The 60,948-nt window shown below is 41.5% G+C and overlaps 1 protein-coding gene across 1 annotated transcript; it reads left to right on the forward strand.

Moving 5' to 3' along the window:
* Positions 1-28,723: 28,723 nt before the first annotated feature.
* OLFM4 (olfactomedin 4) lies at positions 28,724-52,421 on the forward strand. The gene is made up of 6 exons (XM_032093628.1): positions 28,724-28,804; positions 31,018-31,095; positions 34,726-34,878; positions 41,302-41,514; positions 42,441-42,594; positions 50,246-52,421. Exons 1-6 carry the CDS (start codon positions 28,754-28,756, stop codon positions 51,037-51,039), a joined length of 1,443 nt encoding a protein of 480 aa, XP_031949519.1. The 5' UTR covers positions 28,724-28,753; the 3' UTR covers positions 51,040-52,421.
* Positions 52,422-60,948: the final 8,527 nt, after the last annotated feature.

Raw genomic sequence — 60,948 nt, forward strand, 5'->3', positions numbered from 1 at the left:
TTTGTAATGATGGATTCCATTTTATGATTTTGAAGGTCTGCCTGGTAAACTTGTAAATTCAGCCTTATTTTTCTCAGATACCAGCATTTTGGCAATGCCCCAGACTTGCTATTCTTTCCCTCTGAATCTGTGGTTATGGACTTGTCTCTACATCTTGCCTACAGTGTCTAGATGTGGTTAGGTGTTTCTTACCTTATATTTTGGGTGGACTAAATAATCCAGAGTGCACTTCCTAATACCTGGTGTGATGGATTTTTATGGTTATTTCTCTTCTGAGAAACATGAGTTTTCCTTCATCCTCCAGATGCCTCTGGAATCTAGTAAGAATGGTCTCGGACAGATCCCTCAGGAGGATGTCTGCAAAGATGTACTGTTGTCATGTTCAGCAGCAGCGGGACTTTGGGATCAAAAAAGCTTGAGTTCGGCCATTCAGCTGTGAAGCCCATGCCTGGAAAAGGTTCATTTGCACACATATGGAGTTGTTTATGACAAGGCTTTGAATGCTTAAGGATATTAGATTATTTGAGAGTTAGGCAAGTCCTTAGTGGCTCAACTGATAGCACTTATGTTTCTGGAAAGCCCCCATTGTTTTGTGAGCCTCCCTCTGTAAAGCCATGCTGACCCTGGGGGGCATCCAGGTAAGAGAACTCTTATGGCTAGATAAGGCTCATATAATCACCATCATAATTGTTATAAACATATATTATAGTATTGGCTTCTCGCAAAGTATTAAGGTAGATACTATATAATGTTAGAAATGCTTTTTGCTGTGTGAATGTAGTTTTCTCTCGTTTTAGCAAGAATGTTAGCAAGTGTGAGCAAGTAAGATAACCTCCAAGCGAGCAGAGGATGAGGCCCGAGGAGCTGCTAATCAACACTTTGTCCGGGGAACAAAAGGGCCCAAAGGCTGCTCCGCCCGGAGAACGGAGAACGGGTGGCCAGGAGAGTCCGAGAGCCGCTATCACCGCTCTGCCCAGGGGGCAAAGAGGCCCAAAGCTGCAATCAGCCCTGACTGTCTGAGGAATTAAGAGATCCACCCTACCATCGACTCTTACCTAGCAGGCCCAACCCCAAGAATCAAAAGAAATAAAACCACAAGGCAGAAGACTACGCATGCTCTAAAAAGGCGGAACCAAGGAGTGGCCATGCAGAACAGCTCCTGGAAAAGTTTTAATATGAATAGAGAACAGACAGTAAAAATGGTATTAAAAGGACTCACCTCTAGCATCAGGTGTGCTCTTGGCAGAGCGCCAAGGCACCCGGCTGTTATCCCTTTGCTTTATTTTATGTGTCTCTTATTGTCTTTATATTAAACTCTTTAAATTCTAACAGGAGAGTGAACCTCGTTTTTCACAATAATGAATCCCCAAATTCATTAAATTTAACCTAATTAGATATGCTAGCATCAATACAGCCCATCAGTATTCCGTATCCTGGCCCAATCATTGCTGCCGTCTCTTGCAGTATGTACTTTCGCATTTCTTGGTATGTGACATGATTCTCCGGCAAATAAAAATCATTGTTGCTTTCTGTGAAACCCTGCCACATTTTTATAAGTAATTTCCATTCTGCTATGGTCTATTACACATGAGGTTTTGAAAGAGTGAGAAAGAGTTAAGCAAAATGAAGACCATTATCAATATTTCATTTGTCACAGCTGAAAAACTACATTTATAGGTCAGTCCTTTTCAATTTGTTCATTGATTTCAGTACTCAAAGCCCTTCAGGGAGTGTCTAAAATCCACTGATGTTTCAGAGGTCTAAGTTTTGTGTTTGGATTTCTGATAAAACTGAAAGATGTGTCAAAACCACGTAACGAGCTCTGGATCTGATTTACCGGTGTACACTTTCAGTCTTTACTGGTGTTAACTCCAGTGATTTCATTGGAATGGAGCTGGTATTGATTTAATTCTTATGTCAATGTGACCCTTCAGAGACATACTTTCCTGCTCTTATTCCCACTGACTTCAGTTCAGAATATAATCAGGATCATAATTAGAAATGATGACCTGATTCAGTCAGGCATAAAATACAAGTCAGTCTTCAAGTTTCTCAGTAATGCTACTGACTGCAGTGGCACTACTTTCTTACTTAAAGTCAAGCGTGTCCTTACATCCCTTGCAGATGGTAACCTGTGTATTTAGGTTCTCTCTTGAATTCTCTGAAAGTGGAAGTTTTTTGACTGGCTATAACAAGCTTTGGAACAAGTCCATAAATAGAAGAAACTTGGTAAGAGTTTTAAGGAGACTTGGGAGCAAAACTGTGGTTGCTCCTCAATCGCCATCTATGCAATTCCATTTGCTTCAATTAACTCATGGAATTTGATCAAAGTCCCTTTCAGAGCATACTCATGGTACTGTCTACAAACTTATTACTCTCAGAAAACAAAGTAGGACAATGCATTTCTTCCTGCAGATTGTGCTGTCTATTCTGGGTGCCATTTAAATGTCTGGTGCTTCAACATGTATACGCAGCAGGATTCAAATTCCTTTGTTTATATGTATTTTTCAGGCAAAAACTTGCCAAACTCCAGTTGCAGGTTTCTTGGGAGAGAACTTGGCGTGGAATTAAATACCCTGGGAGTGGACTGGGTCCAAGATTGAATAAAATCACAGCTGAGGTGCAAACACCTAATTACAACCATTATCCAAAAATTCAATGAAAAATAAAGAAAATATTACTCATCGCGTTAAAAGGTGAATTTTTCTAGTTCCATTAGGAGATTTTAAAATCAGCCAAAATATCAAAAGATAAATGGACTAAGTATCCATGATCAATATTTATATTCAAGTGAAAGAGAAGAGGACTAGGCAATGAAATTTAGTAATGCACGTATTGTTATTTGATTTGAACAGTCAACACTGGTAAAAAGCCTAACTGTTTACTAGAAGATTACTTTCTGATTCAGCATTACCATGCAGATCTACATCTGTTGCTCTTCATTTGAATGCAAAAATTACCTCTAATCTAATTAAAAATAGAAGGCAAGCGGGAGCTTGATGTCCTTTGAAAGTCCTCAAACTTGGTAAAGCCAGAAACAATTCAACAATTTTAAGGAATTAATTGGATTAATTAATCAGAGGCTAGATTCTGGCTAGTGAGCTCCAGCTGGAAAGGTAACTGTGAGGAATAAGATTTTTAATGCAACACCAACAATGTTCTTATTGCTTGTTGGCATCAAATAAGTACCTTTGATATACCTAAGTTACCTTTGAAACATCTAATTTGACCTACGTTGCCTTTGAAATGGCTGATTTGTGTTGGCCTAGTGGCAGCAGCACTGGGCTCGGTGTGGCTTGGTTCATCTCATACTGAAGGAGACCAACTTCTGCAGTTAGGCTAGTAGCACTGCAGGCTGGCTCAGATCTGCAGATTCTCTCTCTGAGGAGAAAGGGGTTAGGTGACAGGAAGAGAATGCAAATTCAGGTAGGCTGGGTTGTGTCTTGGCTGATGTAACTTTCCTTCTCTTGCGGATCTTTAAACTGTGACCTAAAAAGGAACTCGCATCAGAATTTCCCCTCCAACATGGTAAAAGCATTATTTCTCTTAAGTACATTAGATCGCCTCTGAAAATTTAATCTAGCATCCTAGCAAGAACCTTTTTTTTTTTTTTTTCCTGTAGTAATCATTTGCTTGGAAAAGCCTCCTGTTCCTGAAAGGCTATGAAAACAAACACAGACATATGCAGGGAATAGAGTGAGAATTTCTGAGTATTACATCTTATGATAAGTGACTAAGTAACAGAAAGGCAGAAACATAGTAGTCTTAAGTATTCATGTAACATTTTATATTCCTATTTAAGGTCTCCACTTTCTGTGACCTTGAGAGGACATTGGTTTGTCCTTTTAATGTGGAGGTGAGTGAACACAGTATAATAAATGTCATATTTATTCCTGGTCTTCTAGTAGATCTTGCTGAATTGGTTTGCAAATTTCAGGTGAGATTCATTTCACCCAGCTGACCTTTGGTGAGCACCAAGAAATATATCTCCACAGTGACTGTGGAGGAGGAAGCCCAGGAAGCAACTGGCTTACATGAGATGATTCATTCTTCGGCGGCTAGAGTTAGCTGAGTTAAAGCTCTCCCATTATGGTGCTGTTGCATGTCTGTGAAAGGGAAAAATACTTCAGCTGGTGGTTTTAGTAGATCGGATGTAGGTTGTTAGATCTAGATTTGGTAAGGTGAGTGCTGTCTCTGGCATTCCTGGAAGAAAATGTTTATCCCTTTTAGGGAGTGGTCATGGTGCATCACAGTAATTTGTTGTTCAGCATTCATGTGTCACGTCTGGACGTGATATCAGAAATGGGTTCAGGGGTGGTTGGCTGCTAAGAGGAGCTGTGATCCTGTAAGTACAGTCTAGGGCACCTAAGGCACCCTACTGTCACAAGCAAGGAAATGTGGTATGCTGTCCTGCTTGCCAAAGGTAGAGGCTTGCAGCATCTCTGAGAGAAGCCATTTGGGTAGGACTGAGGTGGGACATACTGTAGATGTGGCTGCTCTGCAAACCTGTTTCATTTCAAAAATGTTGAACACCTTGACCTAATTCCCCAGGTAAATTAGCATTAATATTTAGATTGTCCTTTTGGAGAATCAGAACAGAAAGGTTTGATACTACAGGGGTAGCTTTCAAAGAATTCAGGCCCAGTTATTTCAAAGTATGGCATAGGATTCATCATCCCTGCCTCTAGAGGTGTGCAGTTTAAATGATGTCTATTTGTGAGCTAGCACTACTAAAGGGCATGTCTTCAACACCTGCTCCATGAGAGATGACTTGCCCAACTGCAAGTGCTTAACTCTTCCCACTGAATAGGCTAGCCTGGAGCAGTGAGCTCAGACTAGACACCTTGGGTTTAGACATTCAGCATTAAGTGGGAGGAATTCTGTTCTTAGTCTGTAGGTACTGCTATTTAAAAATTACAGATAAAATTAATGGAAAAGTTGCTGCTGATTTGCATGGGAAATGTGACCTTCCAGCCCCATGGGACTGGGGGTCCAGTGTGACTAAAACCCATTGGACTGTTTCACTCCTCGCAGCATCTAAGCCATGCTTACTACTGCTTAAGTAAAAATAAGTCTCAGTTGATTTTCACTGATATCATGTTATGATCCCACTATAGATCCTTCCTCAGTATAATCCCTTGTGTACCAGGATGAACTTTCTAGTTTGGTGTTGGTACTTTTCAGAGCACTTTTGGGAAGATTCCGAAGTCTCCATTGCAGCCATGGAGTGCAGCTGGTAGACAGCAGATAGCCTTGCAGTACCTGTGTGGCATCATCCTGTGGCAGGTGCTCTCTGTGCAGCTGGGGGCTGCACTGCTGTGGGCTGCTGTGGCTGAAATTTGAGATCTGCTTCAGCCTGCACACACATGGGCTGTGCTTCTTCTTGCTGAGTACTGCTGCCACTGTCCTATTGCTGCCTGCTCCTGTCTGCTGTCCAGCACTCCCTCTGGCTCCTGCTGCTGTGTGGGCAGCAGGCTGCGATGCCGGAGGTGGCTCCAGGTGCTGCAAATTTTGATATATGACAAAGAAATGGTGCAAACTGCCTGTCCCAAACAACCTCGCCCTCGTCTCTGATACTCCCCTTTGGACTCCTGTTGCTTCTGCTGCTGCCTGTGATTGAACTGCCATCAGTGACTGCTCTGAGTGGCCAGAGGAACCTGCAAGAAGCTGAAGAGTGAAAACATACCAAAATATGGCAGTACCAGAAGGCTAGAAGCCTTGTTACCCAGCCATAGGACATCTGCTTACACATCTGGTGTAAATATCCATCTCTCACTATCCTTCTTGTGCTGCCGAGTGCAGAAGTTTGTTTGGACCAGTGATCATACTATTCTTGTCATCTCTTTCATGAGTAGTGGCAGAATACAATGAAGAAAGGGAATTGTTTTGCCGGTTTGGGATTTCAGGACATATGTCTCCCGTCTTTCACCTCCTGATGTCCTTCAGGGAGTATAGGGAAATTAACCCCATTCACAATGTGAGTGCTTGTAATTAGAACTCTCATTCACTCCTAATAGTCACTGGTATCCATCAAAGGCTTGATGTCCAGGTGTGTTGCATAGTGCAATGAAGAGAAAAAGAGCTGAAGACACTAAGCTTGTTGGTGGAATGAGGGGAGCTGCTCTGAAAAGACCCAGCTATGCTTGACATCCCCAGGGTGTTGTGTGGTCTTGAAAAGCCGGTCAGAGGAGTGAGAGTGGGGCTTTTAACAGCATTTTATTAGACACTAGAGGCAGGCCATGAACGGGTTTATAATCTGTTGTCATGGTTCAGCTGACAGATGGCAACTGGTGAGCAGGGCAGTCTTGAATGCTTCATGGGACTGAAGCCTGTGCAATCTACTCTGACCTGATGGTAAGCTGATGAAAGTGCCCCTGTGCAAAGATGCTGTGCTAGCTAAAGGCTGAGTCAATTTGAAAACCAATTTTAATTACACCAGTGCAAATTTTGTGAGCAAGCACACAGTCACCTTGGTGGTAAGGAGAGAGATGTCATTAGTGGTGTGTAACTCTGGTCCATGCTTTCTAGACCAGGCTAGCACGTCCTGGAAAGAGTATCAGACACCATAATATAATTACCATAATATCAAGGTTAAAAGTCCCCCTTATATTATGATGGTACATGTTAATCTGTCCCTTCTTAACAGCACCTAACTGATGAACAAGCTGTAATTCAGACCTCAAAACCGGGAAAAACCCACTAAATAGAGCTCTATAAGGTACAGGAACAGTGGATTAACAGGGTACAAGGAAGCCTGCCAGATTTGTGTTGTATCCTAAGCTCCACCATCCCATTTGGCAATCTCCTCTTTACAGCGCAACAAGTGTCACGAGCTGGCTGCACGCTGACACGTCAGATCTGTGACCTCGCTTTTCAGCCCTGTGCGGCTGAACTGACCCCTGCAGCCAGGGATCAGATGGAAAGCCATTAGAGCTGATTCCTCACCAGCACCATGTCCAGACTCATGTCACTGCTGCTTTGAGTCATCCTGGGAGCAATCATCCATGCATTGATTTTATGGCAGTGCTGACACTTGCTTTCATTCTTTCGGAGCCGGGTAGAATTGCTCTTAACCATGCCCCCTGCCGCCTCGGGATATAATCTCAGGAGCATAGTTTAGGGGCACAGCCAGCTTCAAGGAGCATTACTTTGCTTCAGTGCATTTTTATATGTTTTCTTTTCCCTGCAGGCCTTTTTCTGCTAAGGGGGATGTTTGAACCAGTGAATGCACTTCTTTTTTCTTCTTCTCTTTAGTAAAGTGACAGTCAAAAAGTCTGTGTGCTGTTGTCAAAAAATACAAACGTTTGCCCCATTTGCTCCTGGGTAGCGTCCTGGGTTTATGTCTTAGCTTCCAGCTTGGTAATAATATCCTCCCTTAAGAAAGGACTTTGCAAGCAAATCGATTCATCAACACAACAGCAATTTGAAGCCTGCATTTGCCAAATCCACAATCCTGGGAATAAGTTTTAAAGGATAAAGCTTCAGTAAGACTATTTATGCAAAGATTTTTTTTTGGATCAGGACCAAAATAAGAATTTTTTTTCACAGGTTAGAAATCGTTTGAAGTACTTGTTTGTTTTTGTTTGGTTTTTTTTCCCTGTAATTCTCATTAGCTAAATTAATTGTTGCTCCCTTTTGAAATTAAGGAGAACAAATTTTCTGGTACTGAAAGGCACAAGAAAATAATTGCCAACAGTCTGTTTGTACCTGAGTTTTTATTATATTTCTCTTGAATGGAATATCAGAAAAAAAGGGAGGAAAACTGTTCACAGAAAAAGAAAAAAGCCCAGTATATTAAAGAAAGAAATATATTTGTGTGATGATTTCTTGTGGATGCATACAACATTGCAGTGTTCTGATAATGGAAACAATTAGTTTTAGAAACAGCACAAAGCTTGCTAATTTCCAAATAATGGGAAACGGTCTGCCTGACAGGCTTTTCTTTTTGGTATTTATATTGCATATATAGTAGCAAAATAGCAGGAGCAGAGGCAAAGCCGGGCAGGCAGGGCAGACTCTCCAACAGCTGCATTGGACCCCTGCTGTGTTTCTGCCAAAGCCCGTGCTATGGAACAGCGACAAGGAGACAGGCTTTTGGGGGTCCACTTATGTGATTAGCCCTCTCCTCTTGGGCTGAAAAGAGAGAGAAATGTTAAGGTTTTTTAAGAGGAAAATGAAGGCCACACCTACGTGAGCAGATGGGTTGTTTTCTGTATTTTTCTATTCCATGAACAAATATCTCTGAAAAACAAGCATGATTTGGAAAGGTAACTTGGCTAAGGGTCTTGCAGAGCTACATTTTTGCTAAACCATTTTTCATTTTCCTATTTCATTTCCTGCACCCGAAACAAGGGGAGGGAATTGTGCTTTACTTTTTGCTTTTGTATAAGGCAAATGGGGCTGGAGGTCTGTGGTTAACAGAATAGGAGGAGGCTTCCTGCCTTCTGTCAGTGAGAGATAAAGGTGCCTTCTCACTTCACGGGTCTTTCTGAAAGAATCCATGAAGTTTGGTGTCAATAAGAAGAGTGGGTCAAGAGGGTGGAGAACGTACTGGTCATACTGGTCTGGCAATATTTGGGACAAAGGGCAATAATGGACTATTTAGGCAGCTAGAGCTGATTTTTGGGAAAAGTGGCTAGCCTGGCTCCTATTTAGCTGAAGAAAGACCTAGAACTGAGATGGGAAAACATGAACAAAACCATCCATGCGTACCCTCTTTACAAGTTGTGAAGGTTGAAGAAAGGCTGTCATATCTACTGCCTTTGGCAACTCATTTCCTCCCCTGTCTACATGAGAAAGTGTTCAGGAGGCAAAGGATTGGTTCCCTGTTGGTACGTAGTGAGAATACATGGTGGCACTGTAAGTCACTGAAAAGCATCACATATTTTGTGAACCATCTACTCTGCTCTGTAGAGATAAGGTCAAGTGTTCAGTCTTTTCAGTTTCCAACTGAATTCCTTACAGTGACATCTTTTTGAAATCTTTTAGAAAGGTTAACAGTCCCTTAAGAGTCCTATAAACTTCTAGACTCATAACAATAGATCTTCAGATTTATTGTCTTTTGGGATTTTATACCCCTAAATCCTAGAAAGCTTTACATGTGACCCAAACTGCAAACATATAGCAAGTAAAGGGTGGGACTCACAAGCCCAAAGAATACTGACAGCAGGAAGATGCAAGACTTCCCCTCTAGGGCTAGTTGAGTACTGTAGGCTCAAGAAGGGCTAGAAAGCTACCAGGTCAAGGAAGACTTAAAAGGATGGAAGAAGAATGCAAAAAAAAGTTAAAGGAGTGCAGTGAAATGCCCATGGGGAAAGGAGGAGAAAAGAAGGCTCGTACACTTGTGGGCTTTTAAGGCTCTGTGGAGCAAGGGCCAGCCATCTTGCACACTGTTCAGAAGGCACAATATACTGCCTTGTACGTGGAAACACACATAACAAATCTTGCTATCATTTCTTATATGATTACTTTGATTATCCAATGTATCATAGATGAGAATGAGCAATTAAAATAAAATCTAAATGTAGATTTTATTTGCATAGATCCTGAAAAGTATCTCTCTTTAGCAAAGCCTTTTGCTATTGCTCTTTGCACCCTGGGGAGTTTTCAGACGCCTGATCATTTCCCTTGGCTCCCTAGCTCTGGGGAAATCATATCTTTTTGTTGGTTCCCTTGGCTTCCCAGGCAATGCGAGGAGCTGGCTCAATGTGGGACATAAATGACAATTCATTGCCAGAAGGGAAGTAATTTTCAGGCCTCCTCCCCTTCTTTTCTTGCCGTGAATGTAATAATACACTTTGGAAACATTACTGCAGCAATCTGAAAACAGCAATGCTGTCAGAATTCAGAAAATGCCCGATAGAACTGATCATTCACATAGCTTAGCTGTGATGTTTGGAATTGCTGTACATCATATTTCATTCCTCACTAACATCCTGATGGATTTTTCCCCAGTGAGAAGTTGTCTTTGCACTAAAGCAATGCAAGAGCACTATAGGTTGGATGTTGATATTTTTCTTCTCCTTCCTTCCTGTCTACCTCTTCTTTTTTTTTTTCCTTTTTTCTTTTTTCTCTTTTCCAAAAAGCTACTTCATGTTGCAAAGATCATCAGATGAAATGAATGCAGCCCAGCTGGGATTTGCTGGAAATGTGTTCAGCTTGGCAACACCTCTCACAGAGTAGCTGGGTCCCTAAAAGCTTTGTTTAAAATGATGAAATGAAAACAAAGGAGACATAATTAGCTGCTGTGTAATAATAGAAAAGGCTTGTATCCAGTTACTGTAAAAGTCATTTAATGAAGGGTAATCTGGACATAAGCCTGCACACTATAGCTGTAAAATATTTAAGCTTTTTAATGAGAAAGAAAATGGAGAGAAGGGTTTGCTAACGTGATTAGGAAAAATGCCTTTCATAACCATTTTTACAGGGGCTTGCAATGCCTAAACTGAGGTTTGAAGCTTTCTTCAAGCCAAAGCAGCAATAAAACTTTTATGCTGCACCAACACTTAAAAGCTACATACATCACATTGGTTTTATATGTCTGAGTGGGAACATCAGCGTACGCTTTTTATGTCTGTAAAGGGCTACACTGGCTGTTGAGTAGCAGCTCCAGTTTCTTCCACTTACTTCAGATTGTAGAGTGCTTGTGGATGAGCAGTCATTAATCTTAAACTGCAGTAAAAGTTGCTTTCAGTGATGTTCTTTCTCATCTCCCTCTCCTTGTTCTGTTTTTCCTGTCTATGTTCCCTATCCTCCCCTCCTTTCTCCTTCCTGCAAAGCTCCCTTTTCTCATGCTCTCTCCACTACTGAAACCAAAACAGATGCTGCTTGGTCTGAGGTGGACCAGCTGCTCTGATATGAAGAATACAGAGCATTATTTTTAGTCCACTGACAGGTTACTAGGCAAAATGTGGGAATCAGCTGGGGATTTTCTGTGATGGGACAATCATAAATGATGCAATAAAACATTATTGTACCCCTGTGTAGTACTGAGAGGTGGGATTTACTATTACTATGGTATTTGCCTAACCTGAGTGCAAACGTTTCTATGTTTTTGCCACCTATACCTGGGAGGAAGGGATAATCCTGTCTCCCTGCAGGGGACATCTTCTTTCTAATCAATGTAGAAATGAGGATACCTGAGAAAGGTGGGTACATCTGTAACCCCCCTGGATTATAGATGTTCCTCTCTTTGTTCAAGAAAATGAATGGAGTCTCACAGTGGTACATCAGATTTCCCAGTCTTTTCTAAGATACAAGAATGGCTGAGAAGGGCCACATGATATTGAGACAGTGTGTATGGTTATCCATGGCTGTCTGACATCTAGCAGGGGAAAAAATGGAGACAGGATGGTTTCTACCCTAAATCTCTCCATGGAAAGTCTGATGGTTGTTGACAGCAGGTTGGACCCTGGTAGAGCCTTTCCTGTGGTCCTCAGGGCAGTGACTGACGAGGGGGAAGGAGGCCTTGGCAATGAGAAGGAGCTGCTGGGCAGTGGTTGGAAATTTTGCCACTGGAAGTTTGAAGGGTGAAAAGGAGAAAGGACCGGGAGTTCATGTGCTCTCATTGTGCCAAAACGTCGCCTGGCTTATGTGCACTGCCATAGTTCAGCTGCCTTCAGCTGTGCTCTTCCCCTTGTTTCCTAGCTGCCTGTTTTCCAGGGCTCCATGAATTGCACTCATTGTTAGTACAGCCAATTAGAGTAATTGTTGTCATTATTTCAGTGATATCTCACAGAAATAACATGCTCACAGACACAGCTTTTTCACTCCTTCAAAGTCATTACTGTGCCATCAGAATTTTAGCTCAAAGGTTTTGCTTAAACATATAAATAATATTCGTAGGTCTGCCCCTCATATTCTTGCAAATTCTTCATTTAAGCTTCCATGTAGAAATGGAGATAATAAATATTCATGCATTTCTTCCTACCTTGATATGCTAATTCTGGTATGAATGGTAATCTAGAAGCAGCTGAAAAAGATGGCTTGATTCTGGTATTATTTATGAATCCTGCATTGAAGTATTGGGCTGGGGGTGTTACAATGCCAGTTAAGAGTGATTTAACAAGAATTGTTCTATGGAGATACTGTCTTTGCTTTATCCATTGCATAAAATCATTTAAGATTATTGAATTCCTTATTTATTACGTTTTTACCTCAGTGAGTTGTCTCAAATTAAGTGAAATTGATTCTTTTTTCCTCATCTCTTTCACAGCCTTCTAAATAAGGTGCTGAACTCAAGTGCTTCAAGGTGTGCACCTAATAGTCTGATTGTCTTCAATGAGCTAGTTTGACAAAACCTTAATATTTGTAAGAGTGATGGATCTTTTAGTTACCAGCTGTATAATACAAAATGAAGAGTTCGTTTCTGAGCAAGATGAATGGATGTTCAAATTGACTCATTTACTGTTTGAAGCAGTCACAAAAATATTTTCATACTACTGGAGAATTAAGGATATGTCTCGAATCTCAAACACTAAGGCTCTCAGACTTCATTTTAAAAGCATTGTATTTGAAAATTCTGGGAGAGAAACCTGGGTTGTTTTTTTTTTTTCACTCATATTGAGCTGAGATCCAAGCAGTTGCAATATACCTGATACTGGTTGAATATTAGGATGAAAATATAGAACCATGACTATCTCTCAGCCAATTATTTGTAGTACAGACCTCAGGACTCTGCTACTGCCTCCAGTGGCAGCAGAGACCTACTTTATCTCCGCCAGAACCTAATGGAGTTAGAAAAGCAGCAGTGGCTCAAACCAAACCAGTCACTCCAAGCTAACCTCCATGATAGATGCTTGAGAGAAAGACAAAAGGCAGCTGGAGCTACTTGTAAATTGGTAACTCTGATCAGTGTGTAAACTCTGTCATGCACCATTGCATGTTTGCTAGAAGAGGTGTCATGCAAATGGACAGAATTAATTTTTTTATTTTTTATTTTTAGAATTTCAATGTAATTGCAAATAACTGGAAAGATCAGAAAAACATATAACTCTGCTATAGCCAATTTTACATGTCACTAACTTGTCTCCATTTTTAATAAGTATGAAATGATGTTTGCCATATCAGCAAATCTTGACTGCTAAAAGATCAAATGACCTTTGAATGTTAGAGGTTAAAAAGACCAGATGCTCAGAACTGAGTTAATTGTAGATTCAAAGTGCATAAAGCTAAAAGCTGAAAGACTGAGCTCATGTTTTCTCATTTGTTGTTGCAGGTCACTGGGGTTACATGCTCTTAACTATGTGAAGGCCCTGCGAGTAGGAAGACTTCTTCCTTTTCATCCTAGTGGCTTGGCAGCAGAATAACCCATTATGGTTATAAATTACAGTTTCCTTTTTAAATGTCTGGAAAGACAAGAAGGACAAAATTTAAAACCCTGATTCAAATATGCCCAGTTTCAAGCTCTTTAACATGGGAACTGTAAGGATTATATTTAACTGGTGGTAGATGACACTCAGTTAAACAATACCAATTTGGCTCATGAGCTGCAGCATTACCAGATGTACCCATAAACTGCAAACATCCTCTTTATTTTGTTTTCCCATCAACACTGACTAGATTAAAGAAGAATATTTGCCTTTGTAAGTGGCCAAAATTTTTCAAGTCCATAAAAATGACAAAGTTAATAAAAATTGTTTAAAACATATAGAATATTTAAATATGACTTCTCTATGCTCTCTGTCATAGAGTTACTGTAAAAATACAATACAATTTTGGAACAATGTTTTCTGTTTGTAAGATCAATTGTTTATCACATTGATTTTATTGTGGAGAGGATGCTTTGCCTAATCCGACACAAAATATTTGTCCTAGGCCTAGATTAGCTGGACCCAAATAATGAGATTTATGGAGATGACAGATGCAAAACTATTTTTTATGTTTGCTCCAGACCAGACCTAAAAAAAGTGATATTCACTGCATCAGATTTATTCAGTCTCACTACTGCTATTTAACCCTGCTGCAAGAAGGGCCTGAGTGGGAAAGACTCTGAGGTTGTGAGAGTTTAATAATTCTCATCAAAGATGTGCAAGACAATGGAAGGAAGAGTGGGACCTCTGCCAGAGGTGTCAGTTGGAGAAAGTGGGTCATTGATGCCTTCTATCAAAATGACAACTCCCGGTAGGAGGTCCTCATCAGAGACTGTTTGGGAGCACTGGAAAGGTAGTCAATTTTTTTGGTGACAGGGGTGATCAGGAGCTGGCATTGTATCCATTGCACCCTCCCAACTGTACTGCTGTATGACCTGCTGGTGGGAAATGCACTGTACAAAGACAGGCATTGCAAGCATGGGAGGAATCGTGCAGAAGCTGAGAGTTGTCAGGAAAGCACTGACAGCTTGTGCTTTTCAGATTTGGTAACCAGCTGATGCATGGCTTGTTTAGTTGTACTCTGAGGGTAGCAGGCCTTTACATGCTGTTTTGTGGTGGTGTACTAAGTGTGTGCTTCTGGTTTGCTCTGCTACTGCTTGAGGTTTGCTTGTAGTTTTATCACTTTCCTTGCTTCGGGAAGCAGATTATAAGAATTACTTTTGTTTCAGCAAAACATACCCTTAATATACCCTAATCTTCAACTTAAAGATGCTGTAGGCTATTTCCTGCATTGGTCTTACCTAAATATTAATGTCTAAAAATTAGGCGTCTAGCCTATAATTAGATGGCTTGGCTCTAGACTCCACTGCCAGTGGGGGGAGCGAGAGAGTTGATCTAGCTATCCTGTTTTGTACAGACTTGACCCTCTCTGAACCAGCTCATGCTTCCACCCTTTATGAAAGGATTTGGTGGCTACATCATTGATAGTTAACAGATTCCTGAGCCTCAGCTTTGCCATATGTCCTGACTGAAAGTGCGTACTGTCCATCACTGCAACACTCCACAAGAAATCGAGTGTCACTGCTGAAGGTAGACTTAGAAGGTGGTTTGCTGCCATTGTCATCTCAGGGAGTGGTAACACGGGTGAACTTGAATCTGTAAACATTTCTTCTTATCTGTAATCCAGGTGAGCACATTTAAAGTGCTTTCCAGGTTCTGGCCTCATTACTGTCTTCGGGAAATTTTTACATGGCAACTGTTTTGTCCCCAGACACAAAAGGAATGAGTTCTCTGTAACTTATGGTGACACGTTTCACTAGAAGGATAGAAATGAAGTGTTTTACTGACAAAAGGACCCCGTTAAACGACATCCATCTTCCTCTTTGCAAAATGGGCAGTTATTATTGAGTTATTTATGTGAATGCCCCTGCTACAATGCATTTTCTTTTGCATTTAGTCATGTTCAGTACCTCTTCATTAGTGCTGTTAGATCCTTAGGAAGAGCAATCCATTGTACTCACTGGCTGGGGTGCCAGACTCAGAACCTGGCACAGAGTGAAACTCAAATGGTCACTATCTGCTTACTGCACTGCCTGCCAGGAGTAGGATTCAGCAGGAAAGATGAGTGGTTTAACACATCTTTGAGAAGGAGCAGATCTTTTCTTGGTGCTCATACCTGTTCCCCTCTGTTCAAGTGAACACTTGCTTTTTGCTTTGTCAAGAGTGTGACTGCTCGCTCTGAAAAAGTTTGTTGGCACTTTTAAAGTCTCTGCTAAAATACTTCATTCTTGGCCATGAGAGATCATGAATTTTTACACAAAGCCATAGGATTTTTAAATGCTGAATGCTCCTAAATGTTGGCATCTAGCAATGCTGGGATTTTTGCATGCTTCAATCCAAAAGAAATAAATCTTTGTAAAAGAAAACCAACTTTGATGTAGGCACCAATAAAAGGATTTATTTCACCTCTGAAAGTCAGATGTCCAGTAGAAACTAGCTGTCTTCCTCTCTAATTAACAGAAGGAGAGCAATATCATAAATCTTTCCAAGATACTTAGCTTGGTGTGATGTATGCCATTCCTTGGAATTACTTTGCTGTCTACTTATTTTAGAGATGAATCCCATCCCTGTTTCCCATTGTTTATTCCTTGATATCAATGTGAAACTGGATGCTGACTAGAAATTAAGCATCTAAATATCTTAATGGATATAGGTCAAAGCTGGAAAATTTTGTTTTATGAAGTTTAAGTTCACAAGTATTATCTTACCTTTTCACAGGGCAGAGGAGAAAAATCTCTGTTTAAATCCTTTCCTTTGAAAAATAATACAATCAGCTGAACACCAGCAATTGTGTTCTAAATCTTTATAGCCTTAGTTCTAGCCTTTAAAGTATATTTAGAATAACATATTTAGCTGTATTTCTTCTCTTGCCTTTAGAATGCCAGGCACACCAATAGAACTATATGAATAATAAATTATAATGCTGTTTATCATTTAAATTGTTATCGTTTAGAATTTTTTTCTCAAGTGTTTCTTCTAGAAATCTATTCAAGCCTCCCTGATGACACATTTGGATGAACATTTTTCAACTGTGAATGCCTAAAGTTAATAATCTAGGTCTATATTTAGGCACAAAAATGAGTGACCTGATTTTCAGAGTTGCTGATTACTTATTTTGACGCATTAGTATGAATTTAATAGCTTTGCTGTAGGTGCCAAAGTCTTAAGAATGTTGTTTTTTTTCCCATGCACAACTTGTCTATCAAACTGCAGAACACATGCAGAATTAGATTACTAATGAACGATGACAGTATGCCATATACAAACAATGTTACATTGATTCATTTATTTGTTTACATGGTTGGGCAGGCTAATTTTATGTAGAAAGTTCACTATGAAAGCTGATTTATAGTGATTTGAACAGAAAAGCATGCATTTCTCCCATTTCATATTGAGACAATGGTGAATTCTATGTGAAGAAAGCGCATCCTCTGGTTGTTCTTTGTTGTATGCCAAAGAGAAATATAATCTGAACACATTTTGCTCATTCTATAGAAAAGCAAACTTAGTTTTTCCTGATGACTTTCATTATGCTAAAAATTGTGGAAAACTGGATACTGCACAATAAATTGATGCATATTGTAAAGCAAAAACCTTTCAGAAAACATTAGGAGCCATATGCTCATTTTAGAGGTACTTGGTGCCCCTTTGAAATGTGGCTTCCTTGCTGTTTGAAGACGTGAATCACCAAAGCTCTTGGCTACTTACATTAAGAGGTCATAAGGATTTGCTTAAACACATTGCTGAATAGGGGTGTAATAGCCTGATTTGCTGTATCTTGTCGGCCTGAGTTTGAGAAGGTCCCCAAACTACTTTGAGAATGCCCAGGACTCCATAGAGAGTAAGCACTGTTGAACTGCAGTGTGAGTGGCAGGATCTAGACTTCAAAGATAAAGGTAAAAAATACCCTTTGTTCAGCGTGTTATCTGTTTTTTCATTGAATTATTTCTTGATGTGCACAAGAGCATTTTGCAAAGAAAGTGAAATGAGGACCAGATGCTAGTTTTCCTCATCTTTAAGAGCTGGTCTTTGGGCCCTGATCAAACCAGTAGGGAGATTCTTACAAGCCACAGGGGAAGTGGGTGCAGGATCCCAGCTACTGCACTTAATTTGCTTGCAAAAGCCTTAAGGACAATGTCTTGAATAGAAGTAAGCTTAGTGAGAGCTGCACAGCTCCACCTGATGTTATATTGACAGCAGGTGGCAAATGTGGATGGAAGTGCCTGACTATCGCTGAATAAAACACACAGTCCCTTCAGCATCAGCAGCTGTGTGATCACTGGGGAGTTGTTTGGTTACATGTGTTTTTTTCACATCTGTCAATTTAACTAAATTGGTGGTCTAAATGAATAGTATCATATACAGGAACATTACATGGATTTATGACAGCTGAAATGTATAGCACCTAGAGGATTTGGGGTCCGTGAAGCAGTGAATGGATTTCAGAAAAAGCATGATTTTCATCTGTGGTAGACATAAGCTTGATCCATTATTCAACATGCTATGCAAAAGAGAATTGCACATTGGGTTTGCAGGGCAGTCTTCTGGCATTTCAAAAAAGAAGAAAAAGGAATTTAAGAGAAAGATTTATATATTTATGTTGCCTCTGTTTATGATGCTAGCACAGGAAGTCCAATTTCCTCCTAATTAGATTATAACAGGTGCAAGCAAATCCAACAGAAGGGAGGCTGCTTGTATAATATCTATAGCACATTTGGTGTGAGTGTAGCAGGGAAACAGGAAGCATCTCTCAGCTATGGTTTTCCCATGTTGTGGTCTGAGACCTGTCACTTGCTCTGCCATCAGATAGCGGTGTTACTGGGCTTGGAGAGGTGACCTCACCCTGGCTCAGGTTGGGCAGCTGTGTTCAGCTGAACCAGATGGGGAAGTGAGTCCCCTTCTGAGACTCATTTCACACCATGCTTTGTTCTTCTGAGAGGTGTGTTGCCTCAGGTGCTTCCGTTCCATCTTGCACACCCTGTTTCTTGAAATCTTGGGGCCGTTGCTTTCAGCCATGTGGGAGGTGTTGCAGTCCTCGACAGTCCTTCACTGCTGATCCTGCCTCATGTTCTCCTTTGCCCCTCCCAGCCAAAGAGGCAGCAAGAAAAGGATAATACATCCTGCATGCAGTCTTTGCCTCCTCCAGCCACTTAAGCTGAGGTGCTGAGGTGTGAGCAGAGAAGGCTTGGAGAGTGTCACACCTTCTGCTGCGTTACCGTGTGGTACTGCCAGCACAGTGGTGCGGGGGACAGTTGGAGGCAGAAACCTCTAAAAGTGTCATGCCAAGAATGGCCACAACTCGCCTCTCAGAGATTTCAGGTTGTCTTGGTGTGTAAAGATGGCAGAGTTTTTTGTCTTTCTCCTCAGATTTTCACTGAGGAAGCTCTTTTGTTATGTCTCTGATAATGAGAATAGAGTCCAGATGGGCAGAAACTGAACAAGTGATATAAGAAGATGGATGGATGTTTCACTCCAGTTTTTCAGCAACCCAGGGAGCAATGTTACTTCAATTAAAATGAAATCTAATGAGTTGAGAAAATTTAATTGCATTTTAAAGGAGGGGCAGTCTTTCTACTTTCGAGTCTATAACGTAATATATAAGAAGGGTGAAGATCTACTTTTTAATTAAACAACTGAAGAGATCAGAACTGAGATCCTAGTTGACTAGGATGGTAATGCTGTTCTTTAAAAACTGCTAATGAAAAATATAGAGGATTAATTTATGATTATTTTAAAGGAATGCACAGAGTCATTCATGATAGAGGATTTAATAATTTTCTTGTGGGCAAATGGAACTATTCTGATATAACATTGTGTAATTTTGAGGAAACAAGGTAAAGTCTGTTTGTGTGTAAATACATTTTACCATTGCTTCAGACTCCTGGTGAGATCATAATGATAAAGCTTCACAAATACTGTCACAAACTGGCAGAAACCAGCCTGGCAGGATATTTCAAACCCAATGGCAAACTTCCACAGGCTATTGGAAATTAGTTGCTAAAACAGTCATTGGGAGTCTTATGAGAAGAGGACTGAGTTTTTAATACATAGACATGCAGATGGGTCCTTGTCAAGTTTATGATGTGACACTCATTTACCTTCAGGGAGAAGTGGAAATCCAGACTGTAAAGAAAAACAGGTTCCAGAGGCAGGATCTGTGGAAAAAACCCCAGCATTTTTTTTTGCAGATATTGCTCTTGATTATTCAGAAATGTATGTGAAGAAATGCATTTCCAGAACCTAATGGCTAAATAAGTGAACATTATAATTACTTTTTACTTTTTTTTTTTTTTTTTTTTAAACTTGGATTTTCTCCCTACTTCCCTTTCTTTTTGGCCATAGCTTCATCTGGTGCTACACTCTTACCTGTTTTTGATACGTGTTTTGAGAAATTTTTTTGGACTTGTCTACGTAGGGATCTCTTAACAGCGATTCATTTTCTCAGCAGATGCACTGATTGAGTGTCTTCTTTTTGAGTTAGCTTAACTCCAGTCGGTGTGGATTTAAACTATTTCAGACTAAGCCTATTTTGAAATAAGAGAGCGTATCCAAAAATTGAGGAAAACCTTATTTTTCTTTAAAGTTGACACTATCTCAGTTTAAACACGCTTTGTGGTGTAAACAAGCCCGGGAGAGCATACCATGTGTTTTGAATTACATTTGCAAGCTCTTGTGAGTACTCCAACTCATGTTCATGTGCAATTCAACCTACAGCAATTCAAGATGTTATCACTTCCCCACCTTCTCTGCTATTTATCACAGTCGGTCTGTTAGAAGTTCCTGCCAGGGTGGCAGATAGCAGACTGGAACATCAGCTCATTCAAGTTCCAGTGAGAAGTGCACTGTCTTAGCACAAACCTGGATTCACTCATGAATTGCACTGGACTGTGAACTGGAATGTGATTAAGGGTGCAGTTCTGTTTCTTTGGCTCTTGTTTTGGGGTTGCTAAGCTGTTGCAGCAGATGGAAGCAACATAGCACTGCTGGAGTGAGATTAACAAGGTGCAGTGCTTTGTCAGAAGATGCCTGAGAGGTGGTGCAGCTCGGCACCTCACGTGGGGTCTGGGCATTATAGACTCATGTTCTTTTCCCCATCCTTGTAGAAGTGATCTTTCGCAGTGTCTTTGATATTTTTCTATAAAGGAATCACGTTTTTCTTGGGGTCAACAAGCAAGGTTTTTCAGCCCCTCCTCTAGGTTCATTTGAATATCAGATTCCTCTGAATGCCAGTGAGGCTGTTCAGAATTCTGCCAAAAAAATAGCTTTCAGAAGAACTGCCTGTTCTCCTTTAACCTTGTTCTCAAAGCAACAGCAACAAAAAATTGTTCTGGTCCCCTGGAGTCTTAAAAAAACATTAAGGCCGGCACTGAGCTCAGACACTTGAAATTTGGCTGTATTACAAAGGACTGAAAATGAGACATTTGCCCTAGTAAATGTCTTAATAGAGGGGTCATTACCTGTGCTCTCTCTGTGACTGGATTAAGCCCACTGCAGCTGAGAATGGATTGGACTAATAAACTCTGGAGCCTATAGAAAGTCTGCAGAAGTCAACAGTGGAGAAAGCAATCAGGGTGCGTGTTATAGTGTGAGCATTATTGGAGGAGAGCTTGCCTTGCTCAAGGGTCCCCAGGGCTGCTTGGGCAACTCTATTTACTTCAGTTGTCTGAAAAGTTGGGAGCTGGTATGTTAATTTGTTCTGAGAAGCAGTCTGAGCTGCATAATAGCAGCTGCAGGTGATGCAGTGCCTATCCCATCCTGAGGTTTGCAGAAATCTGGCATGCCACTATATTTACAGTTCAGGTCAATCAGCTGCAGAGAATGTCTCTGAGCATGACTCCCCTCTCTGCTGCCCAATAAGCACATTCTTGTGTGGTCCATCTATTTATTTGTGGGAGACCAGGGCTGCTTTGGCATTGCTGGCAGTTACCATTATGCAAATTATGTATCTGGTCAGAATGGATCGTTGTGTCCATTGCAAAGCCCAAAGCACACCTGTCCATGTCTACAGGTACTGCAAAATAGAACATTTGAATAGGTTATAAAACCAAATGATGACTTTCTTTTCCAGGGTCAAGTGTTATCTGGGTGTGAGCTTTCTTTTCCCTGAGTGATGAATGTGGTTGAAATGAAGGGACTACTCAAGTGAATAGCTGCTGGTCTGGTCTATCTGATCCCAGCCAAGCCCTTGTACAGCCTGTGTGACATGAGTGGATCAGGCCTATGCCACACAGTGTTGGGCAGTTCAAAGATACAATGGCCACACTTTGATCCTGGATGTAATAATGCTGTGATGATGCAATGCTCCAAGGAGGCTGAGTGAGTAGGTGTAGGATAGGTTTAACTTTTGTGTGCATGCCACAGGAAAGGGACGAGAATATTCTCCTTGCCTGGGATCAATGAGGCCTTTGAAATACAGGCTACAGGCCTCTTTAGGGATATCTAATATTAATGTGAAAATATTCACAATGCTGAAGGCTAAATAAAGCTGCAGCTGTATCCTGCTGATAGTCTATAGGTTTCCTCATCTCTTATTCCAGCTCAGAGATTTTCCATGTGCTCTTCACTGTGACATATGGTTGAAGATGAACACCTGAAGGAGGACCTTTTTTTGCATCTGTGCCAAGCCCAGAAAATTTTGTCAATTGAAGAGAAAGTGGTCATCAGTGTTTTTGGTGTGATTGAACACTTTACATTGTTTGGTCCACAAAGAGGGAAGAGGTTCTCTTTGCATCTGTGAGAAGGAAAGTATTCATAAAACTACCATGAAAACACATTTCTCTCATTACCTCCTTAAGCTGGTCAAGACAACCCTGATCTGAGATTCAAAACGTGTAGAAAGAGGAAGAAGGAGAGGGCCACAACTTTCCAACGTGGCATTACTGTGGGGAAGAAGATCCTTTTTCTTTCTTGTCCCTTAACTCTGCACATCGAGGTGTGTGCACTTTTAATCAAGGGATTAGTAAACACTTGCTATCTATAGGCTGGGCTAGCCACAGTATTTGTTCACAGAGCAGCCAGCACTGCTGGTGCATAAGGCTGCTTCTCTGCAACTTGAGAGAGGCAGCAAGCAGTTTGTCTGCAACGTACAAAGCCATAAAAAGCATCTGGGAGCCTTTTCCCTCTGGCCAAGTGGCTGCATTTATATTCACCAGCCACAGGCATGTGCAGGCATTAGAGAAATGGTTTTTGCTATTTTAATAAAGATCTTATTTTTGTTGGGACTTGTGATATGGTGGTATGTGGAACAGATGTTTCAAGGACCTTTTTGTATTAAGTGTTTATTATACAGGTGTCTGTAAGTGTTTGCGTTCATATTAATGACTCAGACCATATCCAGGCCATGTTCCTCTGTTCCTTGGGACTGGGACATGTGTATGAAGGACAAGTTTTTCTGAGGAAGTAAGTATTCTCGTCATTGGATACACTTTTAGGGGGAAGGGACAGAAATAAATGCAAGACTCTGAGAGTTCAAACTGCAGTGTACTGAAGTGCTAAACAAATAGCTGCGCAGATGAGAAGACACCCATTATTAGTTTGAGGTCTTTCCTAATTGTGCATCAACTTTTACTTCTGAAAATTATTTATCCACAATATAGTACCCAAGTAAATAATTTCTTTCAATGTCATGCTGGCTTGGTTTCCAAGATGCCTTTTGAAGGAGAAGTTTTCTCTTGTCAGCAATAACATGTCCCCTGCCTTGTCATTGCCCCAGGTTATTGTTAAGCAATTATTCCTTCTTCTTTAAAAAAATTTGCATGCAGGTTTCTCCTGCCTTTATACATGTGGCTAGCTGTCCATGAAAATCTGTCATAATCCCAAGGCAGCAGTGTACTTCTTTCGTAACCAAACCGTCCTCTAACGCTCCTTCTCCTGGATGTTTTCTTCTGCCTTCCTTTGCCACGCTGTATGAATATACGCTGTTCTCTGTGTTTGCTCTTGTTTCTTTTAAGGAAGTAGTTATTTCTTAAGTGTCCTTGAATGGGAATTGATTCTCACTCACCACCCCAGCATATTTTCATAGTGCTGTCAGTGTTTCATATATACACCCTTGTGCTTCTCTTCTAGATCTTGCTTTTTGTGCATTTTGATGTTCTCTAACAAAATGTTCCAGTTTTCATGTATGCTGTTATCATTTTGCCATCCACTCTCCCTTCCACCTGTTTTCTTCCTGTTCTTCCAGACCAGGACTATTCTTTCTTGATATCTTTTGGCTTTGAACTCAGGCAGATTACGGTTAGACTCAATTCATTTATCCAAGAGTCTCTGGATAAATCTCTGGATTTATCCAAGAGTCTCTCTAACAAGCTCTTCTGCCAAGCCATGGAATCTGTGACTAATAATCTCTCATCCTTCTGGCTGGTGGTACATCAGCTGCTGTCATCTTGGTCTTATGTCTTCCTTAGTGAAGGTCTTTCTTTTCTGACATTACAGATAATTTTTTTTTCTTTCATTTTTGGTGGCTGAATCAGTCGAGTTAGTGGCATTTTTAAAGGTGTAAAGGAAATTTCACCCTTTCTGCAAATTCTACTCAGTTTCTCATTCTACTCCAGGAAGATGCCACTTTCCTACAGTCTCAGAAAATTGAGGCTCACCCTTACTAACATAATTTTTAAACTAGGTGTTAATATTTCCCATACACTTTCTTATTTTGAACATGGCCCAGAGGGATGTTTTTTAAAACACTAACCTGACATTCTACTGATAAAGGGATTAAATGAAAGTATTTGCATAATATCTTCCAAATAGATGAGCTTTATGATAGATGACACCAAAATATATTGCATAAGAATGTGAATCACTTGGAGAGGGAAAAAGTGCAAGCAATTTGTAAAGGGATTAGCAGAGTAGAACAGGTCTATGTGGAACATTGGTATCATGAAATAGATGGATTTCATGATGACAGTTGTTCCACAGCACCTTACCAAAGAAAGCTGACCCTCCTAACCTCCTTATTTCACTACAGGATGATCCTATAATCAAAGAAGACCAGACTCATTATTTTCAGAAAGAAACATCTTCAGAAAATAAAAAGGAATATTAGCTGCTATGTTCTTGTATCATAGGATGAATATGAATTAATGTTTTCTCCATATTTTTGGCTTTACTTCAGGAATATGTAGTTTGGTGGGAGGAGGGATTTAACAAGCTTTAGGCAAGCTTTGCTAAATCCACAGTATAGAGGGTACTGGACGACATGCACTGAAATGCTGATTCCACCAGGCTCGGAGTCTTATCGCGTCTGCAGGCAAACAGCAGAAATGCTTTTACATTAGACTTGCAAAATGTAGTGTGCAGTGCAGTACTTTCTGTCTGAACCATTCTGTCAAGTTAGCATGGTGAGGTACTATATCCCACTTTGGATCCACTGCTTTTTATTTTCTTCTTGTAAGAAAGTGCAGGTTATACACCTGTCTTGGGACTGTATGGAACGATTCAGAGAGAATTTGAGATTGTGACATCAGCTAGGATAAATATATTTGTGTATGATTACTTGATAGATAGAACCACATAACCTACATTCATCCTGTTGTTCGCCTACTAAACTGAGACAAGTTCTATATTTTTTTTTGTTTGTATTTTTGCACATTTGATGTGGTGCCTGTTCTCCTATAGTTGAATGCCTCTTATTCTTGTTAATGCATACAATTGCAAAACATGGCTCTGAGGCAGTGCAATACTATATTTTCCAAATGTTGGTGGGAAACTGAGATGTAAAAGGTTATGTTCATACCACCATGCATGATCAAGTTATATTTGACTCCCGTGACTTTGGATCAAACCACTAGCTTTAGAGAGCAGATTATATGAATCACCTATCTCTCTGTTGAATAATAATCATGATAATCTCTGCTGTGATAAAACCAGTCATTAAGTTAGGCTGGGTTTGAGAAGGGCTCTGCTGAACAGGTGTCTGAGAGACATTAGTGTGCTTTTTGCAAAGGCACTTTGTTGTATAGGTCCCACTGAAATCAAAGACAAGGTCTGTTGCAAAAGAAGGGACTTTGCCCTGAATTGCCCACTAGGACTGTTGCAAACGAGGAAGTACTGATGAAAGGGAAGCTCTACAAAAAGAATCCTTGTATTTCCCTGTTTTCCCAAGAGGAAATTCTTAAGTAAGTGCAACTTTCCTGTATGACATATAAATAAAGTTTCTCGCCTCTAAAATGTAGAAAATGCATCTATTTTATTTTTTCAGATTAAGGGTTCTACATAGATCCAGAGAAAGTACTTTTATTTAGCATTAATTACGCTTCGATTAGGAACAAAAATATAGATCCCCATTGTCTCTGTGAGGTCATGTGCAAACACAAATACTGCGGAAAATGCCAAAGCAACTGATCAACTATGATTACTGAGCTATGCCAAAGCAAGTGATTAACTATCTTTACTTGGCTAATATTTGCTTCCTATCTCGGAACTGCTTTTTAAACATAAAAGAAAAACCATTGAGAAACTTTTATGCTTCATGGGTGATTTGCAAACCCAGCCTCTGGAAGGAACAGAGACTCACTGTTATGCTCAGAAAACAGGTTTTTCTTCTGATTAGACATCAGGCTCCAAACTCAGAGGCTGTCTGTGCTGACAGCACAAAGCTGCCTACAAAATTTCACTTTCTTGCTACACAGGGGAGCGTGCGAGTGTGGCCACATGTGCTGCAGAGTTGCCCTCTCTGTAGCCAGCAGGACTCGTGGTGCCTTAGCAAGGCCAGTGGGTCTGTAGGTGCCCTGGGCAGCTGCCTTCTGGCAGTTTTCAGGCTGCCAAGGAGTTGTTGCATGCATGGGGCATGGAGCATGCTACTCACCTGGAGTCTTCATATATACAGATGCATCTGTGCTGTCAGCTCAATTTACCTGTATCTCTGTGTCATGCTTTCCCTTGCTGCTTCATCCATCCAGCTAAATGCATTCCCCCTGGGAATAATGCCTGGTCCTCAGGAAAAGGGGCCTGTTTGTATGCTGCTCGGAGCTTGTTCCCTTAAAACAGCCTGGTGGTTTCCCATGTATTCACATGATGAAACACTTGTCCTTTTAGATGTCTTCTGGGGCCTTTGGTGCTAAGATGTGACCATTACTTTTCTATGTAAGTTTGTGTAGGTCTTTTTGGTGTTTGGCTTTCTTTTTGTTTGGAGCATCAGAAATAACCTGAGGCATGGATTGAAGCCTACCAGAGTGGTATTTCCATAACAAGAGATGTGATAGAAGGGCTTATGTCTGGAATTGGAGGGCTAGTTAGGACTAGGCTGGGCTGATAAGGAACAAACCCTCATCCATGACATATTTTGGGAGTGATTTGTTTCCAGGATTTCCCTCAGTTTTGTATGGAGATCATTTGGTTCACTCAAAAAAAAAGAAAAAAAAAGTCTGGGAAGGAAGTGACAATTATGCAATATCAGGATATCACAGACTGAGAGTAGAGATCACTTGGCCAGCATAGGCTTACCAGTTGTCTGCAACATGTATGTGCTGGTTTGTACCTGAAGTCTGCTCTGGTGTGGCCAAAGAGTTTTTCTTATAGTGCAAAGGATATTTCACAGCTGTCAGCTGCTCTGACAGGGGCCAGTCTGCTTCTCTTGGAGCTCAGGGCTTTAGCCCTGGCTGTACTTAACAGCATCAGTCGCTCCTTTCCCTTGACAGCACTGCGGTTTACGCGGGAAAGCACACCACTGTAACCTGAGAGGAAGAAGCCTGGATTCATTTTCTTGCTGTACCAGCATGGCTCTGGTTCTTTTTGCTTACACATTATCACATGCCTTCCAGGTCTTGTCTATCTTACATTGAATTATTAGCCATGAAATCCTCCAGTAGAGATGCAGCTTCTGCTGTGAAAAAATATCTTTGCAAGAAATTATTATATCCTTACCCTGCAAGATGCTGCTGCCAGCCTTGTGAATATGTCTGGAAGCTTATGCTTATGCAAAGCTGTGGTTAAAAATATGTTACCCCAATGGACATGACTTCTCTCAAGAGTTTTCTAGTTTGGATTTGCCCTAAGCCTTGGCTTTCCCTTTGCCACCTGGAGCTGACAGTGCTATGGTAATACAAGGAAGCCTTAAGAGTTCCTCACCAGGGAGGTGAGTTTCATATGAGGCAGCACTGCTGCTCAGAAGTACTGCTGCTCCTGCCCTGACCTCTGCCCACCAACACCAGAAAGGAATAAGGGTCTCCTGACCGCTTTCTTCACTTAGGCACAGCGACAGCCTTTTGTTGCTGACTCAGTAGAAGAATTAAGCCTGACAGAATGAAGGAGAAAAAGGAAAAGAATGTTTTCATCATGGTCATGTTTTGGTCTAGGGACTTCTTGACTTTTACAAGTGCATAGATATAGCCATTCCCTTAGTCCCTACTAGAACCTTCCTTCCAAACACCAAGCTCATTTTCCCAGTGATCCAAAGAACTTGGGAGAGAATTTTAATTTCTTCTGCACAAGTGGAGGCTTGCAGCTGACTCTACCAAGGCAGTAGCTTGTTGGGAGTAGAGAATTCCCATGGTGGGTTGGGTGCTGTGGGAACTGCAGGCAGCTCACTGCCTCTCACACGGTGGGGTGGCACAGCTGGGGAGTGTGGGGGCCACACTAATTACGTGTGACCTTTTTTCGTTTCTCTGGATCAGTGCTCTAGAGACAGGACAGTCAATCGTTGTGGTCAGGTGGAATGCAGCTCCATGAAAAGAGAGCAGGTGAGTAAGCCTTGATGGGTACACAGTGTTAATGCACGAGTAAGCATTAATGGGCACATAGTATTAATATATGACACACAAAGCTGCTGGGAATGAAATGGGAGGTAGTCTGTGTCCCACCTGTGCTATGTGAGAATCAAGGGAACTGAAAAACTGTAGAGACCTCTGTGTATTTTTCTCACTGGCAAAGGTCCACTGGCCTTTGGGAAAAGGGAAACGTGGTTCTGGTGTGTGAGCAGTCTAGCCTCATCTGCTCTTCTCTGTATGTATAAGAAGTAATAAATACCACAAAGACCTGTATTGTCTGCATAACTTTGATGGAATCTTCAAAGAATCTACAAGAATTTTTATGATTGAGTCGCTGTAAGGAAAATGCCTGTTTGCCTCTCATAGCAAATAAGCACCTGATGTTCTGTAGAACCAAGATTAAGATCAGATACTGTACCCCATGGGAAAGGTTTCCTGTTAGAAAACTGGACACAGTTAATTTATGATGGTAACTTATGTTTTCTTTGTGCGTTAGTAATTTGGTTATTATATGAGTTTATGACATCACTTACCCAAAACCTGTAAAAATATCATGCAAGTTCCTTAAGGGTTGGTTGGGGAAATCCCCAGACTCTACTATAAAATACATCCTTTCTCCCTTTGCTGTCACATCTGCTGGCTGAGAAGATGAAGCACACACAGGTGGCTGTGCTTCTCCTCATGCAGAGCATGAGTGCTGTGGCTGGGACGACGACAACAGCTGCAGAAGAGGTAAGATGGGGGTCTCATAACCTGAGCTTTGGTGCCTTCTTGTCATCTCACATAGTTTAGATTGCTGAAAATTCTTTTAAGGTTACTGGAAAATGATTAGACAAATGTTGAGATCTCTGCATGGAGAAAGTTTAAAGAATTCCTCCATCCTCCCCCCAACTAATGTATAGGGACTGGGTAATAAATGTAAAATTGAGGCACAGGTTTAAAGTCAGAGTCAAATTCTGCCTTTGGTTAGATGAGTGCAACTCCCAGTGAGGATCTGAGTGGATATTAAATGCTCTGTGTAGCTTCTAATTAATTAGCAAGGGCTTATAGCAGGAACAGATCCACATCTTTGATGTGGAAGGAGTTGGGAGGTGGGAGCTTTCCCAGCTGCATGATTGCTGTCATACTCTGTGACCAGGCACATGAAAGCCACATTGGTTGGTTATTGTTGGATGCTCTCCCTCTTCCCTAAAAAACTGTATCTGGTTGGGCAAGAGAGAAATTCAAAGCAAAACAAATCAATCAGAAGAAAACCCACAATAACGCCCAAATAAAAGCTACATCAAATTCAGGGGGGAAGGGAGAAAACTTTGAAAAATACTTTTTTTAAGCAAAAAATTTTATTAGTAAAAGATAGTTTTGATTTTGTACTGTCTTTTAAAATTTTTTTTAAATTAAAAATGGGGGTTCAAATTTTTAGAAAAAAAGTTTGTTAATAGGTTAAGAGCTTTTTCAAATGAAGCAAAGCATTTTGGTTTTGTTTGGCTGAAAATGACTGCCTTTTGGTATTTATTAATTAAAATGTGGGAAAAAACCATTTTGGCTCCCAATAATTCTTTCTGATTTATCTGGTTTAGTCACCAACCAGAGAATTCCTGTGTGCCCCTAGTTACATTTTTTGGAGTTTAGGAGTGTTGTGGATGCAGGCAGTGAAGTTAACACCTCCTGGGAAGCTGCCTTTATCTGCTCAAGGAATGAAAAGTTGCAAAATTCAAGATGGAGGTGTAAATATGTATTGATAAGCTGAGGGTAGAAAGCTCAATAGGGGAGAAATTCCTCCTTAGTCCGCTTAGCTTTAAGCTAGTCTTCAGTCTGTGTAATTTGCACAATTTGTGATGCTCTCTGCCCTAACACTGTTAATTGCTACCAGCTGCCCATCACTATCAGTGTAATTGTATGAGCACACAAGTGCCTGTTCAAGAGGGTTTATTTGACAAATTGTCCCACAAAGCTTGGTTATACTGTGCCACTTAACAGACCTGCCCTTTGCTGGCCATTTGGATTTCCCCACCATTCCCTGGCTCAGGAATAGGATTCCAGCTGGGATTTGGGAAATGCAGGAAGACCCAGCTGTGAGTGTCCTGTTGCAGGGGAAGTCCATTTGATGCTCCGTCTGTTGCACCATTTGACATTGAGGGTGTCTTGCTCCAGTTCCCAGTTTGCCACTGGTTTTGGTGAGATCCCATTATGGGTGACTGTGCTGCATCATGGGAAAGCACCGTGCTCTTCACACTGTGTGGGAATGTGGTAACCCCCAGTACGGTGCCAGGGTTACAGTCACTGTCCTTGCTGTGGCAGGAAGGCAGGTGGCAGCCACAGATGGAAGTTAAAGGGGTGTATATAGTCTTACTACATAAAAGGCTCCCACGGTGGATCTGGCTGTATCCTTGGCAGTGTGGTGTCTTCTCCCAGTGCTCCCTCTCCACAGTTGGATGCTGTCACTTCCATGGTGCTAGTAGCAGAGTGGGACATGTTCCCCAGCCATCACAGCTCACAGCCTGACAGCTTGGTGTGAAAGGGGCAGCGAGTCCTCTGCTTAGAGGCTGGAGCATGAGCTGGGTGGTGAGGAGGGGACATCCCTGCTGGGAGGACAGTATTCTCTGGATTTAGGGCAGAGGGGCATGGCACTGTCCTTTTAGAATGCCGTGCAATCTGCCAGGGCTGCCTGTCACAGCCTCAGCTCACACCTCCTGGACAGGCTGAGTGTCCCCTGCCTTGCTCTGGTCACACAGAGCCTTTCTTCAAGAAGAGGTGTCTGTGAAGTGACATTGTGCCCAGGGAAACTGTCACCTCAGCAGCAGACCAGAAATTTTACAGTTGCTCAGGATTGCTCCCATAATAAAATCAAAGTGCTTTGGAGCTGCAGGATGGGGGCTAACTGGTGGGGAAGGGATGGTGCCTTATGCAGGAAATCACACTAAAAAAGTCTTTCCTTTGTTTTTCAGACTGCTTATCTCAGTACAATGCTTCCGTATCTGACACAACCTAGGAATACGAATGGCAAACTGCAGACTACCCCAAAGGTATAAACATTACTAGCCTTCAATATTGTCCAGAAAAGATCAAATTTAGGAACTTCTGTCCCATTCTTTAGATGCTACACAGTCACTTAGTGACTTGACTCTGACACAGGTAAACCAGTTGTGCTCCCTGGAAAAAGCATTTATGTGTTGTGTATCCGGTACTTTAGGAAGTAGTGAATCTCCAAATTCATCACTACTGTTACCATGTCATTCAGTGCCTTAAGTCAGATCCAAAACTTTAGCATTAACCTTGTAACTACTGAACTGGACCCCAGACATGAAACAGATGGGACCCTGGGGATTTGTTCCCAGTATGACAAACAGTTTGGTGATTCCAGTCTTCCTGGAGGAAGTCTTCTGTCATAAACTATAACAGGGCCTTGAAAGTATCTTCTGAGGAGAGTCCACTTGTGGTTGCTGGGAGTGAGAATATCTTGATTCTCCCTGTTCTACCTAGTTAAAACATTATCAGCTATTTGATGGTAGAAGGACATGAATCTTATTTCTGTGCCTTCTGGTAGAGTGCTTAAGTCCATAGTCTGCAGATTTTAGGGTTTGGTTTCCTTCCCTCTCTCTATCAGTGACTGTTTAATAACATATTTGCTTTGGAGCAGATTCAACGGGTCACACTTGCTCTGTATGGTCTTCCAAATTATAGTCAAAAACAGAGTTCATCCAAAGCACAGGTCCAGATTAGGTTGGCAGTGGTAGACAGCTTCACAGCAGATCTTTTGTGTGTCCAGGCAAGCCCAGTGGGGCATATAGGATGTGTGAAGGGACCTCTTCTGAGACAGAGTTGAGTCTCTGGCTCCAGTAGAGCATTTCAAAAGTGAAATGGAGTCAAGATTCTCTTTCTGAGAGTCTGATGAGCAGGACCCAAACTTTATCCATCTCCTTGCCCAGCTGAGGTAGCTTCTGCCCCTGCTGTGGCCCTGTCGTGTGCTTTCTGTGGATCTCTGTCTTAGGATGAGCAAATAGCTGATTCAGACCTGTGAATGTCTCTAGGCTACAGTGACAAATTTCCTGGTTTTCAGAAAATTGAGTAACTGCTCGCTCCTACTCCCTGTCTTAATTTGAAGGGATGTGGAAAAAGAGCATTTCTCATAGCTTCAAATATGTATATGTAACAGCTTAATTTTGCAGAGTGAAATGTTGCTGTCAAGTCCTTGCTGTAGGCTAGGACAGTTTGCTCTCTTTTAAGCATTCTGTATAAATTATTAAACTTTAAGAACCATACAACTCCATCAAAAGTAGCAGTCCATCTCATGCATTTTTCTACAGGATGACAGAAGACATTTTTGTTACATGGTTGTAATTTGGCTGGTATTATATTTTGATTGAAGCACTTATTGACCCAAGGGGCTTTTAACTAAACAATGCTTATTGGTCTTGTCAACATCCTGATCCCAATGCTTGTAATGTCAATGGAAGAATGGAAGCAGTCCTGTCTGCCCAGGCTGTCTACTCTTTTGGGGAAACTGTCTGTTGGCTTCAATATCAGCTGCGCTTACTGCAGTGAACCTCTTCCTTCAACTCAAAGCTCCTTCCTAACTCAAATGTTAAAATATAATGATTGTTTTTCATAGGGAGGTTAAAAGCACGAGTTGCAGGTTTTTTGGGAGATACCTGAATACATTTATGAATTTTTTTTTAGCACAATAGGCATGGTAAGTCTAGAAAACTGATTGGTATATACAGTCAAGACTGTAGCTTACAGCAGAGTGTATAATGCATACAAAGGTATAGCAGACACTATGCTGTACAATGTATAGCATACTCTCTCTTGTATACATGTACTCATATTTGTGTTATGCCCAGAAAGAACAGAACACAATACCTTCCACACAAAAATTAGCATGCCAGTGTGCAACAGTCTCAGAGAAGCTCCCATATACTCATTAAGCCACATTTATTTATTCTTTTGGTCTCTCCCATCCATTTGTATGTTATTACTGAGCAACTTGACTTGCCATCCCAACCATGTCCATGTGCTGAGGACTCGGAGGTGTAGAAAATATCTAGGTGACTTAGGAACTTATTTTTCATAGTAATTTACATACTGATAGCCATATCTTCAAAAATGCTTGGAAACTTAGACATAATGTGTTCTCAGTGGGATTTTCAAAAGTGCTTTGGTAACCTGCCTGGCAGAGAAATCAATGGAAGTTATGTGCTGGGACGTTCTGGAATGCCATGAGATACTTCTCTGCTTCCTTTCACGTTAAATGTCTTCAGCAGTCTGAGTGAAGTTTTAAGGCCCATGGTACTTGAACAACACAGATAAAATGACTTTCCACGCTTTCTTCCAAAATGAGATGCATGCTGTTTGTTGTGGCTGCAGTAAAGAGGTTGCCAGAAGTGTGAACTGGGATCATTCCTGCTTGCTGCTCCTTTTTTTGGGCTCACAGATCAAGACAGTTTTGCTGCTGGCCATCACTGTGTGTCCTGGGCTGGTTTTTCAGTGAGGACATTAGTTGAATCCACTGTGGAAAAGCAAGGGAAGAAGTGCTGAAATGCCAGCTCTCAGGACATTGTTTTGTTGTTTGCTTGTTTATTTTCAAGAGAGGGAGAAAAAGAGAGAACACATGAATAACACTGGGATTTCTGCAACGCAGGAAAAGAGATTATAGAAAGAAGTGAGTTTAAAGAGCAAGTCTGCAGTTTTAAAATATGCAGCTGCATTGAAGTGTGTGCCAGAATATTTTAAAGTAACACCAAATATCTTTATTAATAAATTCCTGATAGGTTTATGAATTGGAAACATTTTGTGTACAAACAGAAAAGAACTGCTCCGAACACACTCAGTATTCAGCCTGGTGTTTATAGAATGCAGTGTGCCTTGGCTGTAAATTATGGTGAGATCAGGAGGTGCCAGCCCTGACCTTTCTGTACCTCATGCACATTGCTCAGTGATGGTGCTGTGAGCATGCAGACAACTGGGACAGGCAATTCATGGGCAAGAGCTTTGCCAACTATCCACAAGGATGGATGGGCGGGCTGTGATGTGTGGGTCTTATGAGCAATATTTTGTAGCAAAATAAGAATCTCTACCCTAGGCCAAACCTGCCTATTTAATTTATCACCTTTCAGTGGTGTATAATTAAATGCACATGTCTGTTTGCTATGGCTGGCTGCAAATCTTCAAATGAAAGATTTTTCTTTTCAAAACCTTCCCTGGTACTAGTTCTATTTCAGTGCTTTCCTCTCTTTGGATGTAAATGACTAAATGATTTGACCAATTTAGATGAACAGAATAGTAGCTGTAAGACCTAACTTACTACATTATTATTTTCCTGCTATTGCCTGCTTTTCTATCTGCTGGAAAAGCTATTTCATTATCTTAGGAACATTGTCCACAAGACTGGGAAAGTAAGGACTATTATATGCCTCTGTTTTTCCAATGGTAAAATCTTTAAAGCAATATTTAACTATTTTTAGAGAGATTTGTAAGGATGAGTCATAGAAATTGCTAGATATTTTGACTTCCTTGGAAGAAGAAGGTGGAAGATGACTAGTAAAGAAATTGTTGATTTCGTGATTGGCACAACTCCTATTATTTCCAGAAATTATTAGGTGCTGATTCTAGAGAAGAATGTTAACACTTTTTTTCTTACCAATTTATTTTTGCAGCTCTTTGCCAATGTGTCTGGCTCTGTGAATGATGAGGGAACCTGTCAGTGCTCCGTGTACTTGCCGGATACCACCTTTCCAGTGCAGAAGGCTGAGCAATTGGAAATTCTAGTGACAACGCTCTCTGAGAAGTTTGAGACAGAGCTTTCTAAAGTAAGGTGTTCTTTTGTCTTAAAAACAACACTTGCATCTTTTCGGATAAATGGTTGCCTATGAAAAAGTGCAGCAATTAGCATTTATCTGTGGTCTCTCTTTCAAACAGTTGGAAAGAGGGCTCTGTAAGAACAAGGAGAAAGGTGATTAAATCTCTGATCTTTGACATTGTAATAGCATATCATACATTTGAATATTCTCAGGTCTCTTTTCTAGGCCTTTTCAGCTAGAGGCATATGGTATGTTTTGGAAGAATGGTTATGGTTTTCCTCTTTTGGCTCAGTTTTATTAGTTTGGGATTGCTACATGATGCTACAGGAAGCCAAGCCTCCTGCTCTTTCATGTGTTATTATTTGTATCAAACCAGTCAGATTGCGAGAAGGCAGTGAAGGGAAAGAGGAGAAAGGTCACCAAAGCCCAGAGTGAAGAAGTAGGTGAATATTTGCCCCTTCACTGCTTCTGCTCTCACAGAGGAAAAATAAATAAATAATAATAAAAAAATCTTTCTTGTCAACATCTGAAGCTGTGGCAGTGAGACTGCTGAATTATGCATTTCTGTTGAAGACAAATACACCTTACATTGCTTTGGCTGCTTGTTGCATGAATTGAGCTCCATTTTTTAAGGAACTGGGGCAAACCTACACATGCTGAAGTGCACTGGGTGAAGCTGCTTGTGAAGACAGGAATCTGCCTTTGACTTTTTATAGTGGATAAATATTCAGGATTCAGATTTGGTGTCCAGCAGAAAGTGTTTTCTTTGGAAACCAAGCATCTTAAGAAATGAAGTGTCCTTGAATTAATCAGCAGAAAAGGCAAAGCATTAAATTATAAATTGTAATCATAAATATTCATAGCCTTCCTCTGGTATAATCAAGAACAGATAAGAAGTTGTGCATAAAACCCACAACAACAGGCGTAGGATCTTGTGGCAAGATCTCTCAGTTCAAATAGTTTGTTTTGAAAGAACTGGAGCTAACAGTGAAACACATTCAGCTGCCAGCAGGCATATGAAAGGCAAACTGACATAAGTCCTGCTGCCTCCAAGCACAGGAGTTACCTGATCCCTTGGAGCATGGAAGTGCAGCTCAGGGTTAGTAAGCCATGAAAATCACTGAGATTTCAGGCCCCCATGCTGTTCCCACTGTGGTCAGTGCCAGCATTTGAAGGTCACTGCACTGGGACAGGGTGAGAGGCATGAGTCCCAGCCAAAAATTGGCATGATTCTTCAAGGTGTTTGTGTATCACCTTTCCCAGTCACTTGCCCTGGCACAACCTATCTCTTACTGGTGTTTTCCTTAGAATGGTGCATGTTTCCTTTAAGCTAGTGCCAGGCAGATGTGTGGAGCATCTCAAGTGCTGCTTGACCTGTCTGTGTGGACAACCTCTGATCTCCAATGAGTTCAGACATCTTGCTCATATAAAGACACAGGTTACTATAAATACCTAAAATTAGGTGTCCAGATTTGTCCCTGAAACTCACCTCTAAATTCAGGGCAAGCTGAGTCCCCACCCTAGACTTTAATGTCTAGGTTGCCAGCTGGTGTGAGCCGCTGTGACTGTTGTCACCCGTGCCCAGCAGTGTACCACAGTGTAGACACTGACCTCGACTTGCAACTCTTGCTTCAGACAGTGAAAATTCTTGACCTAACTCAGGCTTCACTGAATTTCATCCTGTCGAGACCAATCAGCCAAGCAGTGTTACAATGCATCTAGTTGAAGTGTGACATATACTTTGGTGTGCTATGGGAAAAGAGACACTTTAGGTCAGAAATTGAAATGAACAGATTGAATTTTGGTGTAAATTTATGTGTGTAAGATTTCTCATTTCTAATGTTCTATTTTTTTTTTTGTAGAAGGAACAGAGTTATTGAGCATTTCTCTATTGATATCTGAACTTAAGTAGTCTGAGATCCTGTGATGCATAAATCTCCATGCTCAAAAATTCTTTACCTTTCCAATTGTGGAAAAAATCCTAATGCAATCCTGTATATTACTTCAGTCATAATGATACTTGCAGGGACAAGGAAATAATGAAGTGGAGGAAACCCAAGCTTTCAATACTGATCATTACTAGAGACGATCCTGAGCAAATTCCTAGGTAATTGCATTCAGACATAACCTAGTCTCACCATGGAAGTAGGAATTTCTACTGAATGCTTCCTTTTTTGACTCTCGGAATCCATGCTTTTGTTGCTCTTCTAAAACACCCTTTGAAGATCATGGTAACTTTTCCTGGATAAGAGCTGCAGGATTGGACCCTCTTAAGGATGCTTTCCATGTGCTAGAAGTGCCAGATAAACAACCTGATTGAATCATTAACCTTTTGCCTGATTGTTGGCTAATTCAAAAAGCAAGGGGGTCCTTTTATAGAATCAGCAGGCAAGGAAGCTTGCAGATAAAGAGATGCTCTCATGTGCCAACTGAGTACAAACTGTAGGCTGAAAATACCAGACTAATTTTTCCTCTGTCACATCAACCTTTGCCAGCATAATTATGACTACAGAAGAAAATTAACCTTTTAAAGCAAAGTGGGAATTTGCTGTTCCTATCAATAGGAAAGGGGAGAGGACACTTCCGTGGTGGGGGTGGATCAGCACATGATCACAAGGAGAGAAAGTGCCTTTCAGAACATGGCTCACGATGGCCACAACATTCTCATGTAACAGAAACAGGAGTGAAAAAGCCCACTGGTTTTCAAAACAGGTTAACCTGTAATGTAATTCTTCTCCATCTCAGAAGGCAGACTGCCAGCCTTGCTCCTTATGGCTCTGTAGAGGTCAAGCCTGCCCAAAGCCAGTGCCCTGGCTTTGTGATTTTATAAAGTTGCTGGTTTTGTAATTTCTTTCTTATCTTCCTTCGCTCCTCCCATATTTTTTATTTTACATCTTCATCTTGCACCTTTGTTCCCCCTTCTGTACTCTCCAAATGTGTGCTGGAGAAGTGTCTGCTTGCATGCTGCAAAACCTGTTTTGGTAAATACCAGCTGCAGGTAAACGACACAATAAATGAGCATTGCATATTTTTCCTGCCCTTTTCATTAAACAAAGGTGACAATGCTTGGAAAGGAGGAAAAACTGAAACTGAGGATTTTTTCCTTACATATACCTCACGTGGTTCCATTTTCTTCCCATAAAGGGCTAATCCAGGCCCTATGCACTCATGATACCCTACTTCAGGCTTTTATGAAAAATGCAGCAGCAATCAGTACTAGTTATTGGTCTGTATCTCTAAATATAGGAAATGCACAGAATTTCTGTGCCAGCCTGTCAAAAGACTACAGCCAGTCCCTAGCAGGGAGACGCAGTAGAAGAGCAGGGATTACAAGCTGCTTAAATCTATCTGCCGATCAACAGAGCAACATCGTGTTCTTTCAACTGATATTTCTAATCCACAGAAACTCCTAAACCAGAACTGAGCAGGTGGGAATCTCCACATAGAGCATTGCAATGCTTAACATGTGTACTGGATTTATCTGCAAGAGCAGTATAGGCCTGTTAGTGCAGTACTGCTGAGAAAATTTTATTTGTCCAATAATTCGCCAGGGGAGCTATTAGCTTAAGTTCACTGCGATGCTGGTGTGGCTGTGCAGAGCACTGCAGAGTGATGGTGCTAGTTCAGGCTCAGCTATGCTCTGCTGGATGGTGTTGACATGTCCTTAAATGACCTAGATGGTTGACTGAGTGAAAATCCTCTAATATGGGAGGAGAATTTCAGGGCTGTGTCTTGCAGCATTCTGCAGTCAGTGCTGGAATAACTATGCATGCCTTGTTCCAGCCCTCAGCATTTTGTCCAGGCTCTGAAAACCCTGGAGAAAACTTCAAATTCACAGGTTTCTCACTAATGAGTAGCCATCACTAATTCCAGCAGCCTGTTTATTTCTACCAAATCTGTAGATTTGGTCTGTATTGCATTATTATTACCAGTATTACTGTGAGAAAGATTATTAATAAGTAGACAGATTTCCAGATACCTCTGTGATAGACAGCTTCACACAGCAGTGCAATTTTGCTCAAAAATGGACTTGCTTCATACTTCTCAGGCTGTAATCACATATTCTTTCTTTTTTTGTTGTTGTGCCAACTCTAGACACACGGTTTAAACATTTACCTTTGAATAATTTTTCCAGATGGGTTTTTTTCTGAGATTCTCTTTCAACTCCAAACTGATTTTGGTGATCAGTGTAAGTGTGAGGTCCATCTACCTCTGGCTTTTCCAAAAGCACTGTTTGGTTCTTCCTACTATTCCCTAGCAGATGGTGGTGGCAGTTAGGACTGGCGCCTTGAGAGGCCACCTAAAAACACGGACTAGACAGGAGTAAGGGAACAAAGGTAGGTATTTATTCGAAGGGCCTTCAAAAGTACCCCCTGGGGAGCCAGAGGCTACTGCCAAGATGGATCCCAAGATGGATGACGGGTTATGAGGTCTTCACATGTTTATAGGTTCTGTTCATTTGCATATCAGGGTTAATTCTCCAATTAAAGCTTCAGTTGATGATGTAATTTCCCCTCAGCTGACCCCCCTCTCAAAGGCTTTTGGTTTATACTTTTTGGGCCTAGGATGGTCTGGGTGTCCTTGAAGACAAAGCCTGGAGAGGCTCTGTTATGTCTGCCTAGCATGAGAGAGCAGAAGTTAACAGGCTACAAGAAACTTCAGAGATATACACCAAGCAGGACAGGATTCGAAAAAATACAAAAGTTAAAACCTAAGGCATCAGGGCAAGGGATCCCAGCAATCACTGTTGCCAGCCAGTTACAAGGAACTAGATCTAAGTCTTTGTAGGCTGTTATTTTTTGATTCTTAACTGTAATCAATAACTTGAAGTTATCCTGGCTTGACCTGGGAGATCTAGAGCATCCAGTGCTGTGAGCCAGGGTGCTTCTGCTACAGCTTGTGGAAACTTGACAGTTTCGAGCAGCTCGAAGCCTGGCTGCACACATTTAGAACAGAAGATCTGTTTTAAACTCAGATTTATATACATGGAACTGAGCATCCTGGTTTTGGTGTATACTACGTATTTCCATGCAGGGTTTTTGTAGTGGGTTAAGATTTACAGTGTACTTGTGCCATTATTGATAATTATACTTCTGAACAGAGGATCTACTCTTATGCTTCTCCTCCTTAATCCACATCACTAAATAACTTATGATCTTAAAGGATCCTCTTCATGAATTTCCATGCCATGAGCTCCCACACCTCCTCTTTAGTACACAAGGGATTCAATCAAGATTGAATTATTTGATAAATGTGGGGTGTTGTTAGGTCCCTGTCTCAAGGGCTGCTGTCAAAACAGAAAAACAGGGAGTCCATGGTCTTCAAACCATGGCAGGATTTCAGACACAATGGGAAAAAGTACTGACTTTTATTTAATGTTAAGATAATGCAAGGATGCTTGAGAAGATGTAGGCTAAGACTTTCGGCTGAAGAAGTAATAGTTATGAAAATTACAGTGCTGCAGATAGAGGCACAAATACCATCTGAGGGTATAAATATGAAGTTAATAGTGCAACAAACTATTTATATTTATTCCTACTTATCTTTTGTGATATAATGATATTGATTTAAGGGAAAAGAGACATGACTTCTATGAAACATATGGGAGAGAAATTATGCCCCTTTACCAAAGCATTAAATTTCAAGGAACTAACATTTCTAAGGGAAGTCCCAAATCCTTATAATATTCTTAACATTCAGCATCACAGTGCTTGTACTGTGACCTTTACCTCAGCAGATATATGTGTGAAAATATATTTATCTGGACAACTATTTAATGGCTCAAAGACTGAAAAGGCTGCTATATAAATTACTCCAGCTAAAGCCTGCCATCTATTTAACACTTTCACTTAAACCAGATTTCATTTTTAACACTCTGTTTAAATATTTTCCCCCTGCCCAAAGACAAGCATCAAATCGCTTCTGCCAACATTTGACACAATTCAAATGTACACAAGGTAAAGTCCTATTTGGATTCAGAGTTAGTAGGAAATGAAGTTGAAAAACTTGGGAATTCTTTATTGCATTTTGCAGCCTTCTCTGGTTGCTTTTGAGAGATATTATACTGCAGATTTCCTAATACAATTTTTACCAATGTAAGTTTTTGGCATACTGAGGATAAAATTAGCTCACAGAGACAATATTAGAAAAGAATAAAAAAATTGATGACTGTGAGTAAAATTCTGCCTTCAGTTATCCCCAGGCATTCCTGCGGGGATTTTGCAAAACTGCTAACAATAAATGAAGGTTAAATTTCATATTTTTTAATGTATGTGATGAGAATTTCATTTATGCTGTTTATGTGAAGAATATATATGGCAAGTATGTGGAAGCTATGCATAGGGTACTCAGAAATATAACAAGGATGTCAAACAGGCTTGTCTTATTTGCTAACCTGGACTTGAATATGTATTTCTTTTTTCTTTCTTTCAGGTTAGGGAGTACTCAAAAAGAATTGAACTGTATCAGCAGCAAATCCTCAATCTAACCATCAGAGTGCAGCAAGTGGAGACGGGTGGTGTATCTTACACGGAATTGGACTTCCAGTTACTGAAAGTGGAAATCCGTGACCTAGAGAAACTGGTCACTCAGCTGAAACCCAGCCTTGTTGGAAGCAATGCCATCGTTGAGCAAATATATTTGGAGGTATTGCCAAGGTCTTAATTAGCCACAGAGGGTTCAAATACACAGATAGTCTATTCTCTCTTTAGTGTTTAGGCTGAGGAAATGCAGTCTGTCTCTACTGCGGCCAGTGGAACTATTTTAGCATTTCATCAGCATAAATTAAAAGAAAGTTTGACCTTAAATGCATTAACAACTTATTCCTTGATATAGGGCACAGAAAAGCAAAGAAACCCCAAAGCAAATGGAGACCACTCTGGTTTTGACAAATATCTGCCTGAAAGTTAAAAGTTTTTCATAGTGTTAAACACACAAGCTGATTAAATTATTACAATAAATATTAATTTACAGACCCCCATGCTTGAAAGCCTCTATGCTTTAATTTAGATAATTAAAAAATTAGCTGCTGGTTGCTAAGGCGGTGGCCCAATCAATATGAAATCAAGAAGTAGGAAAGATTATCACCTTCCCAGCAGACTATAAATCACATTTTCAAAATTGTAGTTAATCATTCACCTAGAGAGAATAATTACTTCAGATGGAACCTGAAATATCATTTGCTCCATTGTCCTCTAGATCATCAAGCAGGTGATTAAAAACACTCTTTATCTTTGCAAATAAAATTTGCAGATACTTTTGTAAGGCTGGAATAAGTACTTTTTGTATTTAACAGTTAGTACTTGCCTAAGACCTACTGGATATTTTTACACTATGTATGAAATAACACTGTATTTTTTGCATCCTGTTATATGACTTAGTCTTAAAGCATATCCTTGTGGTCACATACTCTGCTGGAAATGTCAAGCTGAGGCCAGGAAGATAAGGCCTACTCTTAGGGATATTTCTTAGAACCTCCTCTGTAGAGTCTTCTGTGACCTGATTAAGCTGCCTGCAAATATCTGTAAAACAACATTGACATTAAAACTTGCTGTCTTTTTTTCCCCCTCTAGATCACCAATCTGACCATATTGGTAAATGAACTGGAATCACTGGACAAAAACAATGTCCTTGCAATTCGTCGACAAATTGTGTCTCTGCAGAATCGATTGAAAGAGTGTGAAGAGAATGCAACCAAAACTACACCACCCCCTTATTTCTCACCAGGTAAGTATTTCTGTTGGATAACACATAAGAAATAATACAATACATTGTTAGAACTGTAAATGCAGAGATTTCCTTTTGTTACTATTAAATACAATTGTAATGATACTCCTTAGCTCTTGAAAAATTGAGCAGACAGTTCCTAAAGTTTCATCAACGATTCAAAAGGAAAAGGAAGGCAGGAATCAAATTCTTGCAAAAACAGTAGCTGTTTTCAGCTGGAAGAAGTCGCAGTCTTCCTCTTACCTATAGTGTGAAAAGTGAATCTCTATCCCTCTTCTCTTTTTTTTTTTCATAACAATGAAATATGGGAAAGTATGTTTTTTTACTGACTAGCTTCAATTTTTAGTAGTTCCTGTGAAAGTGACCTGTGTCATGGCAATATTGCTCTAATGCTGCTTGAAAAATGTATGAGCAACTGTTGATGTACTAAAGCTGTTGATATGCAAGCTCCAGAAGGGATCTTTGTGTGAAGATTACTTTTGCTTCACAGGCAAAAGATGCTTCTAAAACAGGTGGTCAAGAGACTTGGGGAAAAATTCTGGTCTCAGGGAAATAAGGGGAAGCTGTATTACTGATTTCAGTGGAACTAAGATTTTATAGTTTTCTTAACTGGGAAAGGTTATATTCTGGTGCCTGGATCAGTGGCTCCCAGAGTGCAGTTCATATAATGGTGATAAGAGTTATGGGGTGTGTGGTAATTAGTTTATAACTGAAAGAACTTTTGTCTTTGTGTTCAGTTTGAAAAATCATATTGTGAGTGAATCATAGTCCGAGAAATTCTGAGAGTCAGATATGATATACTGGAGCAAAACATTTAGAAAACACTAGACTAGATATGCCAGGTCAAGAATCCTACTTGCTAACAGACAGGAAGATTTCTAAAACCGTGTTGGTCCCCTGAGTGTTTTATACACAGGGGGTTCCTTTAGGCAGAGTATTGCAAGAGCAAAAGTGCTGTGTTGTACACAATACCCAGGGGAAGAATCTTACTTTTTCACATAAGCTGGTTAACAATCAGCTAGAGGAGCCTATAATAAAGGAGGAGTGGTGTCCTGCTTTCAAGGACCACAAATTTGCACCTACCAGCGTTTACCTCTCATCACCTTGGGGTCAGCTAATTCAAACATCTCATTGGAAAGGTGAGAGGCAGAAACACAAACTTCCCTTAGGGTGAGCAGTCCCTCCTTAGGGCTTCATGGCGCTGCAAGCAATTGCTGCGTTTCTCTGACAGAATGCATGAGTAACACCTTGTCTGGGAATCAGACAGGAGAGAAATCTGAAACAAAAACCTGCAGTAAAAAATCTCAAGGCCTTTCTCTGCTGCTTAAGGAAAGGCTTAAAATGTTTCAATGAAAAAAACTGCACAGTGTTTTAGAAGTACTTGATGGGCATCTCACTGATTTATTGAGGGCAATGGTGTGTGGAAAGGAGCAATCTCGTTCTCTTCAAACCTACAGCAAGCTTTTGTTTTGGTGAGAAAGTACTGAGCTCCAGAACAAGTACTGTGTCCTTCCATGAGGGATGGAGGAGAGGGCTGCTTTTACATCTGGGTGGCTGGTGTGTCTGTGTGACATAGCAGCTTTCAGTGTGTAGGAAAGGGGAGACTACACTTCACAGTGCAGCTCTGTGCAGGGATAGGCAAGTCATGTCTAGAGCAGGATGGTAGCTCTGGGATGGGTAAATGTAATTGCATGGAATTGTGACTGTAATAGACTTATTCAGCATTGTTTCTCAGGGCACAGTAAGGAGATGGATAGACTTTATCTGGTACCAAAATGGTATTGCTTTAGCATTGCCTTATTCCAGACTGGTATGCCAGCTAGCTCAGGCGCCTTTGCATATGGCAACACTTCATTGTAACAGAAAGGAATGGAGCAGGTCAAAACCCTACCTGATATAACAACTTCCAGAGAGTTACCAGCACTGATATCAGCTGAGGACAACCTCTTGTGTTTGTGAGTTTTTCTGTCCAGAGGTAGGAACGTGGGAGGGGTTGGAGGATGTCTGTGAGTGTATTATCACATGGTCTCCTTCAGGGTGAATGTGGTCTCTGAGGAAGGCACAAAGGACTGGCAGAGAAACTGTTGTGTTGGGAGATGCCAGCTCTACAGATAACACAAGTGTTACTTAGGCTCAGATCCCTGCTAATCCACACTGGACTAGCATATTGTGACTTTGCGTGACTGGTGGGGAGCAACTATCCCCTGTGCAGAGGATTTTGTAGAGCAATTAGACGTCCTGCAGACTGTACCTGAAAACACACAGAAGCAGTAAGATGGAGCAATTTTTGCTTGGGAAGATGGAGCAAGTATTTGAGAGAGCTGCATTTCCTAGCAGGTCATTTTGGAGGTGCTGCATGGACGCTCACACCTAGGCCTCTGGAGCTTTCTAGCACCCATTTGTGTGTTTGAATACAATTTCCGTATGTTTTCTCTGCAAGCTTGAATGCCTTGAATTCCTGCCAAACCTCTTGGCCTTGCCCTAATTTTAGTTCATATTATATTTATAATGTTTGTATTAAACTGACTCTTTGTCCTGTTTTCAGATTGCTTTTTCTTTCCCCCTTCATCCTCTCTCCTGAATATTTTGGGTAGGCAGCATGAACTAGAGAGAGCTTGGCTAATCCCCAAGCTGTCTAAGATCATGAGTCTAAATGCAAGTTTAATTAAAGCTTCTTGCTTTGCACTGCCGTAGTATGCAGCCCCTCTGACTCTGTCCCCCAAGGCTTTTGCTGCTGTATTTCTCAGAGTGAGCAGGCCTGTTCTCAAACAACATAGCAGAAAGAAATCACTGGTTTCCATTTCCTCTGACTGGAGAGGTGGGTGTCTGAGTGTCTGATATATAGGTAGTCATTCCCATCATTGTCACTGGCTTTTCTATCTGCAGTGGTTCATGGCATCTCTCTCCTTACCACTCCAGTGGGAAGAAATATTTATTCATTCATTTTCTTTTGGGCTGATTTCATGTGGCTGCACAGGGTAGGTATAGAGAAAAAAGACCTTAGGATGGTCCTTTGAGGTTTCTGCAGCAGATTCTGTGTTACATCTCACTGAAATGATCTGTGAGAGGAAGCAGGGAGAAGTGAGTCTGATGAAATTCAAAGGCAAAATAGAAAGGAAGAAAAAAAGGAGCAATGTTGTTGTTTTTTTTTTTCCCTGGATTTTATACACTCAGAAATTAAGAATTTCAAGCTACTGGTGAGTAGGTCTCAGCAGGAGGAATACCTGGAGTAGCCTAATTCTGAAACTCAGGCAATCTTATTGGAGTCTTATAGTGATTTCACTCTCAGCCTATATTTTACCTCCTACGGACCCAAGGTGTCTGTGTTTTCTGAATATTTTGGGTTGTGTTTTGAACTGAATGCATCCATACATAAGGAGAGAGATATGTCTAGAGGCACCTGAAAAGAACTGTCCAGTTGTCCTCCCCAGGACTTCCTGAACTGCCCCTGGAGACACATGCATCTATTTAGTGGCATTGGAGGGAGCTGAGCTGAAGGACCTCAGTGGCTTAGTTGCCTTAAGGCATGTCAGATGAAAATCAGCCCTCCCTCCACCTCATGTCCTGTTAAATGTTGCCAGCATAGGTCGTCTTTTACGCTGCTCTAAGCCTGTGTCAGTCCCCCATGATACTGGTGGAAGACTGGAGTGTCTTTGTGGGTCTTCCTGTGTCAGTGAGATAGTAGAAGCCAGGATGAGCCTTTCCTTTAAAGCTCTGTCTTCGGTATCTCAAGCCCTAGTAAGGCTGGTAACAGCTCCCACATCTGGATGGGAGGGGAAGATGCACATCTGGTGCTTGGGAGCACGTGTGAGAATGTAGCACCAGCCTGCTTCTGGCGTCTGTACCCCTCGTGGGAGTTCCTTTCAGTGTGGGTCCCACCTTGTCTTGTTACCTTTGGCTGCATAGGCCAAGGGTGGTCCCTTGTCTTCTGCAATCAGATGCAGCTGCTTGGTGGGAGGAGGCTGCTGGAATGTTTCTTTTTATTGTTGGAGTAAGAAGCTGATGTGCTTTGCCAGTGCTTCAGAGTGAAGTGGGTAAAGGGAGATCCAGCAGGATGTGTCTCATGTTCAGTTCTGCAGCCCGTTAGCCAAGCAAGTCCGGCTCCTTTCAGTCCTGACAATTAGGTGTCAGCTCTTTTTCTGGTGAATCAGAAGGATTAGTATACAATTGAGCTGAGATACTGATTCTTTATGTGGGGACAAGTATGTGTGTATGGACCTGTGCTAGACCTTCCCTTGTCTGTTTGCTACATAAGCACGAGACAAAGGAAGGCAGAAATACCAGGACATCATTTATCAGTGGCCCAAAACAATGGAGAAAGGAGTTAAAAACTTGAAAGTTTGAATAATGCATTTGGATTTATTTCAAGTACCTTCTAATATTTACAAAATTACATGACACTTTGCTTCCTTCGTGAATTCTTTTTCCCACAAGATCGAGACAGGGAGGCAAGTTTAGATTAAATAAACAACAATGAATTCTTCTGAACCTGTGCAAAAGACAGATCACCCCCGACTACCACAGAGGGTTTTTTGTAAAAAAAAATAATAATTATGGGAGAGTTTTCAAGGAAATAAAAATCAAGCACATACTCTATAGAAACCTCAGACAATTTTTGATGTCATTAAAACGGAACACACTTGTAACTTTATTTTAATAATTCATTGTTTCATAAATAAAAACCAAACAAGTGTTCAGCAGAGAGTTCTCTTTAAGGGAAGAAATAATAATTTATTATTTCTTTTGTAAAAAAAGGTCTCTCTGCTGAACACACGTTTGTTTTTTATTTATGAAACAATGTATGAATTATTAAAATAAATCTGGAATTGTGTTCTGCTTAATGACATGAAAAATTATTTGAGGTCGCATATAGATGAGCTTAGCAGTGCTTCACTACCTGCAAGCTTTGGTGCTGTATTTTTTTAAACAAATGAAGAGTTTTAGAGCATTTAATAACCATTTAATTCTGAGATAAGTTTATTGTGATTTAAGCACAGTAATATATCCAATATGTCACCAGCTTTAAAGAAGTCCTCATGCCATAGGTAGCAATACATAATAGAGATATATGAAAAAACCAGTTCAAATTGATTTATGAAGTTGGCAGGCTGCAAGCCATTTTGCACTGGCTGCCTTAGCATTCTTCCTTTGCATGAGCTGAGGTGTAAGCACCTCCAAATACTGGTAGCTGTGCCAAGTGCTGAGGCCATGTTACTAGACGTGCTACGTGCCATTTCCAGAGATGCAGCCTGGCCAGCCATACAGCAGTGCCTGCCTTGTGTGCTATATCTGGAAATGAGGTTTCTGCTCCGGGGCCTCGTCCTTTGTAAAGCACTTAAGTGCATGCTTAAATGCTCATCTGCTCCGAGCCAGGAATGCTGATTCGAATGGATTCTTGGTGGCACGAAGGAAAGCAGCATTCAACCACGGTCATGCCATGTTTCAGCGGCAAGAAACCCAGGCCACAAAAAGGTCTGGGGGAGGAGATGGGATTGTTTACAATTCGTGCCACCTTGTCTGCCATCAGATGGAGACTCAGTGATGAGGAGCTGCTGCCATGGGCAATACTGACCTCAAGGAAGTTGCCAACATGGCCTGGGGACATAGGGATTTATCTCAGTGTAGTGATTTATATTAAATATAAAACTGCTCCCCGCCTTCCTCACATATGTTGAGAGGAGGCTGCAGGTGAATCACATGTCCCTCAGGTCACAGTCACTAGTGTAAGACAGTGCAAAACTTGAAGGAGTGAAGCTGTGGTGTAGTAGAAGCAGAGAAATAATACATTTTGAGAACGGGGGAGACATGCAGAGCTTCACTGTCCAAATTGACTTTAGACATTGGCCCAAATGTCAGTGCTTGTACTCTACTAACATTTGGGACACAGGTTTCTAGCCCCACACGTACTGCACCTTTCTCCTGGGCAAAGCAGATCAGAAAAAGATTTCTCTGCATTTGCAACAGTGCATTTTTTTTACCAATTATCTTTTTTCCCCAGTCTTTTTCCAAATACAATACTTCAGATTGGTCTGCCTCTAATTTTCCTTCTTTCTCTGGGATAGACTGCAAAGCCTTTGAGAACAAAATGTCTCCTAGACTTTTCTGTCAGTGGTTTCAGGAGTTTCCAATTCATGTCCATAAGTACTGTCTGCCTATGCTTAGGGATGGCCAACTTTGAGGGCAAAAGATAAATTCCTTCTCTGTTATTTCCTTTCTTCTTTGTGCTAAGACAGAGGTTATTTATATGCCAGACATCCTTTCATATGACTGAGCATATGATCGATTCTTGTCACAGAAGCTGCAAGAAATCATGACATGGTTCCCACTCAAATTATTAAAACCTCGAAAGATAATCTTGACATTCATCAGCACCATAGCTGTCAGTGCATGGAGTTCCTGTGTTTAGGGAGGCATTATTAGCAACCAACTTTTGTGGCCATTAATTTATTCACTAATTGATGTATGAGACTTGGGTCTATTCATACTATACTCCATCTTTAATAAGGAAGACTATCCAGTGGCTAGAACACCCCAGTGAACTGGGAAGCATTGGAGTACCACTAAGCTTGTGAGCTGGTGCCAGCCACTTGGTATCTCTGTCTCCATTACCTCAGGTGAAGATAACCCTACAGAAAAAAATCTGGGACACTTTGTGGCAGTAATACAAAAAGCTCATGTTAACACAGAAAAGTGCATGCTGGTTTTTGCTAGTGGCAGCTTCAGACTCATCAGAAGCTCAGGGACATTTTTGAGTGAAAGTTTTTTCCAACCAGTGACTTACAATATTGAGAATTTATCAGGAAACAGGAATATCACTAATTCAGCATGAGTAAAAGGAAACTGTTTATTGTATTTAAATTATTTTTTCCATGATACTGAAAATGGTTTTGCTGTGGATATGTGTAAAACAGAGCTGTTCTGATTCAGCTTGAAGTCATATTTTCTAAAGAGTCATCCCACATGAAAAGTCAGAGTAATATCAGTCTACATTTCCTGGGCTGTGATTGTTACTGTCTGCAGATTTCTTTGAGGGCCAGAGGTGGAAGGCACCATGTGGCTGTGACACACAGTTGTAAAGCTGTGATTCTGACAGCAGAATGCTAATCTGAAATGTGACTCTGGAATTACTGCTGCTGCTGCTCCTTTCTTCCCCTCCACAGTGAAATACACAGAAATCAGATGCTCCTCGTTCTTTTTTCCCCCATGTCCCATGCTTTCAGTTCCACTGAGGTAGAAAATAACCTAAAATGCTTCTGAAATTGTGTTTTCCAAGGGATTTCCTAATGCATTAGGCTGGCCTGCCTCAAATGGGTAGAAACAGAAATCTGTCCCTTGTATGGAACAGAACAATGAGTACTTATTTTCTGTGAATTAATCCCCCACCTCCCCTTTCAAATAACTGTAATAATATGTATCCTATTTTTTTTTTTGCTATGTTTTTGAGTCAGCTTGGACCACTTGGTGCCATCCAGTTGCTAGCCTTAGCCCTAAATGAGCCTTTTACACCTGAAGCTGTGCATTTATGTCTGTGCTTGGTCATGAAGCTGTTCCTCACTAAATACAGCCTAGAGGCTACAGTCTGCAAAACCTCTCTCCCAGTAATGACATTTGGAAAACCTGTTTGTTTTGGTTTTTTTCTCTTTAATTACAGGTACCTGCATTCACCGTGGACTGATGAACGTTAGCCAGCCCTATGTTGCCAAGCTGAACTGGAGAGGATTTTCCTTCAAATATGGTTCCTGGGGTAGAGATTACTATCCCTCTAACCCAGAGAAGGAAGTCTATTGGGTTGCACCATTGAACACAGATGGGAGATACTTAGAATACTTCAGAATTTATAGTTCCTTTGATGATTTGCTGCTGTTTAAATACAAGTATGAAAGGAGGATAACATATGGGGAAGGAGGCGGTGCTGCCCTTTATAAAAATTATTTGTACTATCATGCTTATGGTTCGAGATATATGGTGAAGCACGATATAAACACAAACACGGGGGTTTTGAGGAAGGAGCTTCCAGGTGCTGCTATTGGTAACCGCTTCTCTTACGCGGGCGTAGCATGGCAGGACATAGATTTTGCCGTGGATGAAAGTGGGTTATGGGTAATATATTCAACTGAAAATAACGTGGGCAACATTGTGATTAGCAAACTCAATGAGACCACACTTGATGTGCTAAATACTTGGCAGACGAGACAGTACAAGCCATCTGTTTCCAATGCTTTCATGTTATGTGGTGTTCTTTACGCCACAAGGCCATTGAACACTAAGAAAGAGGAGATCTTCTACATGTATGACACAAGTACTGGCCAAGAAGGTAGGATCAGTATCATTATGGATAAAAAGTTAGATACAATCCAGAGTATTGATTATAGCCCCACAGATCAGAAACTGTATGTTTACAGTGATAGTTACCTTGTAAGATATGATGTGATCTTTCAGCCTTAGTACCTCAGGGACATATGGATATGATAAAACTGACAGCAGCCAATATGAGTGATTCAATAGGCCTTGAGACAGTGCTACTGCCAGTTCAGAGTTCATCTGGTCTGATGTACTGTATGTGGGGCTGTCATACAGATACTTACACTCTTCAAAGGGATTGCCCACTCTGACCACTAATGTTGCTGGCAGCAGTTGGCACTATGGGTTTTTTTAGTTTTTGCTTGGTGTTTATTGGTGCTCAATGCTTTACAGTTGTCCTGTCTCTGGGGGTAGATTCAGTGCATAGATTTAGTGCATTTTGTTTGCAGAAATAGCTGGGCACAGACTATCTAGTGACTGAGAAGCTAATTACCCACTGATTTGCATTTGTCAGAGTAACACAGGCAAGGCACTCAGAAACAGAATGAATTTCCACTGATCTTCATCAGAGTGAAATGAGGCCTCAGAGAAATTAATTCAAGGATTAAAATAGATTAGGAAGTAGACTTGGTTGGAAGACAGCAATCCATTTGTTAGTTGGAAACAGTGGTATCTGGCTCAAGGCTTCAGGAGGAAGGGTAAAAATGCACTTTGCTGTGTAAGTCCTACCACAGGAAGGGAAGAGAAGGCGTTGTGGAAGGGAGAGGGTTCACTGCCCTCGACAGCAGTGATCCAGTGGGACAGTGGCCCCTGGTCCCCACCTGTAGCTGCCTCTAATCAGTTCAACCCTCTCCCAAGCTGCCACAGTACCAGGCTGCCTTACTGGAGTGCCTGTGGGGGCAAAACTGGCAGTATGGTTTTCATCAATTTTCCCTGCTGTCCCACTCTGCTTCCCCTATTAATTCTGTGTGTCTAAACCTGGCCTTAGGAATGGTCTTACTACAATCTAGCTAGGTGCTCCATTTTCCAGCCAGTGCAGTGCAAAGAACACTGTTTTCCTTTTCTTTATGCTCTTCTAAGTTTATGCAAATCCTCCCATTGACTTTTTTGGCTACGAGTGGCTCTTGGTGTATATAATGCATAGCCATAGAATAACAGACCTGTTATTTGATGTGCCTCTTTTCAACATTTTTGCCATCCTGTAATTAGATTCCTGGGAGCCTTGTTAGTCTAGGCTCCAATTTGTTCCTTGGGTAATTCTGTCTTACAGCAAGGTAAGAGGTCTTGTGGAAAACATGAGTCTGGTCAGACTAGTTGAATATATGATATGGTTTTGATTTTTTTTTAATGGGTATTATGTGATAGTTTCTGAATATGTGCACTGTAACAATGCCTTATTTTCATCATGTCAGAAAGCAAGCTAAACCACTGAAATTCAGAGCTCTGAAATGACGAAGAAAGCAGTTCATGTGGTTCATTTTCTTCTGTTACATATGCAACTGTGTCTGTGTCCTCTGATAATCAAAATCAACATGTATGCAAATGATTGCTTTTGTTTTAATAAAAAAGTTTGAAAGAATCTCAGCTGTTCTATAGAGCCATTTAAAGCTGCTTGTGTCAAATAGGTAACTTCTGGGATGCAATGGGAAGCCTGGGCACCAAATATTTGAAACAGGATCACTGCACTCACTTGGACTCTGTGTGCTTAAGTAGGAACAACACAAAGGTGTGAATTTGTATGTCAAGTACAGAAGGGGAGCTTTATTTCCCTGCACGGAAATGTGTTAGCTGGTTAGGGCAACACTTCTCCACCAAGCTGAGATGCTACTCAAGATATTGGAGGCAGATGAACTGATAACATGTTTTGAATCCAGGTGCTGCCACTTATCAGGTATCAGCATCTGTTTCTTGGAAACCTGTGAAATGAATTTGAAAGCCATGGAGGTGTTGGTGCAGTAATCAGATCAAGCAGTACAGGCAGGGGGCTGTTGTGTGAATAATTTGCAACAGACCAAATAAGGATTTGGCTGAGAAAGGAAGAAGAAAACACTGCAAAAGTTTTTTTTCCCTCTTCATCTGTGTGTGTGTCAAGGAAGGTGAGCAGCTCTCCACTTGTTATCAAGAAATGCCATCAGCATGGGCCTTGAGGCTCCTCAGCTCACCACCTTTTAGGGAGGGAGTTGATGTTAGCATGAAAGTAACAGATTCTGGTGAATTGCCTGCGGTTCTTGAGTCCTTCCTTCAGCGTCTTTAATGTTTCAATGGCTTTAAGCTGATGAAGCATAGATTGAGGTTAGGTATTAGGAAGAAATTCTTTATGTGAGGGTGCTGAGACACTGGTACAGGTTGTTGAGAGAAGCTGTGGATGCCCCATCCGTGGCAGTGTTCCAGGCCAGGTTGGATGGGGCTTTGAGCAACCTTGTCCAGTAGAAGGTGTCCTTGCCCACGGCAGGGAGGTTGGAACTAGAGGATCTTAATGTCCCTTCCAACCCAAACCATTCTACGGTTCTACAGTTCTATGATTCCTGGGGACAGATTTCTCCCCTTTGGAAACCACATTTGTCCTGGACTGGAGGCTTCTATGGTGAAGGGGAGGTGGGGATGCTCTGGCTGCCCACCATGTTCAATTGCGGTGTGGCCCAAACCCTGTGTCGCTTGGCACCAGGCTCCAGCTGTGACCACTGAGGTGGGAAGATTGCGACAGCAGCCATCTCTTCAGTCAATGACTCAATGCCACTGCAGAGAAGATAAAGCACAACCGGTTTGGACCTTGGAAGCTCAGTACCAGAAGGAAAGCAGAAACATCTCCGCAGTTTCAAGGCTTTTAAATATCTTGTGTAGAGGGGCTGGGTCAGGATGTTTCAGCGATGGCAAGGCTGAGCTTGTCCTTTGATTTTTATCCTGTGCTAATATTTCTCAGGCAGCAGATGCCAGAGCGCAGGGGGGACTCCCCATGGATCTGTCAGGGCAGGCCTGGCAGCCAGAGACCATCCCACTGCCCCTGCTGGGATCAGGGCAGCCGGAGGGCACCAGGGCAGCCCCAGGCATTGGGCACACCCCTGGGGACAGTCCAAGGCTGGGTTGGGACATGGCCCCATGAGTGGGCCAGGTTCCATGGGGTTCATGGCTGGTCAGGGCAGGGCTGTGGGGAGTTGGATGTGGCATCACTGGTTAGGGGCTGATGGCCCTGGGGGCTGACATGGGGTCCTGGGCAGAATGGGGGGAGCCACAGCAGGTGGGCACAGTGGGCAATGAAGTACGTAAATGCCCCTGGGGCACTGGCAGTTCTGTTAATAAGAGGTTGCAGAGCTGTAAAAAAGATCACTGTCCTTTTAAAACCAGAAAAAATAAAGGCACAAAATGACTTTATTTCAGCTCTTAGCCTATTGACTTGGCATCTCCCCATGGAGGTTTTGGGGTCTATAAACAATATTGAACATAAATAGCTCCTGCCACAGAGGTAGGTGGAGAGGACATCTGTCTGCGTGGTGACACAGGGAACTGCCTTACAGGGACTTTGAGGCAATTTTGCTGATGAGTGGTTTTCACACCACCTATCTCAAGACACCTAAGGTGGGAGACTTGGCTCTGATCCATGCATTGATGGCATGTAGGGAGAGAGGGATCTTCTGCAAAGGAGCACTTCAAGAAGTGGGAGTAATACATCTTTTCACTTCTCAGACTTGTCCTTTCAGGCCTTTGCTGAAGGTGGTTCAGTAGAGCTGTCTGTTAAAATTAAAGCATGTTCTTGAGCTGGCCATGGCACACAACCTCGGGCAGGCTTCACTTGCTGTCCCTGCTGCCCCCTCTCCTACTGCTGGTGCTACCTCCGCTTTGTCTGGGGAGTGTTCCCTCCTTTCTTTCCTCCTTGGATGTGGAGAAGACCTTACCCTATACTTCCCAGCATGGACTCTTACTAGTTTGGTGGCTCTACACTGTTTCTTGAGAGGGCTTTTGCCTGCAGTGACGTAAGTTGCACTCTGACTCTTTTCACTCAGACATTCCTACACGCATTGACCTTGTTCTGCCTGGTCTATGCAAAGTGCAGTGACATCCTCTTTCACCTTTTTCAGTCCTCCTTGGTCCCACTATTTCCTTGATAAGTTAGATATAAACCCTCTATTCTTTGATCCAGGACTTTCACATCCTTTCCTCTCAGCAACCAAGTTACCCAAGCCTCCTTGCTTTGCTGCCTAAACAATGCAACAATGCCAACCTCCTTCATCCTCCTGCTGCCTTGTTACATGCCCTTCTATTTATCCCACCTGACACTTTTCTCTGGGATGCCCTTCCCTGGACTCCTTCAGATTTCCCACTAATTTCTCTGTGAAGCTCCTGATAAATTGCTAGCTGGCTACAGTTAAGTTGTTGCCTTCAGTAGGAGACTGGTATTTATATTCTTCGTGTATTCAATTAGCTGGCACATGAGCACATGAAGCTGGCACACATAAACTCTCTTATTATTCATTCCCGTATGTCACTCCCTCACTCTCTGTTACATTCACTTGTTATATCTTGTCTTAAACAGAGACTGCATGTTCCTCAAATGAAATACCTGTCTTTAAGTTTAGGGTAGTACAGCACCCAGCATAATGGGCTGCTGTCTTCCTCCTCTTTCCTAGGTACTTCTGAGAAACAAACAATAAGGAACAACAAGAGCTGGCCACGGATTGTTGCATGCATCTGTGTTTTTGTCTGAATTTTCGTGCATGCTGCGATGTGTGCTGCATATAAATTGGCTTTGAAAAGTAGGCAAACAATATGCTTCCAGACAACAGTGTAAACATTCTGTTGGAAACTGTTTCAGTAGCTATACGCACATAATGTAGCTACAATGCATCCCTAAATTTGTACCATGTGGGGTAGAATCACTTCTTCTCCTGTAAATATTTGGTTTCTTTCCCTTCTTTCTTTGCGTTTTTGTCACTGCAGAACAGTTGCTCCCTGAAAGCCACAGACCAATGGCACAAATGCGAGCCATGTGTACAGTCTGCAGCCACAACTTGTTTCATGCTGCCAAACAACCTGTCATCCTGCAGGACTAGGAGTTCTCCTAATAGTACAAAATGCTTGCTTTGTTGGTGAGTTGGGTTTGGAGAGATGAGAATTAAGGACTCACAACATGACGGTTTGTAAAAGTGAGCACGTGCGAGGGTGAATGTGCGTCTTCCCCTCTGCTGTCTGGGTTGCTGCCAGTTTGCAAGCTGTCAGCCATGTACAGGGAAGCAAATGAAGTGAAGGAAGCTGCATGGGCAACCCTTCTTTCAGGCCTTCAGGGAATGGGTCCTTTCACTGGCCTACATTTTCCAGTATGTTCGGCCAGGTCAGCTGTACTTGTCCTTGGAACATATGTGAAGGCAAATCTGGCTTTAAACCATTGCTCTTCCTCAGCAATGAGGCTGGAAATTGGTGGCCCAGTATTCAGCTCAGCAGCTCCTAAACTTCTTTAACTTCAGCCTGCTGAGTGTGATTGCTACAGAGTGACTGGACACGGCCATATCCCACATACATCTCTCTGCCTTGGGTCATGTGTTATGCTGGAGGGAGGCGTTGGATAGCAGTGCTATACAGCTGGTGGATCCACCAATGATGGGAACTCTCACTGGAAGAAGATATCCAAGCATACTGCTTTTGGCTGGAGCTGTGTAAAAGAGGGGTAGAATCCTAGACTCAGATCCCAGGAGGTCTCCTTGTCCACCCCTCTTCTTGAAGGCAGGAATATGTATGTCTGAGCTGCCTTTGACAGCTGTTAGTGTAATCTGTTCTTTAAAACCTTTAATGATGGAGATTTCACGGTCTCCCTAGTGGCCTCTTTTGGCACTTAACTACCCGCACAAGTAGAAAATTTTTCATAAACCTTCTCTCCTGAAAATTAAGTGGATTTAAGAAGATAAGCACGACTATGTTGCTGAGACCAAAGGCTCAGCTGCCCCAGCATCTCTACGTAGCTGTGGCTGATAGCGGGGGCTTCACAGAAACACATAGCAGCAGGACAACAATGTAGTGATAATCCTGCCACTGGACTTCTGTAGCTTTAAGTTTGGGAATGTTTTGTTGGTCTGTCTGCAAGGGACTCAAAGCGCAGTTAACTCTCTTCTGTGTAAGAACCATTTGTGTAGTGGATAATGCTTTTCATACAGCTACAATGCCTTCTCTTTTCTAGATAAAGAAAGTTCATATTCCTGCCCCTTCCTCCTTGGTCAAGTTTTCTAATCCTTATAAAATTTGTGTTGATCTCTCATTTCAGTTGACCTACAACTCCTTTAATCATCTTTCAGGAGGATTGACTGGTTAGCTGTAAATCTCATAGTGTACAACACTTTGAACTGGCACAATCTTTTCTATTGCTGATGAGTTTTAGCCCAATCTGGTTTGAAAGGAAAGGACTAAGGAGCCACGAAGAGAAGAAACAAGAAGTTAGGGCTAATAGCCTAGCCCAAGCAACATCCTGAACGTGGAGAGTCCCATGGCCTGCCTCCTGCACTGGATGCTCGTGAATGGTGTGCATGAGATACACAGAAGCTGCCCTGTAGAGGAACCAGCCCTAGCGCTTCTTCCTCAGAGAAGCGCAGAGGAATTGGGCAGTCATGCTCCCTTAGGGCCCAGGGATATTGCACTCCTGCTTGCATGGTTATACAGTTTTCAGAGGGGGAATGGAGAATTTGCACCCAAACCCCAGCCCCTATATTATTCCCTGCTGTGCTGTGATGAGAGTTGAAGGATATGTGGATTTGTATGGGGTTTGGCTCTGACTCCTAGTGCTGCAGTGCCAGCTTACTGGGAGATTTCATTCTGTGGCATTTCCTTCTGGCTGGCTCAGTGTGCTGGTTGTTCTGCATCCTCCTCTGAGAAGCTCAGGTCTCTCACAGTATTACGTGGGGAACTGTGGATCTGTCTGTACCCTGCAGTGCAAGTCCTTACAGTGACACTTGAGTCACTAAGCTGTGATGATGCAAAGTTGCCAGTGCCTCTTGGACCAAGGACAGAATCCTCTTTGCTGTCTTTCACTTGGCAGTATAGACATATTCTTGAAGCTGAAAAACAGGATAGCTGTTTTAGCAGATGCTAACATGAGCACTTGGCTAGCAGGCTATGCTAATGTGGCTAACTGGCTTCCAGAGTGCAAGCACTCTGCCATGGAAATGACCCAGCTTGTTTAGAAATTCCTGACGAGCCCCTCAGTGCAGTGTGCCATGGGTACATTGACAGGAGGCTTCTTCAGTCTCGGACTCTCTGCAACTGGGTGTGGGAATGGATTTTGTACCTTTACCTAGCGAGCTGTAGTTTTGTCAACCTACTGGGTTCTTGGCTAATTTTACATGCATCTATGTGAATTAATTAGCTCCTGATCTGTAATCAGGGAGGGCCAAAGAATACTCTGGAAAGACCAAGGTGATGGAAGATTGCTGCCATTGCCCGTGTGATGGAAGATCATTGTTGGAAAGATTGACAAAAAGAACTCAGGTTCTTGATGTTTATGTGGGAAGCACATACATGAGCTGCTCAAATCATTACCATCTGTATTATGAATAGACCCCAGAGCATTAACCTGTTCTATTAGTTGCATATGCTGGAAATACTTTTTTATGTTAGCAAAGCTGAGGTACAAATCCTTCTTATGCATAATGCAGGACATTTTATACATTTGACAGGAATGCAATTTGAAACATTTTGAACGGAAACATTCTCTGCTGAATTGTTTTATTGTGATGAAAAATACCCCCAAGAAACAGTGACGTTAAAGATGCCGAGTCTTTGGAACTCAGGAAAGTTTGGAGTGATAAAATGCACCTTGATTTAAGATTTTCTGCATCTCCATTTTGGTCTATTTTAAAGATTAGGAAAAAGGAAAATATTAGTTTGGATTTTTAAATGGGAATAATAATGGTTAGCTCTTTATATAGTGGTTTTTCTCTGTGGGCCACCCAGTCTTTCACTAACAGTAATTTAACTTGGAAACCTCAATGTGAGGAAGGGAAGATATAATAATAATCCTCATATTAATTCAAAATTCCATGCCTTTAAAAATGGGGAAGGAGGGAATAGTCAGCTGGAAGTTGTGAAAGATCTCTTTATCTGAAAAACATTCCTTTTATAGCTTTTCTTCCTTTGAAGAATCTGCAGCTTCTGAGAATGGAGGATAGCCAGGTTTCTGCAGGACAAAAGAAGTGTGTGCACCTGGGCTTTTGTCTGCAGACAACTGAGATTTTTTTCCCTTCGACCAATATGACTCCCTTAAAAACTTGGGGGTGCAGACTGTGCAGCTTCACACTATGTTCTGCCATGCAGGACAGGAACCAGGATGGGGAATGGTACTGTTTCTGGCATCACCAGCTCCTGCAGGGATTTCTTAGTGCAAATCTTTGGCAACCAGATTATGTTTTGGAAGTGATTCTTTGATGTCTTCTTATTGAGGGCCCGGGGGCTTTAACTGTGTGTCTGTTCTCTGCTGGAGATGGGAAGTATTTTCTCTTTTCCGTAGCTCAGAATAATTCCTGCTTTTCCCTTTGTATCAGCTGTAAGAGAAGTGGCCCAGAGAGATTCAGATGTGCATCTGTAGCACAGAAAAAGGCTCAAGGAGGTTGGCAATAGTTTTTCTTATTCTGATCCCTGGAGTGGTGTCTGGAATCTGGAGTGATGGTCCAGATAAGAGCCTCAAGACAAAAGAATCATCTCTTGATTTTTATTTTTATTTTTATCCAGTGTTAGTCCTTCATGTTTCTATATGGAGAAATATGAGCAAGGAACTTCTTTGTGTCACAAAGCCACCTTCCTAAAAGCATTTGAGTATAGTTATATTCATAAATAGATGGCTTTTTAAGTGCACTTATTCCTCCTGGGAATGGAGGTGGATTCATAGGCAGATCACAGAAATCCATTTTTGCAACCCCCAGAAAAAAAATTGGCACTATGTATATTGCAAGAAGAATAGGGCTGAATCCCAGTGACACAGACTGATATACTGGTGAGAGATCCCAACTCTTTCATAGCTAATTTTTGAAGAAGTCTGCTTGGAGAGCAGAGACAGTGAACGAGGAAACACTGTGTGGATAATCAGCAGTGCAGCATGGTTCCTCATCCTTGGATATTTACAAGTACAGATTTTCTGTTAGTACATAGCTTCAGCTTCCAGCATTGGGAGTTCTATGACTCACAGGATATCATATGGATACATTTTTCTTCTTTTTTTTCTTTTTTTTTTTTCCTTTTTTTTTCTTTCTTTTTTTCCCCCAGCTTGGGATACTGAGTTCCATATGAAATGTGTCTGTAAAACATGAGCAAGAAATTTTTCCACTGCCAGCCTATGGTGGGGTTTGGGCTGAGTGTCCTACGTGGTGTGTCCAAGGTAGCCTGAAAATGATATTTGCAGGACAAAAGTGAAAGTGGAAGATACAGGTTTGTTATCAAAATGGGAAGAAGGGCTTTGAATGATTTGGCTTTGAAAAAGTTTTGGGGGTGAACAAATTACAAGAACAGACCACAGGGTTTCTGGACTTTCAGTTTTCAAGAGAATGCTTAACCAAAATTTCCTGGCAGTTAAGTACTTTATCAAGTAGATCTTCACATATTTCACCTTTAAATAGTGTGTGTTTATAGCTTGTTCACAACATTCACAATGTACTTTTGGCCAAGAATTATTTGGTATCCACAAATCACACAAGTTTATTTCATAAAGTGAAAAATCCTGTTTGTTAATTGAGCAGTGCACTAAACAGGATTAGGCAGTAGCACCTGTGGAGCATTCCCAGGAGTTAATCCTTCATGTATCTTGGTAAGGAATTATTAGCAGACTGCAACCGGGTGAAAAGCATCCTGCATCAATCCACATAGTAAAATTCCTTCTACTTTGGGGAACAAATTACAAGATAGGTGTTACCATAGGTACTAGCGGCTGTATTGACAAGGTCTCAGTTTTACTGCTGAAACAGGTCACTCTAAAGAGCAGCGCTTGGTTTAGACATGATCAGCAGAAAAGTGGTTAATGTGCTGAGAGCTGGAAAAGAGATTATGGTTAAATGGAGCAAAAATTGCCATTTTGTACCTGACTCTTCA

The sequence above is a fragment of the Corvus moneduloides genome, chromosome 2 (assembly GCF_009650955.1).
Source record: "Corvus moneduloides isolate bCorMon1 chromosome 2, bCorMon1.pri, whole genome shotgun sequence".
In the NCBI taxonomy this organism is placed as follows: domain Eukaryota; kingdom Metazoa; phylum Chordata; class Aves; order Passeriformes; family Corvidae; genus Corvus; species Corvus moneduloides.

Bases quoted from the DNA above. Each gene is read 5' to 3' on its own strand.
- OLFM4 (XM_032093628.1), top strand. From the start codon at position 28,754: ATGCAGAGCATGAGTGCTGTGGCTGGGACGACGACAACAGCTGCAGAA. The intron at 28,805-31,017 runs GTAAGATGGGGG...TTTGTTTTTCAG, and splicing joins CGACAACAGCTGCAGAAGAG to ACTGCTTATCTCAGTACAAT. The intron at 41,515-42,440 runs GTATTGCCAAGG...TTCCCCCTCTAG, and splicing joins TTGAGCAAATATATTTGGAG to ATCACCAATCTGACCATATT.